This window comes from Hyla sarda, chromosome 1, assembly GCF_029499605.1.
Source record: "Hyla sarda isolate aHylSar1 chromosome 1, aHylSar1.hap1, whole genome shotgun sequence".
Taxonomy (NCBI): Eukaryota; Metazoa; Chordata; class Amphibia; order Anura; family Hylidae; genus Hyla; species Hyla sarda.
The window spans coordinates 615,989,321-616,061,409 of record NC_079189.1 but is presented as its reverse complement, the minus strand read 5'-3'; the positions used below and the strand labels follow the sequence as shown (position 1 = coordinate 616,061,409).

General features: G+C 43.1%; 1 protein-coding gene across 7 annotated transcripts; it reads right to left on the bottom strand.

Annotated features, from left to right (window-relative positions):
• Positions 1-16,988: 16,988 nt before the first annotated feature.
• On the bottom strand, positions 16,989-51,528 carry LOC130299009 (gastrula zinc finger protein XlCGF26.1-like). 7 transcript variants are annotated; one of them, XM_056551390.1, is made up of 7 exons: positions 51,400-51,473; positions 51,289-51,337; positions 46,365-46,523; positions 41,499-41,687; positions 38,913-39,080; positions 36,148-36,268; positions 16,989-18,603 (listed from the first exon to the last, which is right to left on the bottom strand). In XM_056551390.1, exons 3-7 carry the CDS (start codon positions 46,434-46,436, stop codon positions 17,339-17,341), a joined length of 1,815 nt encoding a protein of 604 aa, XP_056407365.1. In that variant the 5' UTR covers positions 46,437-46,523; positions 51,289-51,337; positions 51,400-51,473; the 3' UTR covers positions 16,989-17,338. The 7 variants fall into 7 exon arrangements, with proteins under 7 accessions (XP_056407365.1, XP_056407360.1, XP_056407362.1 ...); XM_056551385.1 differs by having other exon boundaries at positions 51,289-51,525; XM_056551387.1 differs by lacking the exons at positions 51,289-51,337; positions 51,400-51,473 and adding an exon at positions 51,155-51,285.
• Positions 51,529-72,089: the final 20,561 nt, after the last annotated feature.

Sequence of the window (72,089 nt, the reverse complement as noted above, 5' to 3'; positions counted from 1 at the left end):
GTATCTCTTTCACTGAGAAGACGTCAGAAGAACCGGAGACAGGAGTGGGAGAAACTAATTTGGGAGAGAAACGGTTGATGATGAGTGGTTTAAGAAGAGAGACATGAAAGGCATTAGGAATACGGAGAGAAGGAGGAAGAAGAAGTTTGTAAGAGACAGGATTAATTTGGCACAAGACTTTGAAAGGACCAAGATAGCGTGGACCCAGTTTGTAACTGGGGACACGAAAGCGGACATATTTAGCGGAGAGCCATACCTTGTCTCCGGGAGCAAAAATGGGGGGAGCTCTTCTTTTCTTATCGGCAAACTTTTTCATGCGAGATGAAGCCTGTAAAAGAGAATCTTGGGTCTCTTTCCATATGGTGGAAAGATCACGAGTCACTTCATCTACAGCGGGCAAACCAGAGGGCAAGGGAGTAGGGAGGGGGGGAAGAGGGTGACGGCCGTACACCACGAAAAATGGGGATTTGGAGGAAGATTCAGAGACTCTAAAGTTATACGAGAATTCGGCCCATGGTAGAAGATCTGCCCAATCATCCTGGCGGGAGGAAACAAAATGTCGTAAATAATCACCCAGGACCTGGTTAATTCTTTCTACTTGTCCATTGGATTGAGGATGATATGCAGAAGAAAAGTTTAATTTAATCTTGAGTTGTTTACAGAGAGCCCTCCAGAATTTTGACACGAATTGGACGCCTCTATCCGAGACTATCTGTGTGGGCAACCCGTGAAGACGAAAAATGTGTACAAAAAATTGTTTAGCCAACTGAGGCGCTGAAGGAAGACCAGGAAGAGGGATGAAATGTGCCATCTTGGAGAATCAATCAACGACCACCCAAACAACAGTGTTGCCACGGGATGGGGGTAGGTCTGTAATAAAATCCATACCAATCAGAGACCAAGGCTGTTCAGGGACAGGCAGAGGATGAAGAAAACCAGCGGGCTTCTGGCGAGGAGTCTTATCCCGGGCACAGACAGTGCAGGCTCGCACAAAGTCCACGACATCCGTCTCCAGAGTCGGCCACCAATAGAAGCGAGAGATGAGTTGCACAGATTTCTTGATGCCCACATGACCTGCGAGATGGGAGGAGTGACCCCATTTGAGGATTCCGAGGCGTTGGCGTGGAGAGACGAAGGTCTTTCCTGGAGGAGTCTGCCTGATGGAGGCTGGAGAAGTGGAGATCAGACAGTCAGGAGGAATGATGTGTTGCGGAGAGAGTTCAACTTCCGAGGCATCCGAGGAACGAGAGAGAGCATCGGCCCTAATGTTCTTATCGGCAGGCCGAAAGTGAATTTCAAAATTAAATCGGGCAAAGAACAGAGACCACCTGGCCTGGCGAGGATTCAGCCGTTGGGCAGACTGGAGATAGGAGAGGTTCTTGTGATCGGTGTAAATAATAACTGAAAATCTTGATCCCTCCAGCAGATGTCTCCATTCCTCAAGTGCTAATTTAATGGCTAGAAGCTCTCGATCCCCGATGGAGTAGTTCCTCTCCGCCGGAGAGAAGGTCCTAGAAAAAAAACCACAAGTAACAGCATGCCCGGAAGAATTTTTTTGTAGAAGGACCGCTCCAGCTCCTACAGAGGAGGCATCAACCTCCAATAGGAAGGGTTTAGATGGGTCAGGTCTGGAGAGCACGGGAGCCGAAGAAAAGGCAGACTTGAGCCGTTTAAAGGCGTCTTCCGCTTGAGGAGGCCAAGACTTGGGATTGGCATTTTTTTTGGTTAAAGCCACGATAGGGGCCACAACGGTGGAAAAATGTGGAATAAATTGCCTGTAATAATTGGCGAACCCCAAAAAACTGTTACGCCGAGCGCTCCGGGTCCCCGCTCCTCCCCGGAGCGCTCGCTTCACTCCCTCCGCTGCAGCGCTCCGGTCACGTCCTCTGACCCGGGGCGCTGCGATCCTGCTGCCAGCCGGGATGCGATTCGCGATGCGGGTAGCGCCCGCTCGCGATGCGCACCCCGGCTCCCCTACCTGACTCGCTCCCCGTCTGTTCTGTCCCGGCGCGCGCGGCCCCGCTCCCTAGGGCGCGCGCGCGCCGGGTCTCTGCGATTTAAAGGGCCACTGCGCCGCTGATTGGCGCAGTGGTTCCAATTAGGGTTTTCACCTGTGCACTTCCCTATATTACCTCACTTCCCTTGCACTCCCTTGCCGGATCTTGTTGCCTTAGTGCCAGTGAAAGCGTTCCTTGTGTGTTCCTTGCCTGTGTTTCCAGACCTTCTGCCGTTGCCCCTGACTACGATCCTTGCTGCCTGCCCCGACCTTCTGCTACGTCCGACCTTGCTTCTGCCTACTCCCTTGTACCGCGCCTATCTTCAGCAGCCAGAGAGGTGAGCCGTTGCTAGTGGATACGACCTGGTCACTACCGCCGCAGCAAGACCATCCCGCTTTGCGGCGGGCTCTGGTGAAAACCAGTAGTGGCTTAGAACCGGTCCACTAGCACGGTCCACGCCAATCCCTCTCTGGCACAGAGGGTCCACTACCTGCCAGCCGGCATCGTGACAAAAACGTTGGATAGCACGGAGTCCGGAGGGGCGTGGCCAATCTAAGACGGCAGAGAGTTTGTCTGGATCCATTTGTAGTCCCTGGCCAGAGACCAAGTATCCTAGGAAAGGAAGAGATTGGCATTCAAACAGACATTTCTCTATCTTGGCATAAAGTTGATTGTCACGAAGTCTCTGAAGAACCATACGGACATGCTGGCGGTGTTCTTCTAGATTGGCAGAAAAAATCAGGATATCGTCCAGATATACAACAACACAGGAGTATAAGAGATCACGAAAAATGTCATTAACAAAGTCTTGGAAGACGGCAGGGGCGTTGCACAGGCCAAAGGGCATGACCAGATACTCAAAGTGTCCATCTCTAGTGTTAAATGCCGTTTTCCATTCATCCCCCTCTCTGATGCGGATGAGATTATAAGCACCTCTTAAGTCCAGTTTGGTAAAGATGTGGGCACCTTGGAGGCGATCAAAGAGTTCAGAGATGAGGGGTAGGGGGTAGCGGTTCTTTACCGTGATTTTATTAAGACCGCGGTAGTCAATGCAAGGACGTAGAGAGCCATCTTTTTTGGACACAAAGAAAAATCCGGCTCCGGCAGGAGAGGAGGATTTACGGATAAAGCCTTTTTTTTAAATTTTCCTGGATGTACTCCGACATAGCAAGAGTCTCTGGGGCGGACAGAGGATAGATTCTGCCCCGGGGTGGAGTAGTGCCCGGGAGGAGGACAATAGGACAATCATAAGGCCTGTGAGGAGGTAGAGTCTCAGCTTGTTTTTTGCAAAAAACATCCGCAAAGTCCATATAGGCCTTAGGGAGACCGGTTACAGGGGGAACCACAGAGTCACGGCAAGGGGTACTGGGAACCGGTTTTAGGCAGTCCTTGAAACAAGAGGGCCCCCAACTCTTGATCTCCCCAGTGGACCAATCCAGGGTTGGGGAATGGAGTTGAAGCCAGGGTAGTCCAAGGAGGATTTCGGAAGTGCAATTGGGGAGGACCAAAAATTCAATCTTCTCGTGATGAGGTCCGATGCACATTAGAAGGGGCTCCGTGCGGAAACGTATGGTACAGTCCAATCTTTCATTGTTTACACAATTGATGTAGAGGGGTCTGGCGAGACTGGTCACTGGGATGTTGAACCTGTTGACGAGAGAGGCCAAAATAAAATTTCCTGCAGATCCGGAATCCAAGAAGGCCATAGTAGAGAAGGAGAAGGCAGAGGCAGATATCCGCACAGGCACAGTAAGACGTGGAGAAGCAGAGTAGACATCAAGGACTGTCTCACCTTTGTGCGGAGTCAGCGTACGTCTTTCCAGGCGGGGAGGACGGATAGGACAATCCTTCAGGAAGTGTTCGGTACTGGCACAGTACAGGCAGAGATTCTCCATGCGGCGTCGTGTCCTCTCTTGAGGTGTCAGGCGAGACCGGTCGACCTGCATAGCCTCCACGGCGGGAGGCACAGGAACGGATTGCAGGGGACCAGAGGAGAGAGGAGCCGGGGAGAAAAAACGCCTTGTGCGAACAAAGTCCATATCCTGGCGGAGCTCCTGACGCCTTTCGGAAAAACGCATGTCAATGCGAGTGGCAAGATGGATGAGTTCATGTAGGTTAGCAGGGATTTCTCGTGCGGCCAGAACATCTTTAATGTTGCTGGATAGGCCTTTTTTAAAGGTCGCGCAGAGGGCCTCATTATTCCAGGATAATTCTGAAGCAAGAGTACGGAATTGTACGGCGTACTCGCCAACGGAAGAATTACCCTGGACCAGGTTCAACAGGGCAGTCTCAGCAGAAGAGGCTCGGGCAGGTTCCTCAAAGACACTTCGAATTTCCGAGAAGAAGGAGTGTATAGAGGCAGTGACGGGGTCATTGCGGTCCCAGAGCGGTGTGGCCCATGACAGAGCTTTTCCAGACAGAAGGCTGACTACGAAAGCCACCTTAGACCTTTCAGTAGGGAACTGGTCCGACATCATCTCCAAGTGCAGGGAACATTGGGAAAGAAAGCCACGGCAGAATTTAGAGTCCCCATCAAATTTATCCGGCAAGGATAGTCGTAGACCAGAAGCGGCCACTCGCTGCGGAGGAGGTGCAGGAGCTGGCGGAGGAGATGATTGCTGAAGCTGTGGTAGTAGCTGCTGTAGCATCACGGTCAGTTGAGACAGCTGTTGGCCTTGTTGCGCTATCTGTTGTGACTGCTGGGCGACCACCGTGGTGAGGTCAGCGACAACTGGCAGAGGTACTTCAGCGGGATCCATGGCCGGATCTACTGTCACGATGCCGGCTGGCAGGAGGTGGATCCTCTGTGCCAGAGAGGGATTGGCGTGGACCGTGCTAGTGGATCGGTTCTAAGTTACTACTGGTATTCACCAGAGCCCGCCGCAAAGCGGGATGGTCTTGCTGCGGCGGTAGTGACCAGGTCGTATCCACTAGCAACGGCTCAACCTCTCTGACTGCTGAAGATAGGCGCGGTACAAGGGAGTAGACAGAAGCAAGGTCGGACGTAGCAGAAGGTCGGGGCAGGCAGCAAGGATCGTAGTCGGGGGCAACGGCAGGAGGTCTGGAACACAGGCTAGGAACACACAAGGAAACGCTTTCACTGGCACAATGGCAACAAGATCCGGCGAGGGAGTGCAGGGGAAGTGAGGTGATATAGGGAAGTGCACAGGTGAACACACTAATTGGAACCACTGCGCCAATCAGCGGCGCAGTGGCCCTTTAAATCGCAGAGACCCGGCGCGCGCGCGCCCTAGGGAGCGGGGCCGCGCGCGCCGGGACAGGACAGACGGAGAGCGAGTCAGGTACGGGAGCCGGGATGCGCATCGCGAGCGGGCGCTACCCGCATCGCGAATCGCATCCCGGCTGGAGACGGTATCGCAGCGCACCGGGTCAGTGGAGCTGCCCGGAGCGCTGCGGTAGCGAGAGAGAAGCGAGCGCTCCGGGGAGGAGCGGGGACCCGGAGCGCTCGGCGTAACAATCAGTATTATCGGCGATCTTCCACTCTGGTCTGCTGGAAGGCAGATCTGTGCAGAAGACCCAGGGAGAGCAGTAGAGGTAGGTGAGGGGACCCCTGGTCGCCATCTTAGCTGATCTGATGCCGGCGGCCAAGCCTCGGGCGATCAGATCAGCTATTACAATAGCCGCAGTTGCCATGATCTGTATTAATCACGGCATCTGAGGGGTTAATGGTGGTCATCAGCGCGATCACTGATGTCCGCCATTACAGGCGGGTCCCCAGCTGTTGATAGCAGCCGAAACCTGCCGTGCATGACTCAAGAACTCAGGACAGGACGGAAAACAGGACAGGACAGAACCCAGGAAAGGACGGAAAACAGGACGGGACGGAAAACAGGATGGGACAGAACCCAGGAAAGGACGGAAAACAGAACAGGACTGAACCCAGGAAAGGACGGAAAACAGGACAGGACTGAACCCAGGAAAGGACGGAAAACAGGACAGGACTGAACCCAGGAAAGGACGGAAAACAGGACAGGACTGAACCCAGGAAAGGACGGAAAACAGGACAGGACTGAACCCAGGAAAGGACGGAAAACTGGACAGGACTGAACCCAGGAAAGGACGGAAAACAGGACAGAACTGAACCCAGGAAAGGACGGAAAACAGGACAGAACTGAACCCAGGACAGGACGAGACAGAACCCAGGACAGGACAGAACTCAGGACAGGACAGAACTCAGGACAGAAAACAGGACATGACAGAACTCCGGACAGGACCCAGGACAGGATGGAAAACATGACAGGACTGAACCAAGGACGAGACAGAACCCAGGACAGGACGGAAAACAGGACAGGAAAGAACCCAGGACGGGACAGAACCTAGGACGGGACTGAATCCAGGACGGGACTGAACCCAGGACGGGACAGAACCCAGGACGGGATGGAAAACAGGACAGGACTGAACCCAGGACAGGACTGAAAACAGGACAGAACCCAAAACAGGACGGAAAACAGGACAGGACGGAAAACAGGACAGGACTGAACCCAGGACAAGACAGAACCCAGGACAGGACGGAAAACCGGACAGGACAGAACCCAGGAAAGGATGTAAAACAGGACAGAAAACAGGACAGGACAGAACCCAGGACGAGACGGAACCCAGGACAGGACGGAAAACAGGACAGGACTGAACCCAGGACGGGACAAAACCAAGGACGAGACGGAACCCAGGTCAGGACGGAAAACAGGACAGGACTGAACCCAGGACAGGATTGAACCCAGGATGGGACAGAACCCAGGACAGGACAGAAACCAGGACGGGACGGAAAACAGGACAGGACGGAAAACAGGACAGGACGGAAAACAGGACAGGACGGAAAACAGGACAGGACGGAAAACAAGACTGGACAGAACAGGACAGAACCCACGACAGGACAGAACCCAGGACAGGACGGAAAACAGGACAGGACGGAAAACAGGACAGAACCCAGGACAGGACGGAAAACAGGACAGGACGGAAAACAAGACTGGACAGAACAGGACAGAACCCACGACAGGACAGAACCCAGGACAGGACGGAAAACAGGACAGGACGGAAAACAGGACAGAACCCAGGACAGGACGGAAAACAGGACAGGACTGAACCCAGGACAGGACTAGTGCGCTAAGTACCAGTAGACCAGGATGTACATTTACGTCCATTGTTGTTAAAGGGGTACTCCAGTGGTTAAGATTTTTGGCTATATTGCATCTTCTTTTAATGTTCATGTTTTTTGCAATTGACATGTATTATATGTTTGTGTAGCATTTGTCTTTTTTTCTTACCTGTTTGTGGGCCAGGAAGTTCTGTTGTTCTGTGTTGGATCTCTGACTGTTGTCCACATGGCTTTTTTTTTCTCTGTTCTTTCAGAACTGCATGAGAGATAAGCCACACCCCTCATCTCCCCCTCCTGGAGGACGGAGATGTGCATGAGAAAGAAGCCACGCCCCCTCATCTCCCCCTCCTGGAGGACGCAGATGTGCATGAGAGATAAGCCACACCCCTCATCTCCCCCTCCTGGAGGACGCAGATGTGCATGAGAAAGAAGCCACGCCCCCTCATCTCCCCCTCCTGGAGGACGCAGGTGTGCATGAGAGATAAGCCACACCCCTCATCTCCCCCTCCTGGAGGACGCAGGTGTGCATGAGAGAAAGAAGCCACGCCCCCTCATATCCCCCTCCTGAGGGACGCAGGTGTGCATGAGAGAAAGAAGCCACGCACCCTCATCTCCCCCTCCTGGAGAACGCAGGTGTGCATGAGAGAAAGAAGCCATGCCCCCACACATACCCCTCCTGGAGGACGCAGGTGTGCATGAGAGAAAGAAGTCACGCCCCCTCATATACCCCTCCTGGAGGACGCAGGTGTCCATGAGAGAAAGAAGCCACGCCCCTTCATATACCCCTCCTGGAGGACGCAGGTGTGCATGAGAAAGAAGCCACGCCCCCTCATATACCCCTCCTGGAGGACGCAGGTGTGCATGAAAGAAAGAAGCCACGCACCCTAATCTCCCCCTCCTGGAGGACGCAGGTGTTCATGAGAGAAAGAAGCCACGCCCCCTCATCTCACCCTCCTGGAGGACGCAGATGTGCATGAGAGAAAAGCCACGCCCCCTCATATACCCGTCCTGGAGGACGCAGGTGTGCATGAGAGAAAGAAGCCACGCCCCCTAATCTCCCCCTCCTGGAGGATGCAGATGTGCATGAGAGAAAGAAGCCACGCCCCCTCATATACCCCTCCTGGAGGACGCAGGTGTGCATGAGAAAGAAATCACGCCCCCTAATCTCCCCCTCCAGGAGGACGCAGATGTGCATGAGAGAAAGAAGCCACGCCCCCTCATATACCCCTCCTGGAGGACGCAGGTGTGCATGAGAGAAAGAAGCCACACCCCCTCATCTCCCCCTCCTGGAGGACACAGGTGTGCATGAGAGAAAGAAGCCACACCCCCTCCTGGAGGATGCAGGTCTGCATGAGAGAAATAAACCACGCCCCCTCATGGAGGATGCAGGTGTGCATGAGAGAAAGAAGCCACGCCCCCTCATATACCCCTCCTGCAGGACGCAGGTGTGCATGAGAGAAAGAAGCCACGCCCCCTCATATACCCCTCCTGGAGGACACAGGTGTGCATGAGAGAAAGAAGCCACGCCCCCTGATATCCCCCTCCTGGAGGACGCAGGTGTGCATGAGAGAAAGAAGCCACGCCCCCTCATATCCCCCTCCTGGAGGACGCAGGTGTGCATGAGAGAAAGAAACCACACCCCCTCATCTCCCCCTCCTGAAGGATGCAGGAGAGGAGAGAAGGATGCATGAGAGAAAGAAGTCAGAGCAGGGGGAGAGAGAGGACGTACACCGCTCCTCATCTCCCCTCCCCCTGCTCTGTACACAGCTCCTCATCTCCCCTCCCCCTGCTCTGTACACAGCTCCTCATCTCTCCTCCCCGTTTTGTCTTGTGAGGACGCAGGTCTCCACTGAAAGAAGACAGAGAAGATGTATGTGAAGGGGAGGATGACAAGGTGCATGGGCTGGGGATGTATAGACTGCAGGGGAATAAATCTCATACTGGGGATGATCTCTATATATGAAGGGGAGGATGACAAGGTGCATGGGCTGGGGATGTATAGACTGCAGGGGAATAAATCTCATACTGGGGATGATCTCTATATATGAAGGGGAGGATGACAAGGTGCATGGGCTGGGGATGTATAGACTGCAGGGGAATAAATCTCATACTGGGGATGATCTCTATATTTGAAGGGGAGGATGACAAGGTGCATGGGCTGGGGATGTATAGACTGCAGGGGAATAAATCTCATACTGGGGATGATCTCTATATATAAAGGGGAGGATGACACGGTGCATGGGCTGGGGATGTATAGACTGCAGGGGAATAAATCTCATACTGGGGATGATCTCTATATATGAAGGGGAGGATGACAAGGTACATGGGCTGGGGATGTATAGACTGCAGGGGAATAAATCTCATACTGGGGATGATCTCTATATGTGAAGGGGAGGATGACAAGGTGCATGGGCTGGGGATGTATAGACTGCAGGGGAATAAATCTCATACTGGGGATGATCTCTATATATGAAGGGGAGGATAACAAGGTACATGGGCTGGGGATGTATAGACTGCAGGGGAATAAATCTCATACTGGGGATGATCACTATATGTGAAGGGGAGGATGACACGGTGCATGGGCTGGGGATGTATAGACTGCAGGGGAATAAATCTCATACTGGGGATGATCTCTATATGTGAAGGGGAGGATAACAAGGTGCATGGGCTGGGGATGTATAGACTGCAGGGGAATAAATCTCATACTGGGGATGATCTCTATATATGAAGGGGAGGATGACAAGGTGCATGGGCTGGGGATGTATAGACTGCAGGGGAATAAATCTCATACTGGGGATGATCTCTATATGTGAAGGGGAGGATGACACGGTGTATGGGCTGGGGATGTATAGACTACAGGGGAATAAATCTCATACTGGGGATGATCTCTATATATGAAGGGGAGGATAACAAGGTGCATGGGCTGGGGATGTATAGACTGCAGGGGAATAAATCTCATACTGGGGATGATCTCTATATGTGAAGGGGAGGATGACAAGGTGCATGGGCTGGGGATGTATAGACTGCAGGGGAATAAATCTCATACTGGGGATGATCTCTATATGTGAAGGGGAGGATGAAAAGGTGCATGGGCTGGGGATGTATAGACTGCAGGGGAATAAATCTCATACTGGGGATGATCTCTATATAAGAAGTGGAGGATGACAAGGTGCATGGGCTGGGGATGTATAGACTGCAGGGGAATAAATCTCATACTGGGGATGATCTCTATATATGAAGGGGAGGATAACAAGGTACATGGGCTGGGGATGTATAGACTGCAGGGGAATAAATCTCATACTGGGGATGATCTCTATATATGAAGGGGAGGATGACAAGGTGCATGGGCTGGGGATGTATAGACTGCAGGGGAATAAATCTCATACTGGGGATGATCTCTATATGTGAAGGGGAGAATGACAAGGTGCATGGGCTGGGGATGTATAGACTGCAGGGGAATAAATCTCATACTGGGGATGATCTCTATATGTGAAGGGGAGGATGACACGGTGCATGGGCTGGGGATGTATATACTACAGGGGAATAAATCTCATACTGGGAATGATCTCTATATATGAAGGGGAGGATGACAAGGTGCATGGGCTGGGGATGTATAGACTGCAGGGGAATAAATCTCATACTGGGGATGATTTCTATATGTGAAGGGGAGGATGACAAGGTGCATGGGCTGGGGATGTATAGACTGCAGGGGAATAAATCTCATACTGGGGATGATCTCTATATATGAAGGGGAGGATAACAAGGTACATGGGCTGGGGATGTATAGACTGCAGGGGAATAAATCTCATACTGGGGATGATCTCTATATATGAAGGGGAGGATGACAAGGTGCATGGGCTGGGGATGTACAGACTGCAGGGGAATAAATCTCATACTGGGGATGATCTCTATATGTGAAGGGGAGAATGACAAGGTGCATGGGCTGGGGATGTATAGACTGCAGGGGAATAAATCTCATACTGGGGATGATCTCTATATGTGAAGGGGAGGATGACACGGTGCATGGGCTGGGGATGTATAGACTGCAGGGGAATAAATCTCATACTGGGGATGATCTCTATATGTGAAGGGGAGGATAACAAGGTGCATGGGCTGGGGATGTATAGACTGCAGGGGAATAAATCTCATACTGGGGATGATCACTATATGTGAAGGGGAGGATGACACGGTGCATGGGCTGGGGATGTATAGACTGCAGGGGAATAAATCTCATACTGGGGATGATCTCTATATGTGAAGGGGAGGATAACAAGGTGCATGGGCTGGGGATGTATAGACTGCAGGGGAATAAATCTCATACTGGGGATGATCTCTATATGTGAAGGGGAGGATGACACGGTGCATGGGCTGGGGATGTATAGACTGCAGGGGAATAAATCTCATACTGGGGATGATCTCTATATATGAAGGGGAGGATGACAAGGTGCATGGGCTGGGGATGTATATACTGCAGGGGAATAAATCTCATACTGGGGATGATCTCTATATGTGAAGGGGAGGATGACAAGGTGCATGGGCTGGGGATGTATAGACTGCAGGGGAATAAATCTCAGACTGGGGATGATCTCTATATGTGAAGGGGAGGATGACAAGGTGCATGGGCTGGGGATGTATAGACTCTAGGGGAATAAATCTCATACTGGGGATGATTTCTATATGTGAAGGGGAGGATGACAAGGTGCATGGGCTGGGGATGTATAGACTCTAGGGGAATAAATCTCATACTGGGAATGATCTCTATATGTGAAGGGGAGGATGACAAGGTGCATGGGCTGGGGATGTATAGACTGCAGGGGAATAAATCTCATACTGGGGATGATCTCTATATATGAAGGGGAGGATGACAAGGTGCATGGGCTGGGGATGTATATACTGCAGGGGAATAAATCTCATACTGGGGATGATCTCTATATATGAAGAGGAGGATGCCAAGGTGCATGGGCTGGGGATGTATACACTGCAGGGGAATAAATCTCATACTGGGGATGATCTCTATATATGAAGAGGAGGATGACAAGGTGCATGGGCTGGGGATGTATAGACTGCAGGGGAATAAATCTCATACTGGGGATGATCTCTATATGTGAAGGGGAGGATGACAAGGTGCATGGGCTGGGGATGTATAGACTCTAGGGGAATAAATCTCATACTGGGGATGATTTCTATATGTGAAGGGGAGGATGACAAGGTGCATGGGCTGGGGATGTATAGACTCTAGGGGAATAAATCTCATACTGGGAATGATCTCTATATGTGAAGGGGAGGATGACAAGGTGCATGGGCTGGGGATGTATAGACTGCAGGGGAATAAATCTCATACTGGGGATGATCTCTATATATGAAGAGGAGGATGACACGGTACATGGGCTGGGGATGTATAGACTGCAGGGGAATAAATCTCATACTGGGGATGATCTCTATATGTGAAGGGGAGGATGACAAGGTGCATGGGCTGGGGATGTATATACTGCAGGGGAATAAATCTCATACTGGGGATGATCTCTATATATGAAGGGGAGGATGACAAGGTGCATGGGCTGGGGATGTATAGACTGCAGGGGAATAAATCTCATACTGGGGATGATCTCTATATGTGAAGGGGAGGATGACAAGGTGTATGGGCTGGGGATGTATAGACTACAGGGGAATAAATCTCATACTGGGGATGATCTCTATATGTGAAGGGGAGGATGACAAGGTGCATGGGCTGGGGATGTATAGACTGCAGGGGAATAAATCTCATACTGGGAATGATCTCTATATAAGAAGAAGAGGATGACAAGGTGCATGGGCTGGGGATGTATAGACTGCTGGGGAATAAATCTCATACTGGGAATGATCTCTATATGTGAAGGGGAGGATGACACGGTGCATGGGCTGGAGATGTATAGACTGCAGTGGAATAAATCTCATACTGGGGATGATCTCTATATATGAAGGGGAGGATAACAAGGTGCATGGGCTGGGGATGTATAGACTGCAGGGGAATAAATCTCATACTGAGGATCATCTCTATATATGAAGAGGAGGATGACAAGGTGCATGGGCTGGGGATGTATAGACTGCAGGGGAATAAATCTCATACTGGGGATGATCTCTATATGTGAAGGGGAGGATGACAAGGTGCATGGGCTGGGGATGTATAGACTGCAGGGGAATAAATCTCATACTGGGGATGATCTCTATATATGAAGGGGAGGATGACACGGTGCATGGGCTGGGGATGTATCGACTGCAGGGGAATAAATCTCATACTGGGGATGATCTCTATATGTGAAGGGGAGGATGACAAGGTGCATGGGCTGGGGATGTACAGACTGCTGGGGAATAAATCTCATACTGGGAATGATCTTTATAGATGAAGGGGAGGATGACAAGGTGCATGGGCTGGGGATGTATATACTGCAGGGGAATAAATCTCATACTGGGGATGATCTCTATATGTGAAGGGGAGGATAACAAGGTGCATGGGCTGGGGATATATAGACTGCAGGGGAATAAATCTCATACTGGGGATGATCTCTATATGTGAAGAGGAGGATGACAAGGTGCATGGGCTGGGGTTGTATAGACTGCAGGGGAATAAATCTCATACTGGGGATGATCTTTATATGTGAAGGGGAGGATGACACGGTGCATGGGCTGGGGATGTATAGACTGCTGGGGAATAAATCTCATACTGGGAATGATCTTTATATATGAAGGGGAGGATGACAAGGTGCATGGGCTGGGGATATATATACTGCAGGGGAATAAATCTCATACTGGGGATGATCTCTATATGTGAAGTGGAGGATGACAAGGTGCATGGGCTGGGAATGTATATATTGCAGGGGAATAAATCTCATACTGGGGATGATCTCTATATATGAAGGGGAGGATAACAAGGTGCATGGGCTGGGGATGTATAGACTGCAGGGGAATAAATCTCATACTGGGGATGATCTCTATATGTGAAGGGGAGGATGACACGGTGCATGGGCTGGGGATGTATAGACTGCAGGGGAATAAATCTCATACTGGGGATGATCTCTATATGTGAAGGGGAGGATGACAAGGTGCATGGGCTGGGGATGTATAGACTGCAGGGGAATAAATCTCAGACTGGGGATGATCGCTATATGTGAAGGGGAGGATAACAAAGTACATGGGCTGGGGATGTATATACTGCAGGGGAATAAATCTCATACTGGGGATGATCTCTATATATGAAGAGGAGGATGACAAGGTGCATGGGCTGGGGATATATATACTGCAGGGGAATAAATCTCATACTGGGGATGATCTCTATATGTGAAGGGGAGGATAACAAGGTGCATGGGCTGGGGATGTATAGACTGCAGGGGAATAAATCTCATACTGGGGATGATCTCTATATGTGAAGGGGAGGATGACAAGGTGCATGGGCTGGGGATGTATAGACTGCAGGGGAATAAATCTCATACCGGGGATGATCTCTATATGTGAAGGGGAGGAAGACAAGGTGCATGGGCTGGGGATGTATAGACTGCAGGGGAATAAATCTCATACTGGGGATGATCTCTATATGTGAAGGGGAGGATGACACGGTACATGGGCTGGGGATGTATAGACTGCAGGGGAATAAATCTCATACTGGGGATGATCTCTATATGTGAAGGGGAGGATGACACGGTGCATGGGCTGGGGATGTATAGACTGCAGGGGAATAAATCTCATACTGGGGATGATCTCTATATGTGGAGGGGAGGATGACAAGGTGCATGGGCTGGGGATGTATAGACTGCAGGGGAATAAATCTCATACTGGGGATGATTTGTAACAGCTGGAGATTTTGCAACAGCTGGAGGCACACTGATTGGGAAACACTGGCCTAGCCTATTCAGTATATTACAAACAAAGTGCATTGTTTCCCAACCAGGGTGTCTTCAGCTGTATCAAAACTACAACTCCCAGCATGCCCGGACAGCTCTTGGCTGTCCGGGCATGCTGGTAGTAGTAGTTTTGCAAAACATGGAGGCGCCCTGGTTGGGAAACACTGGTGTATGCCCTACAGAGGTGTGGTGAACTACAACCCCCAGGAGACTACAGAGGCAGCATGCTGGTGTTATACCACACACTGAATGACTCCTGAATGACACATGCTGGGACTTGTAGTCCCTTTTGTGTGTGTATGACAGTGTATCCCAACCAGGGCTGATTATATTATTGTGCTGTGTATAAGGGGGCTGACCCGGGAAAATAGTAGGAGGGGTAAAGGGCGGAACAAACAAACAAAAAAAAGGAGCCGCCCCAAACCAGCAAGGCATGTGGCATGCTGGGATTTGTAGTTTTCAGCACAGCAAGAAACAGGAAATGGAAGCAAAGATAGGAAAACAAAGTGGGGGATAAAAAGACAACAAAGAACGGAAATAGAGTCACCTAAACAACAAGAATAGAAATGAAACAAATAGGGTAAGTCAAAAACGTAAAAACACGTTGACCACCGGAGTACCCCTTTAAGGGGTTAAACAAACCGATTTTATTAGAAAAGTAGTTTTTTTTAAAGTAGTACATTAATAGAAAAGCGTGTAAAGATGGGGATCGTGTTAGCAGTATTGATCCACAGAATAAAGAGAACATGGCAGTTTTACCGTAAAGTGCACTGCGTAAAAAACACCCCCCTCCCCCCCCCATTTTGGTAAAATGAAAGGTGTCATTACAAAGTACCATTGGTCACACAAAAAACAAGCCTAATATGGGTCTGAGGATAGAAAAATAAAAGCGTAATGGCTCTTAGAAGGCGAGGAGAAAAAACAAAGATGCTAAAATTTTTATTTCCCATGTCCTTAAGGGGTTAAAGCATAATAAACAGTAATATGGCGCACAATCAAAGAGACCCCCTAGGCCTCAAGAGGCAGCACACACAGATGGGTATGACGACAAACATAGAAACACGAAACACATAGAAACAACTAGGTAAACATACCATCTACTCCTGATGAAGCCAGCGGCAGGTGGTGAAATGTGTCGTGTTTATCCCCCCGCCCCCATTCCACTGTGCAAATACATGTTCCGGCCTTTGTGATATCAATTAAATTAATCTCTTTATTTTTGGGGGGCTTAAGCAAAATTACCCACAGGATTGTTTTTAAATTTTTTTTGTCTGGTGGGTGAGGGGTCAGGGCCTGTGGATTTCAAGGATAACCCTAAAAAAATTCACGGTCCAAAGATTTATAGGGATGTCTGATCTCCGTGCAGCACCTGGCATTCTAAAAACAGTATGGGTTCCCGTGGACGGAGGCGTGACACCACGCCCCCTCCATTTATGTCTATGGGAGGGGGCGTGACGGCTGTCACGCCCCCTCCCATAGACATAAATGGAGGGGGCGTGGCGTCACTAGGGGGCGCGGCCTGACGCAACATCATCGGCCGCCCAAACCCAGCATACTAAAAATACTGTTTAGAACGCCCGATGCTGCACGGAGATCGCGAGGGTCCCAGCAGTGGGACCCCCGCGATCCGACATCTTATTCCTTTCAGACTGGGCCCGTTTCCCCTCTTTCTGACCAGACTTTTTTTTTATTCTAGTACATACGGATTTGAACGCCATAAGAGTTTCTTCTCGTGATACGTCAGGTTTTAGTTTTTATTAAATTTTATTTAAATAAAAAAAAAAAAAATATATATATATATATATATATATATATATATATATAAATAAAACACTTATCTTCATAGTGTTTTTTTTTTACTTTTATTATAATTTTTTTATTTTGTGCAATCAAATAATCGCTAATACAAGTCCACACGGGAACTAAATAAAGGAAAGGAAAAAGTTTCAAAAATATAATAAAAAAATCCCCCACCTTTGTTCCTAGCACCCCCCTCCCCCCTCCCATTTACTTTTTTTTTTATTCTGTATTTAACAAGTTTAAAAAAATAACTATAAAAATAACTAATAAAAAAAAAAACTTCCTACACATAGAGTTAAACATAAGCAAAAAACCCAACAAACATACAATGACAGTTAAGGCACGAGATGAACATGGAGCATATACAGCGGTGCGAACCAAGGCAAAGGCCCGGTGTGAAAAATAGGGGGTGCCCCCGTGCACCAAGCAGGTCATTTGCATTTCCATAATATCATCAAAATTGCTTCTCTTCTATGTGACTTCTCTGATGATCCCTAAGTCTGGCTTTAATAATAAAACATTTACCACATTCTGAACATAAATACCAATTTTTCTCATTTGTGACTTCTCTCATGTACAGTAAGAGAGGATTTTCGTGTAAAACATTTCCCACATTTTAAACATGGAAACGGCTTCTCTCCTGTGTGAATTCTCTCATGATTAACGAGCCACGATTTCACTCTAAAGCTCCTTCCGCATTCTGAACACGCGTACGGCTTGTCTCCTGCGTGCATTTTCTCATGTGTGTCGAGATTTGATTTTCGTACAAAACATTTCCCACATTCTGAACATGAATATGGTTTCTCTCCTGTGTGGATTCTCTCATGTTCTCTCAAAATCGAATTAGTTGTAAAGGACTTTCCACATTCTACGCAAGAAAATGGCTTCACTCCTGTATGGCTCTTTCTATGTTTAGCAAGAAATGACTTATCTGTAAAGCACTTCCCACATTCTGAGCATAAAAATGGCTTCTCTGCCATGTGACTTTTCTGATGTCTCAAAAAACTTGTTTTAAATGCATAGCATTTCCCACACTCCAAACATTGAAACGGCCTCTCTCCTGTGTGACTTCTCTGATGTCCAATAAGAAGTGATTTTCTTGTAAAACATTTCCCACATTCTAAACATGGAAAGGGCTTTTCTCCTGTGTGAATTCTCTGATGTCTTACAAGAACAGGTTTAGTTGAAAAGCACTTCTCACATTCTGAACATGGAAATGACTTGTCTCCTGTGTGAATTCTCTCATGTCCAATAAGATGACATTTTTCTCTAAAACATTTCCCACATTCTGAACATGAGTAGGGCTTTACTCCTGTGTGAATTCTCTGATGTCCAATAAGGAGTGCCTTTATTGTAAAACATTTCCCACATTCTGAACATGAAAAGGGCTTCTCTCCTGTGTGAATTCTCAGATGGTTAACAAGGCCTGGTTTATTTGTAAAGCTTTTCCCACATTCTGAGCATGAATATTTCTTCTTCCTAGTGTGGCACTTCCTCGTATGTGAATTAAGTCTTGATTTATTTTTAAAGCACTTCCCACATACTGAACATGAATACTGCTTCTCTCCTGTGTGAATTCTCTTATGCAAAACAAGCCCTGATTGATCTCCAAAGAATTTCCCACATTCTGAACAGGAGTATGGCTTCTCTCCTGTGTCAGTTCTTCTGCGTGTTGAAAGGCTTGCGCTTTTTAACTGTTCTGAATGTGCATTATGGGTAATGTGATTTCCCCCTGAGGAGCGCTGCATGGTATCTTCATCCTCTACTTCATCATGGAGCAATGTCACAACGTGTTTCTCAGAATTCTCACCGCGATTTTCTGTTAAGAATTATAATGGAATAACATTACTATTTGTCTGGAAATTCAAGTGCAATTGTTTTAATGTAATTTCATGTTCTTGCAATTTCTTGTGCTGGATTCAGGAAGAAGAGCAAGAAATATTTCACTAATATATATATTTTGTCTTTTTATTATATTTTTTAAGTAGAAGTATTGGGCTGGTGTCACATAGTGCAGTTTTGGAGCTAAAGCCAGAAGTGGATTCAAAAGAAATGGGAAATATAAAGGAAGAACAAGATCTTCTCCTTCCAGCTGGATCCACTTCTGGCTTTGGTTCTAGAATTGCAGAGTGAGGATAACCATTATATCATAGTGTGAGGATAACCATTATATCGCAGTGTGAGGATAACCATTATATCGCAGTGTGAGGATAACCATTAGATCGCAGTGTGAGGATAACCATTATATCATAGTGTCAGGATAATCATTATATCGCAGTCAGGATAACCATTATATCGCAGTGTGAGGATAACCATTATATCATAGTGTGAGGATAACCATTATATCACAGTGTCAGGATAACCATTATATCGCAGTGTCAGGATAACCATTATATCGCAGTGTCAGGATAACCATTATATCGCAGTGTCAGGATAACCATTATATCGCAGTGTCAGGATAACCATTATATCGCAGTGTGAGGATAACCATTATATCGCAGTGTCAGGATAACCATTATATCACAGTGTGAGGATAACCATTATATCGCAGAGTGAGGATATCCATTATATCGCAGTGTGAGGATAACCATTATATCGCAGTCAGGATAACCATTATATCGCAGTGTCAGGATAATCATTATATCGCAGTGTCAGGATAACCATTATATCGCAGTGTGAGGATAACCATTATATCGCAGTGTGAGGATAACCATTATATCGCAGTGTGAGGATAACCATTATATCGCAGTGTGAGGATAACCAGTATATCGCAGTCAGGATAACCATTATATCGCAGTCTGAGGATATCAATTATATCGCAGTGTCAGGATAACCATTATATCGCAGTCAGGATAACCATTATATGGCAGTGTCAGGATAACCATTATATCGCAGTGTGAGGATAACCATTATATCGCAGTGTGAGGATAACCAGTATATCGCAGTCAGGATAACCATTATATCGCAGTCTGAGGATATCAATTATATCGCAGTGTCAGGATAACCATTATATCGCAGTCAGGATAACCATTATATGGCAGTGTCAGGAGAACCATTATATCGCAGTGTCAGGATAACCATTATATCGCAGTGTGAGGATAACCATTATATCGCAGTGTCAGGATAACCATTATATCGTAGAGTCAGGATAACCATTATATCGCAGTGTCAGGATAACCATTATATCGCAGTGTCAGGATAACCATTATATCGCAGGGTCAGGATAAGTGCGAAGGTTAATTGACTGAGTCACTTAACCTGTGTTTGTGGGAGGGGCGGTACTTGCGCTTAAAAGCCGCGGCTCCCTGTGTTCAGTGCGCCGCGGCTCTCGCGTTGTTTGGAGTCCGTGACGTCAGACGCCGTGGGGAGTCTCTCCAGTCTCGTGTTCGTTCCTGTGCTCTGCTGTACACGTCATTTCAGGTTAGTTCAGGTCCGGGGAGTGACTGCAGGAGTCTGGGGGCTCGTGTCTCGTATGAGTCCCCCGTGCCCTGCCTTTAGCATGTTGATGTTGTTGTTCAGCAGCCGTAGCGGGCTGCTGAGCTACGTTGTGCGCTTCCGGCGCATGTCGGGGGGTTTCTTTTCAGATGTTTGGTGCTGGCTGGGGGAGGTGACAGCGGGAGTTACCTTTCAGAGCATATGTCCTTCGGAGCTCCGCGGTATTCTCCCGTCCCGTTCCGCTGCCTTACGCATGCCGGCTTTCTTATTCGGTCACCAGTCTCAGCCGGCAGCCAGTTCGTTACACACCTCCTGCGGCTCAGCTCTGCATGTTGGGTGCTTGTTTGCATACTGTAGGTATTATAGTCTTGTAGTTCCAGGTGTTAGTCTTAGTGTCAGTACACGTTGTCTACTGGTCAGGACGCTTCGTTAATGTGTCACAGATGTCCCTGCTGTTTATTTCACTGGTTGACGCGTTTGTTCCGCAGTTGCTTCTCATATACCTAATCTGTTTCATATTCCATGTGTTTTACACTATTGCTTCTCGTATCTACACTTCGGCCGCATACATTGGTCCGTATTAGTCATGTTTTAACTCATGAGTCTGTTGCATACGCTGCTGATACACTACCATTATATGCTCCGCTATTGTCTGGTACTATAATTCTGTTCTCACATGGTCAATATGCCTTCCGCTGTTTCGCCTCTGTCTTCATGGTATTTATTGCTTCATGATATTTATTGCTAGTCGTAGTTATTTACTTTGCTCGTTGTTTGGTACCGTTTTACTCTAACTTGTTGTGGTAGTGAATAAGGCGGTTGTTCCTAAATTAGTTTGCCTGGCTTGTAGCATGGTCTTCAATGTGCGCTGCTGTTCTGTTGTTCCTGTGCTCCTATGGTTACTCTTTTACCTGGTTAAGTGTTTTTTTTTTTTTTTGTCATGTTACTAGCTTAATCCTTCGTCATAGCCTCACTAAGCGCCTTGTAGGTGTTGATCCACACCTGTACCTGTTCAGTTATGTGGTGGGTTTACCTTTGCCCTTGTTCTTGTTTTCACGTTCTACCTCCTTCATTAGACTATCGTCTTACTAGCTCAGTAATGCTGTGTGGCTGTCTAGGCTCAAAGTTCATCTTTACGCTACTTCGCTGTCCTTGGCCCGGTCGTTTTTTAGGTAAAAGAGATAAAAGAGTATATTTGAAATTTTGCATATATGTATATAGGTGTTAATTTTAAAAAATTTTATGTTTATGCAAGTTGTTTTCTCTTCCCCCAACTCCCCCTTTGGGGCTCGGTTCATGTCCTTTCCACCGACTCAACTCGTCTTTGGGTCCTCGTGTGGATCTGCCTTAGCCTGTGTGTTGTTAAGTTATATGCCTGTGTGTTTTATTCAGCAGTTGTCCACGCACGCTCTTGTGGCTTATACGTCTGCTGTCGTGAACTTCGTGTTGGCTTATCACCCTCAGTACAGGTACGTGCAGTCCATTTTCGGGTTAGTTACAGTAAACATTCTCTTCATACGGTTCTCCTTTAACTCGCAGTGTTCATTCTGGTGGTCTCGCCTCGCTTCAGCTCCTACGTTATTCCAGCCTTTCCACCGACTCAACTCGTCTTTGGGTCCTCGTGTGGATCTGCCTTAGCCTATGTGTTGTTAAGTTATATGCCTGTGTGTTTATTCAGCAGTTGTCCACGCACGCTCTTGTGGCTTAAACGTCTGCTGTCGTGAACTTCGTGTTGGCTTACCACCCTCGGTACAGGTATGTGCAGTCCATTTTTGGGTTAGTTATAGTAAACATTCTCTTCATACGGTTCTCCTTTTGGCTCGCAGTGTTCATCCTGGTGGTCTCGCCTCGTTTCAGCTTCTACGTTGTTCCAGCGCCTGTTCGTGTCGAGATTGACCGTCATAACCCAGTTGTCAAGGTGCGGTCTGTTTTAGGCTTCAGGAAGTCCAGGTATTCATGTCTTAGTTCGTTACCCATCACGTCCTTGGGTGTACTCTTTATCCCCTGCTCATCACGTCTTTGGGCCAAGGGGTTCGTTAGTCACGAGTAACTTTACGTGTCACGCTGTTAGCATGTGTCTAGTCACCACTCGGTACTCTTCACTTTCTAGTCCAATTCTGTGGTGGCAGTGGTTTTGATTTCCGGGTTAGTCTTGCTCTGACAGGTGTATTTCGTTTTTTGGTTGTCCCTTGGGTCAGGGTTTGATTGTTGTATATCTAATTTTCAGAAATGTCTCACGCATCAGACATTGAAGATGCAGCTTCTGTTCTGGACAATGTCGCTAGAACATCGGATCTGGGTAGCGTCCCATCTCTTCGTAACTGGACCATTCCTAAACTGACGGCTGAACTCGTCCGCAAAGGCATCCCGTTCCCGCCTTCTGCCCGCAAGGCGGAACTTTATCGTTTATTGGTCTCTGAGCACTCGGGACCCTGCGATCAAGCAGGCCCTAGCAGTGAAGAAGTGTCCATGCAGACACTCAATACGTCCATCTTGCAGTTGCATACGTTAATTAACTCGCTGTGCTCTAGAGTTGATACCTTGGAATGTAAGAGTTCGGAGGCTCCCGCTCCGGCCCCAGTGGTGGGTTTGACTTCGGCCATTCCACACACTTCCGTTCCCCCTCAGGTTTCTGCTACCCCGCAGGCTTCAGTATTACCGGTTGGACTTAATATGCTCGTGCCAAATGTCGCGCCAGCTCATTTTATCCCGACTAATCTGAAGAAGGACATTCTTGATGGTAAGGATGTTAATCTCGCTTCCTTGCTTATTGCGTCTCATGATGTTTCCGAGAACAAGACTATTGCTTGCGGTGAGGTGTCGGTCATTCTGAAAGCAAAAGATGTAAGGTTAAGTCGCAAGCTTACATTAGCTGAATTCAGTATGGCATTCGCCATTTATCGTGACGTTTTATGCTCAGTCAAGCCAGAAAGACGTGAAGAGCTTGACATGTATCTGTACAAAGTCACAGCTCATAAATATGGTGGGTTCACGTTTTATGATTATCACAAGTCATTTTCAGCTAAGGCGGCGGCAGCTCTAGTGCAGTACAACTATACAGTTAATTGGGCGTTGGTTGACACCGAGATTTTCTGCAATCATTTTGCAGGTCTTAAAGCCCCCGTTTGCTCTCGGTGTCAGTCCATCGCCCATACCACTGAATGGTGCAATACTGTTAATTCCCCATCCGAGGTAAATCCCGGCACGTCTTCACCCACATTTCAGCCTAGGAATCAGAAACACTCGGGCTTGATTGACAAGTTAGGTAGGCCCATCAAGTATCTTGGTAAATCTCAAATTTGCAATAATTTCAATTTTGGGTCTTGCAATTATAACCAGTGTAGACTTTTACATGTCTGTGCATTCTGTTTCAGGGCCCATCCTAAGGCCAGTTGTCCACAGAAGTCGAAAGCATGACTAGCAGTGATAGACGTGTTGTGTTTAGAACATTTTCTTGCTGATCATCCAGATAGGTGTTTTGTTCAGTTTTTGATTAATGGATTCCGGTCAGGTTTCCACACAGGTTTCATTACTTTACCCTCTGCTACGTATGAGTGTGACAATTTACGTTCTGCTCTAAGGGACCCTAGGGCTGTAGATACCCTGATACAAGCTGAAATAGACAAGGGTTTTGTTATTGGTCCGTTTGATGAGCCCCCCTTTGACGTTTGGAGAGTTAGTCCATTGGGGTTGGTGGCTGGGAAATTCAGTAATAAACTTCGTTTAATTTATGATTTGTCCGCCCCTTACTCTGCACACACACCTAGTTTAAACTCTCTTATTCCCGCTGAAGAGTTCTCCCTGAAATATGCTTCCATAGATGAGGCAATAGCGGTCATACTGAGCATGGGCGGTAACACGTGGCTGTCCAAGATCGATATTTCCGATGCCTTTAAGCTCCTGCCTATTATGCCTCAGCTATGGAAGTGGCACGGTATTAAATGGCGCGACAAGTATTATTTTGCTGTTAAGTTAACTTTTGGTTCCAGGAGTAGTCCTTGGTTATTTGATAAATTTGCGCAATCCCTACACTGGCTCCTGGAAAACAGGTTTGACTGTTCCCATGTCATCCACTACTTGGACGATTTTTTGTTTATTGAGCCAGGTAACGTGTGCCCCAGGGACTTGACAACCTCGTTAGCAGTATTCCAGCAACTGGCGGTTCCGGTGTCAGACAAAAAAGTTGAGGGCCCTTGCAAGTCACTGACTTTCTTAGGTATTGTTCTAGACACACAGGTCATGGAAGCCCGATTACCGCTCGACAAGCTCTCACGTATTAGACAGGCCATGCATGATCTTGTCAATTCACCCCGGGTGACCAAGGTACAGCTGCAATCCATTCTCGGCATGCTGAACTTTGCCATGCGTGTAATTCCACAGGGTAGGAGTTTTGTTTCCAGGTTGTTAGACGCTATGAATTCTGTGCCTGGCCAAAGCGACGTAGTCATATTTGATAAACAAGCGATTGCCGATTTTGCTATGTGGCATACGTTTTTGACTAACTGGAATGGGGTATCCTTTTTCGCCCCTGGTATCGATAATGCTTCTCCTTTAGTTTTTTCCGATGCTTCCTCCTCAGTGGGTTTTGCAGCCATTTGGGAGAATCATTGGTTGGCCAGTGCTTGGCCAATTGAGGTATTTCAGTCTCCGGGTTTTAGCAGGTCCTCAGCATTGTTTGAGTTGTACCCTATAGTTGCAGCTGCCAGTGTGTGGGGTCACCTATGGTTCAGGAAGTCAGTACTGTTTGTTTCTGATAATAAAGCTACGGTGTATATTCTGCTTAAAGGTAGATCCTCGTCCCCACAGGTCATGTCTTTGATGCGTAAACTGGTATGGTTATCTTTGTTACATAATTTTCACTTCTCTAGTGCTCATATAGATGGTGTTAGGAACACGGCTGCTGATGCACTGTCTAGGCTCAATTTTGCACTTTTCTTCCAGGTAATGCCAGAGGCCGATCCATCAGGATGCATGGTTCCAGCGTTCCACGATTTGATTTTGAATTAAATGCCTATTTGTCTGTAGGTCAGGACTTGATTAATAGTTCACTTTCCCGTAACTTGCCACTCCTCCTTACGGCTAGCATATAACACCATAAAGATTTATTTAGCAGGCATACAACACTTTGTTACTTTGAAGTTTCCGGATCGGGCATCATTGTTTACCATGCATGCAGTTAAGGCTGCCCTTAAGGGGGTTGCCAAAAGTAGAGTACCAAAGCCGCCAGGCCGGCAGCCCATCTCGGGGTCGCTGTTTAGGGAGCTGGCAGATGCCCTGGATCACTCCCCGTTTGGTCTAGGTAATAGTTTAACGCTAAAAGCAGCCCTCTTCTTAGGTTTCTATGGCTTTCTGAGGCCGGGCGAGTTCACGAGTAGAACTAGTACCGCTCCATTTCTCAAGTTGGGGCAATTGCAGCGAGCCATGGATCATTTCACTCTCGTCCTGAACGACACTAAGACATTGCTTCCCGGTCAGAAGGTGCACGTCAAATATTTTAAAACCTCTCACAAATGGTGTCCGGTCTTGGTCTTTAACTCGTTACTTGCTCTTCGTGTTCATGACAGTCCAGAATGACCTTTGTTGTTGTTTAATAACATTGCTCTTACTTCCTCAGTTTTTGTTCGTTATTTACGTGTTTTAGTTAAATCCTTAGGCCATGATGCTTCGGTCATATCCGGTCATTCTCTACGCATAGGGGCAGCCGCGTCTGCCTCTCGTCATGGTGTTCCTGCTCATGTTATCAGGAAGTTAGGTCGCTGGAAGTCCAGTGCGTACATACGTTATGTTCCAAACCCGAAATTGGAGATGCAATGTGCTTTTGAATCGCTTGTGTTGTAATTACTAATAAAGCTTGTTTTGATTTCTGAGTTGCCTGTTTGGTTTGAGTTTTGCCCTCTTATTTTACAAGGTGTACCCTTCCGCGGCAGTATATGGCACAGTTCAGACTGCCTAGCCATAGTTGAGTTAGTATTAAGTAGGTAGGCTCGCTATTTGTGGCCCCGAGCACAACCATTATATAGCAGTGTGAGGATAACCATTATATCGTAGAGTCAGGATAACCATTATATCGCAGTGTCAGGATAACCATTATATCGCAGTGTGAGGATAACCATTATATCATAGTGTCAGGATAACCATTATATCGTAGAGTCAGGATAACCATTATATCGAAGTGTCAGGATAACCATTATATCACAGTGTCAGGATAACCATTATATCACAGTGTCAGGATAACCATTATATCACAGTGTCAGGATAACCATTATATCGCAGTGTGAGGATAGCCATTATATCGCAGTGTCAGGATAACCATTATATCACAGTGTGAGGATAACCATTATATCGCAGAGTGAGGATATCCATTATATCGCAGTGTGAGGATAACCATTATATCGCAGTCAGGATAACCATTATATCGCAGTGTGAGGATAACCATTATATCGCAGTGTGAGGATAACCATTATATCACAGTGTCAGGATAACCATTATATCGCAGTGTCAGGATAACCATTATATCGCAGTGTCAGGATAACCATTATATCGCAGTGTCAGGATAACCATTATATCGCAGTGTCAGGATAACCATTATATCGCAGTGTCAGGATAACCATTATATCACAGTGTCAGGATAACCATTATATCGCAGTGTGAGGATAACCATTATATCGCAGTGTCAGGATAACCATTATATCACAGTGTGAGGATAACCATTATATCGCAGAGTGAGGATATCCATTATATCGCAGTGTGAGGATAACCATTATATCGCAGTCAGGATAACCATTATATCGCAGTGTGAGGATAACCATTATATCGCAGTGTGAGGATAACCATTATATCGCAGTGTCAGGATAACCATTATATCGCAGTGTCAGGATAACCATTATATCGCAGTGTCAGGATAACCATTATATCGCAGTGTGAGGATAACCATTATATCGCAGTGTCAGGATAACCATTATATCACAGTGTGAGGATAACCATTATCTCGCAGAGTGAGGATATCCATTATATCGCAGTGTGAGGATAACCATTATATCGCAGTCAGGATAACCATTATATCGCAGTGTCAGGATAATCATTATATCGCAGTGTCAGGATAACCATTATATCGCAGTGTGAGGATAACCATTATATCGCAGTGTGAGGATAACCATTATATCGCAGTGTGAGGATAACCATTATATCGCAGTGTGAGGATAACCAGTATATCGCAGTCAGGATAACCATTGTATCGCAGTCTGAGGATATCAATTATATCGCAGTGTCAGGATAACCATTATATCGCAGTCAGGATAACCATTATATGGCAGTGTCAGGAGAACCATTATATCGCAGTGTCAGGATAACCATTATATCGCAGTGTCAGGATAACCATTATATCACAGTGACAGGATAACCATTATATCGCAGTGTCAGGATAACCATTATATCGTAGAGTCAGGATAACCATTATATCGCAGTGTCAGGATAACCATTATATCGCAGTGTCAGGATAACCATTATATCGCAGGGTCAGGATAACCATTATATAGCAGTGTGAGGATAACCATTATATCGTAGAGTCAGGATAACCATTATATCGCAGTGTCAGGATAACCATTATATCGCAGTGTCAGGATAACCATTATATCATAGTGTCAGGATAACCATTATATCGTAGAGTCAGGATAACCATTATATCGAAGTGTCAGGATAACCATTATATCGCAGTGTCAGGATAACCATTATATCACAGTGTCAGGATAACCATTATATCGCAGTGTCAGGATAACCATTATATCGCAGGGTTAAGATAACCATTATATCGCAGTCAGGATAACCATTATATCGTAAAGTCAGGATAACCATTATATCGCAGTGTGAAGATAACCATTATATCGCAGTCAGGATAACCATTATATCGCAGTCTGAGGATATCAATTATATCGCAGTGTCAGGATAACCATTATATCGCAGTCAGGATAACCATTATATCGCAGTGTCAGGATAACCATTATATCGCAGTGTGAGGATAACCATTATATCGCAGCGTCAGGATAACCATTATATCGCAGTGTCAGGATAACCATTATATCATAGTGTCAGGATAACCATTATATGGCAGTGTCAGGATAACCATTATATTGCAGTGTCAGGATAACCATTATATCGCAGTGTAAGGATAACCATTATATCGCAGTGTCAGGATAACCATTATATCGCAGTGTGAGGATAACCATTATATCGCAGGGTCAGGATAACCATTATATCGCAGTGTCAGGATAACCATTATATCGTAAAGTCAGGATAACCATTATATCGCAGTGTGAAGATAACCATTATATCGCAGTCAGGATAACCATTATATCGCAGTGTGAGGATAACCATTATATCGCAGTGTGAGGATAACCATTATATCGCAGTCAGGATAACCATTATATCGCAGTGTGAGGATAACCATTATATCGCAGTGTGAAGATAACCATTATATCGCAGTGTCAGGATAACCATTATATCGCAGTGTGAGGATAACCATTATATCGCAGTCAGGATAACCATTATATCGCAGTGTGAGGATAACCATTATATTGCAGTGTGAGGATAACCATTATATCGCAGTGTGAGGATAACCATTATATCGCAGTGTCAGGATAACCATTATATCGCAGTGTCAGGATAACCATTATATCGCAGTCAGGATAACCATTATATCGCAGTGTGAGGATAACCATTATATCGCAGTGTGAGGATAACCATTATATCGCAGTGTCAGGATAACCATTATATCGCAGTGTGAGGATAACCATTATATCGCAGTGTCAGGATAACCATTATATGGCAGTGTCAGGATAACCATTATATGGCAGTGTAAGGATAACCATTATATCGCAGTGTCAGGATAACCATTATATCGCAGTGTCAGGATAACCATTATATCGCAGTGTCAGGATAACCATTATATCGCAGTGTCAGGATAACCATTATATCGCAGTGTCAGGATAACCATTATATCGCAGTGTCAGGATAACCATTATATCATAGTGTCAGGATAACCATTATATGGCAGTGTCAGGATAACCATTATATTGCAGTGTCAGGATAACCATTATATCGTAGAGTCAGGATAACCATTATATCGCAGTGTCAGGATTATATCGCAGTGTCAGGATAACCATTATATCGCAGTGTCAGGATAACCATTATATCGCAGGGTTAAGATAACCATTATATCGCAGTCAGGATAACCATTATATCGCAGGATCAGGATAACCATTATATCGCAGTGTCAGGATAACCATTATATCGCAGTGTCAGGATAACCATTATATCGCAGTGTAAGGATAACCATTATATCGCAGTGTCAGGATAACCATTATATCGCAGTGTCAGGATAACCATTATATCGCAGGGTCAGGATAACCATTATATCGCAGTGTCAGGATAACCATTATATCGTAAAGTCAGGATAACCATTATATCGCAGTGTGAAGATAACCATTATATCGCAGTCAGGATAACCATTATATCGCAGTGTGAGGATAACCATTATATCGCAGTGTGAGGATAACCATTATATCGCAGTCAGGATAACCATTATATCGCAGTGTGAGGATAACCATTATATCGCAGTGTGAAGATAACCATTATATCGCAGTGTCAGGATAACCATTATATCGCAGTGTGAGGATAACCATTATATCGCAGTGTGAGGATAACCATTATATCGCAGTGTGAGGATAACCATTATATCGCAGTGTCAGGATAACCATTATATCGCAGTGTGAGGATAACCATTATATCGCAGTGTGAGGATAACCATTATATCGCAGTGTCAGGATAACCATTATATCGCAGTGTCAGGATAACCATTATATCGCAGTGTGAGGATAACCATTATATGGCAGTGTCAGGATAACCATTATATGGCAGTGTCAGGATAACCATTATATGGCAGTGTCAGGATAACCATTATATGGCAGTGTCAGGATAACCATTATATCGCAGTGTCAGGATAACCATTATATCGCAGTGTCAGGATAACCATTATATCGCAGTGTCAGGATAACCATTATATCGCAGTGTCAGGATAACCATTATATCGCAGTGTCAGGATAACCATTATATCGCAGTGTCAGGATAACCATTATATCGCAGTGTCAGGATAACCATTATATCTCAGGGTCAGGATAACCATTATATCGCAGTGTCAGGATAACCATTATATCGCAGTGTCAGGATAACCATTATATCGCAGTGTCAGGATAACCATTATATCGCAGTGTAAGGATAACCATTATATCGCAGTGTCAGGATAACCATTATATCGCAGTGTGAGGATAACCATTATATCGCAGGGTCAGGATAACCATTATATCGCAGTGTCAGGATAACCATTATATCGTAAAGTCAGGATAACCATTATATCGCAGTGTGAAGATAACCATTATATCGCAGTCAGGATAACCATTATATCGCAGTGTCAGGATAACCATTATATCGCAGTGTGAGGATAACCATTATATCGCAGTGTGAGGATAACCATTATATCGCAGTCAGGATAACCATTATATCGCAGTGTGAGGATAACCATTATATCGCAGTGTGAAGATAACCATTATATCGCAGTGTCAGGATAACCATTATATCGCAGTGTGAGGATAACCATTATATCGCAGTCAGGATAACCATTATATCGCAGTGTGAGGATAACCATTATATCGCAGTGTGAGGATAACCATTATATCGCAGTGTGAGGATAACCATTATATCGCAGTGTCAGGATAACCATTATATCGCAGTGTCAGGATAACCATTATATCGCAGTGTGAGGATAACCATTATATCGCAGTGTCAGGATAACCATTATATCGCAGTGTCAGGATAACCATTATATCGCAGTGTGAGGATAACCATTATATTGCAGTGTCAGGATAACCATTATATGGCAGTGTCAGGATAACCATTATATCGTAGAGTCAGGATAACAATTATATCGCAGTGTCAGGATAACCATTATATCGCAGTGTCAGGATAACCATTATATCGCAGGGTCAGGATAACCATTATATAGCAGTGTGAGGATAACCATTATATCAGAGAGTCAGGATAACCATTATATCGCAGTGTCAGGATAACCATTATATCATAGTGTCAGGATAACCATTATATCGCAGTCAGGATAACCATTATATGGCAGTGTCAGGATAACCATTATATTGCAGTGTCAGGATAACCATTATATCGTACAGTCAGGATAACCATTATATCGCAGTGTCAGGATTATATCGCAGTGTCAGGATAACCATTATATCGTAGTGTCAGGATAACCATTATATCGCAGGGTTAAGATAACCATTATATCGCAGTCAGGATAACCATTATATCGCAGTGTGAGGATAACCATTATATCGCAGTGTGAGGATAACCATTATATCGCAGTGTGAGGATAACCATTATATCGCAGTGTCAGGATAACCATTATATCGCAGGATCAGGATAACCATTATATCGCAGTGTCAGGATAACCATTATATCGCAGGGTCAGGATAACCATTATATCGCAGGGTCAGGATAACCATTATATCGCAGTGTCAGGATAACCATTATATCGCAGTGTCAGGATAACCATTATATCGCAGTGTGAGGATAACCATTATATCGCAGGGTCAGGATAACCATTATATCGCAGTGTCAGGATAACCATTATATCGTAAAGTCAGGATAACCATTATATCGCAGTGTGAAGATAACCATTATATCGCAGTCAGGATAACCATTATATCGCAGTGTGAGGATAACCATTATATCGCAGTGTGAGGATAACCATTATATCGCAGTCAGGATAACCATTATATCGCAGTGTGAGGATAACCATTATATCGCAGTGTGAAGATAACCATTATATCGCAGTGTCAGGATAACCATTATATCGCAGTGTGAGGATAACCATTATATCGCAGTGTGAGGATAACCATTATATCGCAGTGTGAGGATAACCATTATATCGCAGTGTCAGGATAACCATTATATCGCAGTGTGAGGATAACCATTATATCGCAGTGTGAGGATAACCATTATATCGCAGTGTCAGGATAACCATTATATCGCAGTGTCAGGATAACCATTATATCGCAGTGTGAGGATAACCATTATATGGCAGTGTCAGGATAACCATTATATGGCAGTGTCAGGATAACCATTATATGGCAGTGTCAGGATAACCATTATATGGCAGTGTCAGGATAACCATTATATCGCAGTGTCAGGATAACCATTATATCGCAGTGTCAGGATAACCATTATATCGCAGTGTCAGGATAACCATTATATCGCAGTGTCAGGATAACCATTATATCGCAGTGTCAGGATAACCATTATATCGCAGTGTCAGGATAACCATTATATCGCAGTGTCAGGATAACCATTATATCGCAGTGTCAGGATAACCATTATATCTCAGGGTCAGGATAACCATTATATCGCAGTGTCAGGATAACCATTATATCGCAGTGTCAGGATAACCATTATATCGCAGTGTCAGGATAACCATTATATCGCAGTGTAAGGATAACCATTATATCGCAGTGTCAGGATAACCATTATATCGCAGTGTGAGGATAACCATTATATCGCAGGGTCAGGATAACCATTATATCGCAGTGTCAGGATAACCATTATATCGTAAAGTCAGGATAACCATTATATCGCAGTGTGAAGATAACCATTATATCGCAGTCAGGATAACCATTATATCGCAGTGTCAGGATAACCATTATATCGCAGTGTGAGGATAACCATTATATCGCAGTGTGAGGATAACCATTATATCGCAGTCAGGATAACCATTATATCGCAGTGTGAGGATAACCATTATATCGCAGTGTGAAGATAACCATTATATCGCAGTGTCAGGATAACCATTATATCGCAGTGTGAGGATAACCATTATATCGCAGTCAGGATAACCATTATATCGCAGTGTGAGGATAACCATTATATCGCAGTGTGAGGATAACCATTATATCGCAGTGTGAGGATAACCATTATATCGCAGTGTCAGGATAACCATTATATCGCAGTGTCAGGATAACCATTATATCGCAGTGTGAGGATAACCATTATATCGCAGTGTCAGGATAACCATTATATCGCAGTGTCAGGATAACCATTATATCGCAGTGTGAGGATAACCATTATATCGCAGTGTCAGGATAACCATTATATGGCAGTGTCAGGATAACCATTATATCGTAGAGTCAGGATAACAATTATATCGCAGTGTCAGGATAACCATTATATCGCAGTGTCAGGATAACCATTATATCGCAGGGTCAGGATAACCATTATATAGCAGTGTGAGGATAACCATTATATCAGAGAGTCAGGATAACCATTATATCGCAGTGTCAGGATAACCATTATATCATAGTGTCAGGATAACCATTATATCGCAGTCAGGATAACCATTATATGGCAGTGTCAGGATAACCATTATATTGCAGTGTCAGGATAACCATTATATCGTAGAGTCAGGATAACCATTATATCGCAGTGTCAGGATTATATCGCAGTGTCAGGATAACCATTATATCGTAGTGTCAGGATAACCATTATATCGCAGGGTTAAGATAACCATTATATCGCAGTCAGGATAACCATTATATCGCAGTGTGAGGATAACCATTATATCGCAGTGTGAGGATAACCATTATATCGCAGTGTGAGGATAACCATTATATCGCAGTGTCAGGATAACCATTATATCGCAGGATCAGGATAACCATTATATCGCAGTGTCAGGATAACCATTATATCGCAGGGTCAGGATAACCATTATATCGCAGGGTCAGGATAACCATTATATCGCAGTGTCAGGATAACCATTATATCGCAGTGTCAGGATAACCATTATATCGCAGTGTGAGGATAACCATTATATCGCAGGGTCAGGATAACCATTATATCGCAGTGTCAGGATAACCATTATATCGTAAAGTCAGGATAACCATTATATCGCAGTGTGAAGATAACCATTATATCGCAGTCAGGATAACCATTATATCGCAGTGTGAGGATAACCATTATATCGCAGTGTGAGGATAACCATTATATCGCAGTCAGGATAACCATTATATCGCAGTGTGAGGATAACCATTATATCGCAGTGTGAAGATAACCATTATATCGCAGTGTCAGGATAACCATTATATCGCAGTGTGAGGATAACCATTATATCGCAGTCAGGATAACCATTATATCGCAGTGTGAGGATAACCATTATATCGCAGTGTGAGGATAACCATTATATCGCAGTGTCAGGATAACCATTATATCGCAGTGTGAGGATAACCATTATATCGCAGTGTGAGGATAACCATTATATCGCAGTGTGAGGATAACCATTATATCGCAGTGTCAGGATAACCATTATATTGCAGTGTGAGGATAACCATTATATCGCAGTGTCAGGATAACCATTATATGGCAGTGTCAGGATAACCATTATATCGCAGTGTCAGGATAACCATTATATCGCAGTGTCAGGATAACCATTATATCGCAGTGTCAGGATAACCATTATATCGCAGTGTCAGGATAACCATTATATCGCAGTGTCAGGATAACCATTATATCGCAGGGTCAGGATAACCATTATATCGCAGGGTCAGGATAACCATTATATCGCAGGGTCAGGATAACCATTATATCGCAGTGTCAGGATAACCATTATATCGCAGTGTCAGGATAACCATTATATCGCAGTGTCAGGATAACCATTATATCGCAGTGTCAGGATAACCATTATATCGCAGTGTGAGGATAACCATTATATCGCAGTGTGAGGATAACCATTATATCGCAGTGTCAGGATAACCATTATATCGCAGTGTCAGGATAACCATTATATCGCAGTCAGGATAACCATTATATCGCAGTGTGAGGATAACCATTATATCGCAGTGTCAGGATAACCATTATATCGCAGTGTGAGGATAACCATTATATCGCAGTGTCAGGATAACCATTATATGGCAGTGTCAGGATAACCATAATATAGCAGTGTCAGGATAACCATTATATCGCAGTGTCAGGATAACCATTATATCGCAGTGTCAGGATAACCATTATATCGCAGTGTCAGGATAACCATTATATCGCAGTGTCAGGATAACCATTATATCGCAGTGTCAGGATAACCATTATATCGCAGTGTCAGGATAACCATTATATCGCAGTGTCAGGATAACCATTATATCGCAGTGTGAGGATAACCATTATATCGCAGGGTCAGGATAACCATTATATCGCAGTGTCAGGATAACCATTATATCGCAGTCAGGATAACCATTATATCGCAGTGTGAGGATAACCATTATATCGCAGTGTCAGGATAACCATTATATCGCAGTGTGAGGATAACCATTATATCGCAGTGTCAGGATAACCATTATATGGCAGTGTCAGGATAACCATAATATAGCAGTGTCAGGATAACCATTATATCGCAGTGTCAGGATAACCATTATATCGCAGTGTCAGGATAACCATTATATCGCAGTGTCAGGATAACCATTATATCGCAGTGTCAGGATAACCATTATATCGCAGTGTCAGGATAACCATTATATCGCAGTGTCAGGATAACCATTATATCGCAGTGTCAGGATAACCATTATATCGCAGTGTCAGGATAACCATTATATCGCAGTGTGAGGATAACCATTATATCGCAGTGTGAGGATAACCATTATATCGCAGTGTGAGGATAACCATTATATCGCAGTGTCAGGATAACCATTATATTTGCCTCTTCATATAAATATAAGGTTCTGCTGGAATCTTCTGTCTGTAAACATCAGGAGAATTACCCAACATATATCTCCACCATGGGGAGCCCCTATATTACATCTACATGGACCCTGTGCCTATATGTGTCTCCCCTTACCTGGTGATGTGAGGGGCCGGGGGTCCTCCATAATGTCCTGGTACAGATCCTTGTGTCCTTCTACATACTCCCACTCCTCCATGGAGAAATAGACCGCCACATCCTGACACCTTATAGGAACCTGACACACAATGATACCGTCATCACCAGACCCCTCCATTACTGTATAATGTCCCAGCAGTGTCACCTCTCCAGTCATCACCAGACCCCTCCATTACTGTATAATGTCCCAGCAGTGTCACCTCTCTAATCATCACCAGACCCCTCCATTACTGTATAATGTCCCAGCAGTGTCACCTCTCTAATCATCACCAGACCCCTCCATTACTGTATAATGTCCCAGCAGTGTCACCTCTCCAGTCATCACCAGACCCCTCCATGACTGTATAATGTCCCAGCAGGGTCACCTCTCCAGTCATCACCAGACCCCTCCATTACTGTATAATGTCCCAGCAGTGTCACCTCTCTAATCATCACCAGACCCCTCCATTACTGTATAATGTCCCAGCAGTGTCACCTCTCTAATCATCACCAGACCCCTCCATTACTGTATAATGTCCCAGCAGTGTCACCTCTCCAGTCATCACCAGACCCCTCCGTTACTGTATAATGTCCCAGCAGTGTCACCTCTCTAATCATCACCAGACCCCATTACTGTATAATGTCCCAGCAGTGTCACCTCTCCAGTCATCACCAGACCCCTCCATTACTGTATAATGTCCCAGCAGTGTCACCTCTCCAGTCACCACCAGACCCCTCCATTACTGTATAATGTCCCAGCAGTGTCACCTCTCTAATCATCACCAGACCCCTCCATTACTGTATAATGTCCCAGCAGTGTCACCTCTCCAGTCATCACCAGACCCCTCCATTACTGTATAATGTCCCAGCAGTGTCACCTCTCTATACAGTAATGGAGGGGTCTGGTGATGATTAATGTCCCAGCAGTGTCACCTCTCCAGTCATCACCAGACTCCTCCATCACTGTATAATGTCCAGCAGTGTCACCTCTCATCACCAGACCCCTCCATTACTGTATAATGTCCCAGCAGTGTCACCTTTCTAATCATCACCAGACCCCTCCATTACTGTACAATGTCTCAGCAGTGTCACCTCTCCAGTCATCACCAGACCCCTCCATTACTGTATAATGTCCCAGCAGTGTCACCTCTCTAATCATCACCAGACCCCTCCATTACTGTATAATGTCCCAGCAGTGTCACCTCTCCAGTCATCACCAGACCCCTCCATTACTGTATAATGTCCAGCAGTGTCACCTCTCTAATCATCACCAGACTCCTCCATTACCGTATAATGTCCCTGCAGTGTCACCTCTCCAGTCATCACCAGACCCCTCCATTACTGTATAATGTCCCAGCAGTGTCACCTCTCCAGTCATCACCAGACCCCTCCATTACTGTATAATGTCTCAGCAGTGTCCCCTCTCTATACAGTAATGGAGGGGTCTGGTGATGAATAGAGAGGTGACACTGCTGGGAAATTATACAGTAATGGAGGGGTCTGGTGATGAATAATTTCCCAGCAGTGTCACCTCTCCAGTCATCACCAGACCCCTTCATTACTGTATAATGTCCCAGCAGTGTCACCTCTCTAATCATCACCAGACCCCTCCATTACTGTATAATGTCCCAGCAGTGTCACCTCTCTAATCATCACCAGACTCCTCCATTACCGTATAATGTCCCAGCAGTGTCACCTCTCCAGTCATCACCAGACCCCTCCATTACTGTATAATGTCCCAGCAGTGTCACCTCGCCAGTCATCACCAGACTCCTCCATTACTGTATAATGTCCCAGCAGGGTCACCTCTCCGGTCATCACCAGACCCCTCCATTACTGTATAATGTCCAGCAGTGTCACCTCTATAATTATCACCAGACTCCTCCACTACCGTATAATGTCCCTGCAGTGTCACCTCTCCAGTCATCACCAGACCCCTCCATTACTGTATAATGTCCCAGCAGTGTCACCTCTCTAATCATCACGAGACCCCTCCATTACTGTATAATGTCCCAGCAGTGTCACCTCTCTAATCATCACCAGACCCCTCCATTACTGTATAATGTCCCAGCAGTGTCACCTCTCCAGTCATCACCAGACCCCTCCATTACTGTATAATGTCCCAGCAGTGTCACCTCTCTAATCATCACCTGACCCCTCCATTACTGTATAATGTCCCAGCAGTGTCACCTCTCCAGTCATCACCAGATCTCTCCATTACTGTATAATGTCCCTGCAGTGTCACCTCCAGTCATTACCAGACCCCTCCATTACTGTATCATGTCCCAGCAGTGTCACCTCTCTAATCATCACCTGACCCCTCCATTACTGTATAATGTACCAGCAGTGTCACCTCTCCAGTCATCACCAGACCCCTCCATTACTGTATAATGTCAAGCAGGGTCACCTCTCTAATCATCACCAGATCCCTCCTTTACTGTATAATGTCCAGCAGGGTCACCTCTCCAGTCATCACCAGACCCCTCCATTACTGTATAATGTCCCAGCATTCCCAGCAGTGTCACCTCTCCAGTCATCACCAGACCCCTCCATTATTGTATAATGTCCAGCAGTGTCACCTCTCTAATCATCACCAGACCCCTCCATTACTGTATAATGTCCCAGCAGTGTCACCTCTCTAATCATCACCAGACCCCTCCATTACTGTATAATGTCCCAGCAGTGTCACCTCTCCAATCATCACCAGACCCCTCCATTACTGTATAATGTCCCAGCAGGGTCACCTCTCCAGTCAGCAGCTCAGTGATCCTGTGGGTGAGTTCTAGGATCTTCTTCTCATGTATCAGTGAGTGGGGTGAAGTCTTCGTGATGGGGCCCTGGGCCTTGCTCCGTCCTCCTGACCCATAGGGGGTCACACTCTCTCCAGTTGACTTCTTCATTACTGTGTAAGCCTGTATATGTGAGGACACTTATCACTACATATATTTTAAGGATTCTTACATAGTAACATACTTTGTAAGGTCAAAAAAAGACATTGAGTTCAACCTAAAACCCTATTGTATTCATCCAGAGGAAGGCAAAATCCCCCATGAGGCTGATGCCAATTGCCCCATGACAGAGGAAAAATCCCTTCCCGACCCCAATATGGCATCAGAATAAATCCCTGGAATTATGTTCTATCCCCATAAATTTAATATCCACAACCTGTAATGTTATTACTCAGACATCAAAACATCATGAGGCAGAGAGTCCCATAGTCTCACTGCTCTTACAGTAAAGAATCCTCCATCATTACATCATGTGGAGAGAATTCCACAGTCTCACTGCTCTTACAGTAAAGAATTCTCCATCACTACATCATGTTGAGAGAGTCCCATAGTCTCACTGCTCTTACAGTAAAGAATCCTCCATCACTACATCTTGTGGAGATGGTCCCACAGTCACACTGCTCTTACAGTAAAGAATCTCTGTCTGTGATGATGATGAAACCTTATTCCGTCTAGACGTAGAGGATGCCCCCTTGTCATAATTACCGGCCTAGGTATAAAAAGATCCCTATACTGACCCTTCATATATCTGTACATTGTGATCAGATCCCCAAAGGCGTCTTCTCTCTAAACTAAATAACCCCAAGTGACAACCTGTCCTGGTCCTATAATCCCCCCAAAACCATTATTATCCTGGTCCTGTAATCCCCCATTGTGTTATTAAATGGTCACTCTCATTAAACCTAAATGTTGCTATTGCACTCCTTATTGTAAATAAAAAATCTTTCTAATGTACTTTGTTTAAAAAAAACATGAAGTTTTCTATGTTTTATTTGTTTTCAAAAAAGCAGCCACTAGGTGTCTCCCTACTTGTCCAGAGCACATTTCCCCCCCATCTCTTGCACAGACTTTTGGACTCCTGCTGGCCTGGCCGAAGTCCAAAATCAGGAAATGCTGAGGAGGGTGTGTGTGCAGCCTTAGCCAATCATAGCTCATCTCACACAGAACTGCTCTGGGCTGTGTGTAGCAGAGTGAGGGAGGAAGTTCTCCCCTGTATGGCTTCAGATGATGTCATACCTGCTGGGGAACGCCCCCTTCCCTGTCTGTGAATCTCACTGAGACTGAGCAGAAAATACAGAACAATATCAAGGTAGAAAAACTAAAAAATAATAATAATAAATGCCGGGGGTGGTTTATCATGATGGGGGCAGTGACCGGGGGGATTATAACATTTAACAAGATCATGACAGGTACTCTTTAACCCCTTAAGGACTCAGACCATTTTATTTTTACGTTTTTTCCTCCTCCATAACTCTTTTATATTTTCCTCCACAGAGTCGTATGAGGGCTTGTTTTTTGCGCGACCAGTCGTCCGTTGTAATGACATCACTCACTTTACCATAAAATGTACGGCGCAACCCAAAAAAATACTATTTGTGTGGGGAAATTAAAAAGAAAACAGCAATTTAGCAAATTTTGGAAGGTTTCGTTTTCATGCTGAACACTTTACGGTAAAACTGACGCGTTCTTTATTCTTTGGGTCAATACGATTAAAATGACCCCCATGATAATGTACTTTTCTATTACTGTTGCACCTAAAAAATATCGCAAACTTTAACAAAATTAGTATGTTTTAAATCCCCCTAATTTGAAGACCTATAACTTTTTCATTTCACCGTATAAACAGCGGCATGAGGGCTCATTTTTTGCGCCACGATCTGTACTTTTTATTGATACCATATTTGCTTATATAAAACTTTTAATATATTGTTTATAAATTTTATTTGAAATAAAATATTATAAAAAAAAAGCTGCAAATTTGTCCTTTTTTTTTTTTTTTATTTTACGTTCACGCCGTTCACATACGGTATCATTAACATTATATTTTAATAGTTCCGATATTTACACATGGGGCGATACCAAAGATGTATATAAAATCCACCCCCCCCCCTTTTTGGGGTGAAATGGGGAAAATGGGACATTTTTAATTTTCATTGGGGGGAGGGGATTTTTCAAATTTTTTTTTTTTACTTTTTTTAAACACTTTTTATGTCTTTTTATATCATTTGATTGCTAATACTGTTCAGTGCTGTGCATAGGGCATAGCACTGATCAGTGTTATCTGTCATGTGGGCGATCCGATCATCCATTTTAGTGACTGCACTGCCGCAGGTGCCGTGATCTGTATTGATCAAGGCATCTGAGGGGTTAATGGCGGACATCCACGCGATCGCGGATGTCGGCCGTTACCGGCGGGTCCCTGGCTGCCGCGCATGACCCGAGCATTGCTCCGATGTTCGCGGTCATGTACAGGAAGTAAATGTACGTCCTGGTGCGTTAAGGGGTTAATAGAGATATGAGTAATGTTATGTGACCTCTCACCTCTCCAGATATCAAGTAGATTATTTCTAGGGTGAGGACAAGTATCTCTGCAGCCGTCTGTTCTCTGTCCTCATCCATCTCTGGGGGGTCATTCTCCATCATGTCCTGGTACTGATCCTTGTGTCCTTCTACATACTCCGCCTCCTCCATGGAGAAATAGACCGCCACATCCTGACACCTTATAGGAACCTGACACACAATGATACCGTCATCACCAGATCCCTCCATTACTGTATAATGTCCCAGCAGTGTCACCTCTCTAATCATCACCAGACCCCTCCATTACTGTATAATGTCCCAGCAGTGTCACCTCTCTAGTCATCACCTGACCCCTCCATTACTGTATAATGTCCCAGCATTCCCAGCAGTGTCACCTCTCCAGTCATCACCAGACCCCTCCATTACTGTATAATGTCCCAGCAGTGTCACCTCTCCAGTCATCACCAGACCCCTCCATTACTGTATAATGTCCCAGCAGTGTCACCTCTATAGTCATCACCAGACCCCTCCATTACTGTATAATGTCCCAGCAGTGTCACCTCTCCAGTCATCACCAGACCCCTCCATTACTGTATAATGTCCCAGCAGTGTCACCTCTCCAGTCATCACCAGACCCCTCCATTACTGTATAATGTCCCAGCAGTGTCACCTCTCTAATCATCACCAGACCCCTCCATTACTGTATAATGTCCCTGCAGTGTCACCTCTCTAATCATCACCAGACCCTCCATTACTGTATAATGTCCAGCAGTGTCACCTCTCCAGTCATCACCAGACCCCTCCATTACTGTATAATGTCCCAGCAGTGTCACCTCTACAGTCATCACCAGACCCCTCCATTACTGTATAATGTCCCAGCAGTGTCACCTCTCTAATCATCCCCAGACCCCTCCATTACTGTATAATGTCCCAGCAGTGTCACCTCTCCAGTCATCACCAGACTCCTCCATTACTGTATAATGTCCCAGCAGTGTCACCTCTCTAGTAATCACCAGACCCCTCCATTACTGTATAATGTCCCAGCAGTGTCACCTCTCTAATCATCACCAGACCCCTCCATTACTGTATAATATCCCAGCAGTGTCACCTCTCTAATCATCACCAGACCCCTCCATTACTGTATAATGTCCCAGCAGTGTCACCTATCCAGTCATCACCAGACTCCTCCATTACTGTATAATGTCCCAGCAGTGTCACCTCTCTAATCATCACCAGACCCCTCCATTACTGTATAATGTCCCAGCAGTGTCATCTCTCCAGTCATCACCAGACTCCTCCATTACTGTATAATGTCCCAGCAGTGTCACCTCTCCAGTCATCACCAGACTCCTCCATTACTGTATAATGTCCCAGCAGTGTCACCTCTCTAGTCATCACCAGACCCCTCCATTACTGAATAATGTCCCAGCAGTGTCACCTCTCTAATCATCCCCAGACCCCTCCATTACTGTATAATGTCCCAGCAGTGTCACCTATCCAGTCATCACCAGACTCCTCCATTACTGTATAATGTCCCAGCAGTGTCACCTCTCTAATCATCACCAGACCCCTCCATTACTGTATAATGTCCCAGCAGGGTCACCTCTCTAATCATCACCAGACCCCTCCATAACTGTATAATGTCCCAGCAGTGTCACCTCTCCAGTCATCACCAGACCCCTCCATTACTGTATAATGTCCAGCAGTGTCACCTCTCCAGTCATCACCAGACCCCTCCATTACTGTATAATGTCCCAGCAGTGTCACCTCTCTAATCATCACCAGACCCCTCCATTACTGTATAATGTCCCAGCAGGGTCACCTCTCTAATCATCACCAGACCCCTCCATTACTGTATAATGTCCCAGCAGTGTCACCTCTCCAGTCATCACCAGACCCATCCATTACTGTATAATGTCCAGCAGTGTCACCTCTCCAGTCATCACCAGACCCCTCCATTACTGTATAATGTCCCAGCAGTGTCACCTCTCCAGTCATCACAAGACCCCTCCATTACTGTACAATGTCCCAGCAGTGTCACCTCTCCAGTCATCAGACCCCTCCATTACTGTATAATGTTCCAGCAGTGTCACCTCTCTAATCATCACCAGACCCCTCCATTACTGTATAATGTCCCAGAAGTCACCTCTCCAGTCAACACCAGACCCCTCCATTACTGTATAATGTCCCAGCAGTGTCACCTCTCCAGTCATCACCAGACCCCTCCATTACTGTATAATGTCCCAGCAGTGTCACCTCTCTAATCATCACCAGACCCCTCTATTACTGTATAATGTCCCAGCAGTGTCACCTCTAATCATCACCAGACCCCTCCATTACTGTATAATATCCCAGCAGTGTCACCTCTCCAGTTATCACCAGACCCCTCCATTACTGTATAATGTCCCAGCAGTGTCACCTCTCCAGTCATCACCAGACCCCTCCATTACTGTATAATGTCCCAGCAGTGTCACCTCTCCAGTCACCACCAGACCCCTCCATTACTGTATAATGTCCCAGTAGTGTCACCTCTCCAGTCATCACCAGACCCCTCCATTACTGTACAATGTCCCAGCAGTGTCACCTCTCCAGTCATCACCAGACCCCTCCATTACTGTATAATGTCCCAGCAGTGTCACCTCTCCAGTCATCAGCAGACCCCTCCATTACTGTATAATGTCCCAGCAGTGTCACCTCTCTAATCATCACCAGACCCCTCCATTACTGTATAATGTCCCAGCAGTGTCACCTCTCTAATCATCACCAGACCCCTCCATTACTGTATAATGTTCCAGCAGGGTCACCTCTCCAGTCACCACCAGACCCCTCCATTACTGTATAATGTCACAGCAGTGTCACCTCTCTAGTCATCACCAGACCCCTCCAGTACTGTATAATGTCCCAGCAGTGTCACCTCTCCAGTCATCACCAGACCCCTCCATTACTATATAATGTCCCAGCATTGTCACCTCTCTAATCATCACCAGACCCCTCCATTACTGTATAATGTCCCAGCAGTGTCACCTCTCCAGTTATCATCAGACCTATCCATTACTGTATAATATCCCAGCAGTGTCACCTCTCCAGTCATCACCAGACTCCTCCATTACTGTATAATGTCCCAGCAGTGTCACCTCTCCAGTTATCATCAGACCCCTCCATTACTGTATAATGTCCCAGCAGTGTCACCTCTCCAGTCATCACCAGACCCCTCCATTACTGTATAATGTCCCAGCAGTGTCACCTCTCTAATCATCACCAGACCCCTCCATTACTGTATAATGTCCAGCAGGGTCACCTCTCCAGTCATCACCAGACCCCTCCATTACTGTATAATGTCACAGCAGTGTCACCTCTCCAGTCATCACCAGACCCCTCCATTACTGTATAATGTCCCAGCAGTTTCACCTCTCCAGTTATCACCAGACCCCTCCATTACTGTATAATGTCCCAGCAGTGTCACCTCTCCAGTCATCACCAGACCCTCCATTACTGTATAATGTCCCAGCAGTGTCACCTCTCTAATCATCACCAGACCCCTCCATTACTATATAATGTCCCAGCAGTGTCACCTCTCCAGTCATCACCAGACCCCTCCATTACTGTATAATGTCCCAGCAGTGTCACCTCTCCAGTCATCACCAGACCCCTCCATTATTGTATAATGTCCCTGCAGTGTCACCTCTCTAATCATCAGCAGACCCCTCCATTACTGTATAATGTCCCAGCAGTGTCACCTCTCTAATCATCACCAGACCCCTCCATTACTGTATAATGTCCCAGCAGTGTCACCTCTCCAGTCATCACCAGACCCCTCCATTACTGTATAATGTCCCAGCAGTGTCACCTCTCTAATCATCACCAGACCCCTCCATTACTGTATAATGTCCCAGCAGTGTCACCTCTCCAGTCATCACCAGACCCCTCCAGTACTGTATAATGTCCCAGCAGTGTCACCTCTCCAGTCATCACCAGACCACTCCATTACTGTATAATGTCCCAGCAGTGTCACCTCTCTAATCATCACCAGACCCCTCCATTACTGTATAATATCCCAGCAGTGTCACCTCTCCAGTTATCACCAGACCCCTCCATTACTATATAATGTCCAGCAGTGTCACCTCTCTAATCATCACCAGACCCCTCCATTACTGTATAATGTCCCAGCAGTGTCACCTCTCTAGTCATCACCAGACCCCTCCATTACTGTATAATGTCCCAGCAGTGTCACCTCTCCACTCATCACCAGACCCCTCCATTACTATATAATGTCCAGCAGTGTCACCTCTCTAATCATCACCAGACCCCTCCATTACTGTATAATGTCCAGTGGGGTCACCTCTCCAGTCATCACCAGACCTCTCCATTACTGTATAATGTCCCAGCAGTGTCACCTCTCTAATCATCACCAGACCCCTCCATTACTGTATAATGTCCCAGCAGTGTCACCTCTCCAGTCATCACCAGACCCCTCCATTATTGTATAATGTCCCAGCAGTGTCACCTCTCCAGTCATCACCAGACCCCTCCATTACTATATAATGTCCAGCAGTGTCACCTCTCTAGTCATCACCAGACCCCTCCATTATTGTATAATGTCCCAGCAGTGTCACCTCTCCAGTTATCACCAGACCCCTCCATTACTGTATAATGTCCCAGCAGTGTCACCTCTCTAATCATTACCAGATCTCTCCATTACTGTATAATGTCCCAGCAGTGTCACATCTCTAATCATCACCAGACCCCTCCATTACTGTATAATGTCCCAGCAGTGTCACCTCTCTAATCATCACCAGACCCCTCCATTACTGTATAATGTCCCAGCAGGGTCACCTCTCTAATCATCACCAGACCCCTCCACTACTGTATAATGTCCAGCAGGGTCACCTCTCTAATCAGCAGCTCCATCATCTTGTTGATGAGTTCTAGGATCTTCTTGTTGTTCCTCTCATGTATCATGGAGTGAGGTGGAGGGTCTGTGATGGGGTTCGGGCCCCTGCTCCATCCTCCGGACTCCCCCGATGTCTTCCTCACTATGGTATAATCCTGTGTATGGAGAGAGACACAAATCTGGTGATCAGTATAAATCCCGGGATCAACGACCATCTCCAGAATCTATGACTATAACCTGTGATATTATTACACTGAAGAAAGTCATCGGGCCCCTCCTGATCTCTTGTATTTCCCCATGACACCTTCTTCTGGAGGAGAACCCCATAGTCTCACTGCTCTTACAGTAAAGAATCCCCCTCTATGTTGTTTTGAGACTTCCGTTCCTCTACATATAGATTTCCCCTTATTATAGTTGTAGGCCCCTTTTTTTTCATATCAACTGGGTCCAGAAAGTTAAACAGATTTGTTAATTACTTCTATTAAAAAAACGTAATCCTTCCAGTACTTATTAGCTTCTGTACGCTCCACAGGAAGTTGTGTAGTTCTTTCCAGTCTGACCACAGTGCTCTCTGCATGTTAGGAACTGTCCAGAGCAGGTGAGGTTTGCTTCTACTCTGGACAGTTCCTGACATGGACAGAGGTGGCAGCAGAGAGCACTTTGTCAGACTGAAAAGAACTGAACTTCGTCTGTAGTATACAGCAGCTTATAAGTACTGGAAGGGTTAAGATTTTTTAGTAGAAGAAATTAACAAAATCTGTTTAACTTTCTGGACTGACAGTAGGGTATAAGATGTCTGATCACGGGGGTCCCGTCATTAGCTCACAGTGTTTGAAATCCTCTAAGGGGAAGGTGATGTGTCCTTCTCTTGTGGTGGTGGGAGGGGACGTGTCCCTACGTGTGGTGGTGGGAGGGGGCGTGTCCCTCTTTGTGGTGGTGGGAGGGGGCGTGTCCCTCTTTTTGGTGGTGGGAGGGGGCGTGTCCCTACTTGTGGTGGTGGGATGGGGTCGTGTCCCTCCTTGTGGCGGTGGGAGGGGATTGGTGTGTGGTGGGAGGGGATTGGTGTGTGGTGGGAGGGGGCATGTCCCTCCTTGTGGTGGCGGGAGAGGATTGGTGTGCGGTGAGAGGGGGCATGTCCCTCCTTGTGGTGGTGGGAGGGGGCGTGTCCCTCCTTGTGGTGGTGGGAGAGGATTGGTGTGCGGTGGGAGGGGGCGTGTCCCTCCTTGTGGTGGTGGGAGAGGATTGGTGTGCGGTGGGAGGGGGCGTGTCCCTCCTTGTGGTGGATGGAGGGGGCGTGTCCCTCCTTGTGGTGGTGGGAGAGGATTGGTGTGCGGTGGGAGGGGGCGTGTCCCTCCTTGTGGTGGCGGGAGAGGATTGGTGTGCGGTGAGAGGGGGCATGTCCCTCCTTGTGGTGGTGGGAAGGGGCGTGTTCCTCTGTGGTGGTAGGATGGGGTCGTGTCCCTCCTTGCGGCGGTGGGAGGGGATTGGTGTGTGGTGGGAGGGGATTAGTGTGTGGTGGGAGGGGGCATGTCCCTCCTTGTGGTGGTGGGAGAGGATTGGTGTGCGGTGGGAGGGGGCGTGTCCCTCCTTGTGGTGGATGGAGGGGGCGTGTCCCTCCTTGTGGTGGTGGGAGAGGATTGGTGTGCGGCGGGAGGGGACGTGTCCCTCCTTGTGGTGGCGGGAGAGGATTGGTGTGCGGTGAGAGGGGGCATGTCCCTCCTTGTGGTGGTGGGAGGGGGCGTGTCCCTCCTTGTGGTGGTGGGAGAGGATTGGTGTGCGGTGGGAGGGGGCGTGTCCCTCCTTGTGGTGGTGGGAGAGGATTGGTGTGCGGTGGGAGGGGGCGTGTCCCTCCTTGTGGTGGATGGAGGGGGCGTGTCCCTCCTTGTGGTGGTGGGAGAGGATTGGTGTGCGGTGGGAGGGGGCGTGTCCCTCCTTGTGGTGGCGGGAGAGGATTGGTGTGCGGTGAGAGGGGGCATGTCCCTCCTTGTGGTGGTGGGAAGGGGCGTGTTCCTCTGTGGTGGTAGGATGGGGTCGTGTCCCTCCTTGCGGCGGTGGGAGGGGATTGGTGTGTGGTGGGAGGGGATTAGTGTGTGGTGGGAGGGGGCATGTCCCTCCTTGTGGTGGTGGGAGAGGATTGGTGTGCGGTGGGAGGGGGCGTGTCCCTCCTTGTGGTGGATGGAGGGGGCGTGTCCCTCCTTGTGGTGGTGGGAGAGGATTGGTGTGCGGCGGGAGGGGACGTGTCCCTCCTTGTGGTGGTGGGAGGGGGCGTGTCCCTCCTTGTGGTGGTGGGAGGGGGCGTGTCCCTCCTTGTGGTGGTGGGATGGGGTCGTGTCCCTCCTTGTGGCGGTGGGAGGGGATTGGTGTGTGGTGGAAGGGGATTGGTGTGTGGTGGGAGGGGGCGTGTCCCTCCTTGTGGTGGTGGGAGGGGGCGTGTCCCTTCTTGTGGTGGTGGGAGAGGATTGGTGTGTGGCGGGAGGGGGCGTGTCCCTCCTTGTGGTGGTGGGAGGGGGCGTGTCCCTCCTTGTGGTGGTGGGAGGGGGCGTGTCTCCCCTTGTGGTGGCGGGAGGTGATTGGTATGTGTGGTGGGAGGGGGTGTGTCCCTCCTTGTGGTGGTGGGAGGGGATTGGTGGGTGGTGGGACGTGATTGGTATGTGTGGTGGGAGGGGGTGTGTCCCTCCTTGTGGTGGTGGGAGGGGATTGGTATGTGTGGTGGGAGGGGGTGTGTCCCTCCTCGTGGTGGTGGGAGGGGATTGGTGGGTGGTGGGAGGTGATTGGTATGTGCAGTGGGAGGGGGCGTGTCCCTCCTTGTGGTGGTGGGAGGGGTTTGGTATTTCTGCTCATGCAGCCTTGTCTGTTTCTCATCTCTTGTCTATTACTCATGGACAAGCCTGATGCGGCTGTAGGACTGGTAAGTGTCCCAGTAGGTATGGAGACCCCTATTGGTGGAATTTTCAGGGGACTTTTTTTTTAATAAATATTCAAAAAAATGGAAACAACCATATTCTAAAGGTCTTTAACCTTCATCAGTAACAACATAGAAAAGGTTTTTGGATCTCACGGTGCCCATTTCATTTCTACAGCATCTCCTGTACGAAGTTCGGGACTAAGTCTCAGCCTCATCAACCCCCTTTTGGCCGTCACGCCCCCTCCCATAGACTTGCATAGTGGGGGCGGGGTGACATCACACAGGGGCGGAGTCGTGACGTCCCGATACTCCGGCCCCGTGGTCGGCACACGGCAGATTCTGAGCTGGCAGCGCGGCGTGCAGCTCCCCGAAATGGGTGCTGAATGCAAGATTGCGGGGGTCCTTTGGATGGGATAAGATGTCTTAGGGCCGGAGTACCCCTTTAATACTTATGTATATGGTGTTTGTACACATGTGATTGCTATACTACTCACTGGTGACATAGGATGTAGAGGTCAATGTCTTGTGATGCTCCCCATCCGTTTTTGTTGTTTTCTTTGGGGGCTGTGTATTTTATAGGGTGGGTCATTTTAATGGGAGGGCTATTTTTGTCTTTTGTCATTTTCAATAAAGATTCTATATTGATAATATTACAGTGACAATCTCTTGTAGGTTGGGTGTTGTATTTGATTGACATATTGTGTAGCTGGATTGTAGGTTGATATTATTATTATTTATATAGGTAAATAATATTTTTGGGTTCTCTCTGCTACAATTTTATTTACAGAATGTATTTATCTCCTTATAATGTTTTGATGTCCCCCCTCCCCCACCACCTTCTTGTTTTAGTATTCCACGCGTTTTCCTCTAATCATTTATCGCATCCCTAATTGTTTTGGATACCCAAATTGGTTTTCTCCTATTTCTAGCACATTAATTCCTGTAGGGTTTATATCATTCACAAGATCTATTCAGGATGCCCTCAAATTGTCCCATATAGACATTGGTTCCCATGGTAACTGCCCATATTGGGGCTGATCCTTCCTATTGATCCATTGGTTCCCATGGTAACTGCAAATATTGGGGCTGATCCTTCCTATAACATTCCTATTGGCCCATTGGTTCCCATGGTAACTGCCCATATTGGGGCTGATCCTTCCTATTGGTCCATTGGTTCCCATGGTAACTGCCCATATTGGGGCTGATCCTTCCTATAACATTCCTATTGGCCCATTGGTTCCCATGGTAACTGCCCATATTGGGGCTGATCCTTCCTATTGGTCCATTGGTTCCCATGGTAACTGCCCATATTGGGGCTGATCCTTCCTATAACATTCCTATTGGCCCATTAGTTGCCATGGTAACTGCCCATATTGGGGCTGATCCTTCCTATAACATTCCTATTGGCCCATTGGTTCCCATGGTAACTGCCCATATTGGGGCTGATCCTACCTATAACATTCCTATTGGCCCATTGGTTCCCATGGTAACTGCCCATATTGGGGCTGATCCTTCCTATAATATTCCTATTGGCCCATTGGTTCCCATGGTAACTGCCCATATTGGGGCTGATCCTTCCTATAACATTCCTATTGGCCCATTGGTTCCCATGGTAACTGCCCATATTGGGGCTGATCCTTCCTATAACATTCCTATTGGCCCATTGGTTCCCATGGTAACTGCCCATATTGGGGCTGATCCTTCCTATAACATTCCTATTGGTTCCCATGGTAACTGCCCATATTGGGGCGGATCCTTCCTATAACATTCCTATTGGCCCATTGGTTGCCATGGTAACTGCCCATATTGGGGCTGATCCTTCCTATCATGTCTTCTCTTCCCTATAATCCAATAAAGATGATAGAAATCTAGAGGAGTCACCTCTCCGGTCAGCAGGCGGATGATCTCCAGGGTGATGTGTAATAGTCCTGTAGTCACATCAGTCCTGTCCGGGGACATCCTGGGGGCAGGGGGAGAGAGGACGGGGGTGGATGAAGGACCTGTGGTGATGTCACGTGAGGGGGCGGAGCTAGGCACTGACGAGGATAGTGGTGGATGAAGGACCTGTGAGGATGTAGTGTAGGGGCGGAGCTCAGGTGTGGATGGGATAGTTGTGGATGAAGGACCTGTGAGGATGTCATATGGGGCGGGGCTCAGCGGTGAAAATGATAGTGGTGGATGAAGGATTTGTGAGGATGATCATGTGACATGAGGGGCGGGGCTCAGCAGTGACAAGGACGGTGGTGGATGTAGGACCTGTGAAAATGATCATGTGACATGAAGAGGCGGGGCTCAGCAAGGACAAGGACGGTGGTGGATGAAGGACCTGTGAGGATGATCATGTGACATGAGGGGCGGGGCTCAGCAGTGACTAGAATAGTGGAGGATGAAGGACCTGTGAGGATGATCATGTGACACGAGGGGCGGGACTCAGCAGTGACAAGAATAGTGGTGGATGAAGGACCTGTCAGGATGATCATGTGACATGAGGGGCGGGGCTCAGCAGTGACAAGGACGGTGGTGGATGAAGGACCTGTGAGGATGATCATGTGACATGAGGGGCGGGGCTCAGCAGTGACTAGAATAGTGGAGGATGAAGGACCTGTGAGGATGATCATGTGACACGAGGGGCGGGACTCAGCAGTGACAAGAATAGTGGTGGATGAAGGACCTGTCAGGATGATCATGTGACATGAGGGGCGGGGCTCAGCAGTGACAAGAATAGTGGTGGATGAAGGACCTGTGAGGATGATCATGTGACATGAGGGGCGGAAATAGCTGAAGGAGAATTTTCCCTTCACATTCTGTAATTATTGGGCAGTTTTCATATGTAAAAGTTTGGCACAAAATGAGAATAAACAAATATTATAGAGATATTATAGTGATGTAGAGATATTATAGTGATATTATAGTGATGTAGAGATATTATAGTGATATTATAGTGATGTAGAGATATTATAGTGATATTATAGTGATGTAGAGATATTATAGAGATATTATAGTGATGTAGTGATATTATAGTGATGTAGAGATATTATAGTGATATTATAGTGATGTAGAGATATTATAGTGATATTATAGTGATGTAGAGATATTATAGTGATGTAGAGATATTATAGTGATATTATAGTGATGTAGAGATATTATAGAGATATTATAGTGATGTAGAGATATTATAGTGATATTATAGTGATATTAGTGATGTAGAGATATTATAGTGATGTAGAGATATTATATTGATATTATAGAGATATTATAGTGATATTATAGAGATATTATAGTGATGTAGAGATATTATAGTGATGTAGAGATATTATAGTGATATTATAGAGATATTATAGTGATATTATAGTGATATTATAGAGATATTATAGTGATGTAGAGATATTATAGTGATATTATAGTGATGTAGAGATATTATAGTGATATTATAGTGATATTATAGTGATATTATAGTGATATTATAGAGATATTATAGTGATATTATAGTGATGTAGAGATATTATAGTGATATTATAGTGATGTAGAGATATTATAGTGATATTATAGTGATGTAGAGATATTATAGTGATATTATAGTGATGTAGAGATATTATAGTGATATTATAGTGATGTAGAGATATTATAGAGATATTATAGTGATATTATAGTGATATTATAGTGATATTATAGAGATATTATAGAGATATTATAGTGATGTAGAGATATTATAGTGATATTATAGTGATGTAGTGATATTATAGTGATATTATAGAGATATTATAGAGATATTATAGTGATATTATAGTGATATTATAGAGATATTATAGTGATATTATAGAGATATTATAGAGATATTATAGAGATGTAGAGATATTATAGTGATGTAGAGATATTATAGAGATATTATAGTGATGTAGAGATATTATAGAGATATTATAGTGATGTAGAGATATTATAGTGATATTATAGTGATATTATAGTGATGTAGAGATATTATAGTGATATTATAGTGATGTAGAGATATTATAGAGATATTATAGTGATATTATAGTGATATTATAGAGATATTATAGTGATATTATAGTGATATTATAGAGATATTATAGTGATATTATAGTGATATTATAGAGATGTAGAGATATTATAGTGATGTAGAGATATTATAGAGATATTATAGTGATGTAGAGATATTATAGAGATATTATAGTGATATTATAGAGATATTATAGTGATATTATAGAGATATTATAGAGATATTATAGTGATATTATAGTGATGTAGAGATATTATAGAGATATTATAGTGATATTATAGTGATATTATAGAGATATTATAGTGATATTATAGAGATATTATAGAGATATTATAGAGATATTATAGTGATGTAGAGATATTATAGAGATATTATAGTGATATTATAGTGATATTATAGTGATGTAGAGATATTATAGTGATATTATAGTGATATTATAGTGATATTATAGTGATGTAGAGATATTATAGTGATATTATAGTGATATTATAGTGATGTAGAGATATTATAGTGATATTATAGTGATGTAGAGATATTATAGTGATATTATAGTGATGTAGAGATATTATAGTGATATTATAGTGATGTAGAGATATTATAGTGATATTATAGTGATGTAGTGATATTATAGTGATATTATAGTGATATTATAGTGATGTAGAGATATTATAGTGATATTATAGTGATATTATAGTGATATTATAGTGATGTAGAGATATTATAGAGATATTATAGTGATGTAGAGATATTATAGTGATGTAGAGATATTATAGTGATATTATAGTGATGTAGAGATATTATAGTGATATTATAGAGATATTATAGTGATATTATAGTGATGTAGAGATATTATAGTGATATTATAGTGATATTATAGTGATATTATAGTGATGTAGAGATATTATAGTGATATTATAGTGATGTAGTGATATTATAGTGATATTATAGTGATATTATAGTGATATTATAGTGATGTAGTGATATTATAGTGATATTATAGTGATATTATAGTGATATTATAGTGATGTAGAGATATTATAGTGATATTATAGTGATGTAGAGATATTATAGTGATATTATAGTGATATTATAGTGATATTATAGTGATATTATAGTGATATTATAGTGATGTAGAGATATTATAGTGATATTATAGTGATGTAGAGATATTATAGTGATATTATAGAGATATTATAGTGATATTATAGTGATATTATAGAGATATTATAGTGATATTATAGTGATGTAGAGATATTATAGTGATGTAGAGATATTATAGTGATATTATAGAGATATTATAGAGATATTATAGTGATGTAGAGATATTATAGTGATATTATAGTGATGTAGAGATATTATAGTGATATTATAGTGATATTATAGAGATATTATAGTGATGTAGAGATATTATAGTGATGTAGAGATATTATAGTGATATTATAGTGATATTATAGTGATGTAGAGATATTATAGTGATATTATAGTGATATTATAGTGATGTAGAGATATTATAGTGATATTATAGTGATGTAGAGATATTATAGAGATATTATAGTGATATTATAGAGATATTATAGTGATATTATAGTGATATTATAGTGATGTAGTGATATTATAGTGATGTAGAGATATTATAGTGATATTATAGTGATGTTATAGTGATATTATAGAGATATTATAGTGATATAGAGATATTATAGTGATATTATAGTGATATTATAGTGATATTATAGTGATGTAGAGATATTATAGTGATATTATAGTGATGTTATAGTGATATAGAGATATTATAGTGATATTATAGTGATATTATAGTGATATTATAGTGATGTAGAGATATTATAGAGATATTATAGTGATGTAGAGATATTATAGTGATATTATAGTGATATTATAGTGATATAGAGATATTATAGTGATGTAGAGATATTATAGAGATATTATAGTGATATTATAGTGATATTATAGTGATATTATAGTGATGTAGAGATATTATAGTGATATTATAGTGATGTAGAGATATTATAGTGATATTATAGTGATATTATAGTGATGTAGAGATATTATAGAGATATTATAGTGATATTATAGTGATATTATAGTGATGTAGAGATATTATAGTGATATTATAGTGATGTAGAGATATTATAGAGATATTATAGTGATATTATAGTGATATTATAGTGATGTAGAGATATTATAGTGATATTATAGTGATGTAGAGATATTATAGAGATATTATAGTGATGTAGAGATATTATAGAGATATTATAGTGATATTATAGTGATGTATAGATATTATAGAGATATTATAGTGATGTAGAGATATTATAGTGATATTATAGTGATATTATAGTGATGTAGAGATATTATAGAGATATTATAGTGATGTAGAGATATTATAGAGATATTATAGTGATATTATAGTGATGTAGAGATATTATAGAGATATTATAGTGATGTAGAGATATTATAGAGATATTATAGAGATATTATAGTGATGTAGAGATATTATAGAGATATTATAGTGATATTATAGTGATGTATAGATATTATAGAGATATTATAGTGATGTAGAGATATTATAGTGATATTATAGTGATGTATAGATATTATAGAGATATTATAGTGATATTATAGAGATATTATAGTGATGTAGAGATATTATAGTGATATTATAGTGATGTAGAGATATTATAGTGATATTATAGTGATGTAGAGATATTATAGTGATATTATAGTGATGTAGAGATATTATAGTGATATTATAGTGATGTAGAGATATTATAGTGATGTAGAGATATTATAGTGATATTATAGTGATATTATAGAGATATTATAGTGATATTATAGTGATATTATAGTGATATTATACTGATATTATAGTGATGTAGAGATATTATAGAGATATTATAGAGATATTATAGTGATATTATAGTGATGTAGAGATATTATAGAGATATTATAGTGATATTATAGTGATATTATAGTGATATTATAGTGATATTATAGAGATATTATAGTGATATTATAGTGATGTATAGATATTATAGAGATATTATAGTGATGTAGAGATATTATAGTGATATTATAGTGATGTAGAGATATTATAGTGATATTATAGTGATATTATAGTGATATTATAGAGATATTATAGTGATATTATAGTGATATTATAGAGATATTATAGTGATATTATAGTGATATTATAGAGATATTATAGTGATATTATAGTGATGTAGAGATATTATAGTGATATTATAGTGATATTATAGTGATGTAGAGATATTATAGTGATATTATAGTGATATTATAGTGATATTATAGAGATATTATAGTGATGTAGAGATATTATAGTGATATTATAGTGATATTATAGTGATATTATAGTGATATTATAGTGATATTATAGAGATATTATAGTGATGTAGAGATATTATAGTGATATTATAGTGATGTAGAGATATTATAGTGATATTATAGAGATATTATAGTGATGTAGAGATATTATAGAGATATTATAGTGATATTATAGTGATATTATAGTGATGTAGAGATATTATAGTGATATTATAGTGATATTATAGTGATATTATAGTGATATTATAGAGATATTATAGTGATGTAGAGATATTATAGTGATATTATAGTGATATTATAGTGATGTAGAGATATTATAGTGATGTAGAGATATTATAGTGATGTAGAGATATTATAGTAATATTATAGTGATATTATAGTGATGTAGAGATATTATAGTGATATTATAGTGATGTAGAGATATTATAGTGATATAGAGATATTATAGAGATATTATAGTGATATTATAGTGATGTAGTGATATTATAGTGATATTATAGAGATATTATAGTGATGTAGAGATATTATAGTGATATTATAGAGATGTAGAGATATTATAGTGATATTATAGTGATGTAGAGATATTATAGAGATATTATAGTGATGTAGAGATATTATAGTGATATTATAGAGATATTATAGAGATATTATAGTGATATTATAGTGATGTAGAGATATTATAGTGATATTATAGTGATATTATAGAGATATTATAGAGATATTATAGAGATATTAAAGTGATGTAGAGATATTATAGTTGTTACGCCGAGCGCTCCGGGTCCCCGCTCCTCCCCGGAGCGCTCGCTTCTCTCTCGCTACCGCAGCGCTCCGGGCAGCTCCACTGACCCGGTGCGCTGCGATACCGTCTCCAGCCGGGATGCGATTCGCGATGCGAGTAGCGCCCGCTCGCGATGCGCATCCCGGCTCCCGTACCTGACTCGCTCTCCGTCTGTCCTGTCCCGGCGCGCGCGGCCCCCGCTCCCTAGGGCGCGCGCGCGCCGGGTCTCTGCGATTTAAAGGGCCACTGCGCCGCTGATTGGCGCAGTGGTTCCAATTAGTGTGTTCACCTGTGCACTCCCTATTTATACCTCACTTCCCCTTCACTCCCTCGCCGGATCTTGTTGCCATTGTGCCAGTGAAAGCGTTTCCTTGTGTGTTCCTAGCCTGTGTTCCAGACCTCCTGCCGTTGCCCCTGACTACGATCCTTGCTGCCTGCCCCGACCTTCTGCTACGTCCGACCTTGCTCTTGTCTACTCCCTTGTACCGCGCCTATCTTCAGCAGTCAGAGAGGTTGAGCCGTTGCTAGTGGATACGACCTGGTCACTACCGCCGCAGCAAGACCATCCCGCTTTGCGGCGGGCTCTGGTGAAAACCAGTAGTGACTTAGAACCGATCCACTAGCACGGTCCACGCCAATCCCTCTCTGGCACAGAGGATCCACTACCTGCCAGCCGGCATCGTGACAGTAGATCCGGCCATGGATCCCGCTGAAGTTCCTCTGCCAGTTGTCGCCGACCTCACCACGGTGGTCGCCCAGCAGTCACAACAGATAGCGCAACAAGGCCACCAGCTGTCTCAACTGACCGTGATGCTACAGCAGCTACTACCACAGCTTCAGCAATCATCTCCTCCGCCAGCTCCTGCACCTCCTCCGCAGCGAGTGGCCGCTTCTGGTCTACGACTATCCTTGCCGGATAAATTTGATGGGGACTCTAAATTCTGCCGTGGCTTTCTTTCCCAATGTTCCCTGCACTTGGAGATGATGTCGGACCAGTTTCCTACTGAAAGGTCTAAGGTGGCTTTCGTAGTCAGCCTTCTGTCTGGAAAAGCCCTGTCATGGGCCACACCGCTCTGGGACCGCAATGACCCCGTCACTGCCTCTGTACACTCCTTCTTCTCGGAAATTCGAAGTGTCTTTGAGGAACCTGCCCGAGCCTCTTCTGCTGAGACTGCCCTGTTGAACCTGGTCCAGGGTAATTCTTCCGTTGGCGAGTACGCCGTGCAATTCCGTACTCTTGCTTCAGAATTATCCTGGAATAATGAGGCCCTCTGCGCGACCTTTAAAAAAGGCCTATCCAGCAACATTAAAGATGTTCTGGCCGCACGAGAAATTCCTGCTAACCTACATGAACTCATCCATCTTGCCACTCGCATTGACATGCGTTTTTCCGAAAGGCGTCAGGAGCTCCGCCAGGATATGGACTTTGTTCGCACAAGACGTTTTTTCTCCCCGGCTCCTCTCTCCTCTGGTCCCCTGCAATCCGTTCCTGTGCCTCCCGCCGTGGAGGCTATGCAGGTCGACCGGTCTCGCCTGACACCTCAAGAGAGGACACGACGCCGCATGGAGAATCTCTGTCTGTACTGTGCCGGTACCGAACACTTCCTGAAGGATTGTCCTATCCGTCCTCCCCGCCTGGAAAGACGTACGCTGACTCCGCACAAAGGTGAGACAGTCCTTGATGTCTACTCTGCTTCTCCACGTCTTACTGTGCCTGTGCGGATATCTGCCTCTACCTTCTCCTTCTCTACTATGGCCTTCTTGGATTCCGGATCTGCAGGAAATTTTATTTTGGCCTCTCTCGTCAACAGGTTCAACATCCCAGTGACCAGTCTCGCCAGACCCCTCTACATCAATTGTGTAAACAATGAAAGATTGGATTGTACCATACGTTTCCGCACGGAGCCCCTTCTAATGTGCATCGGACCTCATCACGAGAAGATTGAATTTTTGGTCCTCCCCAATTGCACTTCCGAAATCCTCCTTGGACTACCCTGGCTTCAACTCCATTCCCCAACCCTGGATTGGTCCACTGGGGAGATCAAGAGTTGGGGGCCCTCTTGTTCCAAGAACTGTCTAAAACCGCTTCCCAGTAACCCTTGCCGTGACTCTGTGGTTCCCCCTGTAACCGGTCTCCCTAAGGCCTATATGGACTTTGCGGATGTTTTTTGCAAAAAACAAGCTGAGACTCTACCTCCTCACAGGCCTTATGATTGTCCTATTGACCTCCTCCCGGGCACTACTCCACCTAGGGGCAGAATTTATCCTCTGTCCGCCCCAGAGACTCTTGCTATGTCTGAATACATCCAGGAAAATTTAAAAAAAGGCTTTATCCGTAAATCCTCCTCTCCTGCCGGAGCCGGATTTTTCTTTGTGTCCAAAAAAGATGGCTCCCTACGTCCTTGCATTGACTACCGCGGTCTTAATAAAATCACGGTAAAGAACCGCTACCCCCTACCCCTCATCTCTGAACTCTTTGATCGCCTCCAAGGTGCCCACATCTTTACCAAACTGGACTTAAGAGGTGCTTATAATCTCATCCGCATCAGAGAGGGGGATGAATGGAAAACGGCATTTAACACTAGAGATGGACACTTTGAGTATCTGGTCATGCCCTTTGGCCTGTGCAACGCCCCTGCCGTCTTCCAAGACTTTGTTAATGAAATTTTTCGTGATCTCTTATACTCCTGTGTTGTTGTATATCTGGACGATATCCTGATTTTTTCTGCCAATCTAGAAGAACACCGCCAGCATGTCCGTATGGTTCTTCAGAGACTTCGTGACAATCAACTTTATGCCAAGATAGAGAAATGTCTGTTTGAATGCCAATCTCTTCCTTTCCTAGGATACTTGGTCTCTGGCCAGGGACTACAAATGGATCCAGACAAACTCTCTGCCGTCTTAGATTGGCCACGCCCCTCCGGACTCCGTGCTATCCAACGTTTTTTGGGGTTCGCCAATTATTACAGGCAATTTATTCCACATTTTTCTACCGTTGTGGCCCCTATCGTGGCTTTAACCAAAAAAAATGCCAATCCCAAGTCTTGGCCTCCTCAAGCGGAAGACGCCTTTAAACGGCTCAAGTCTGCCTTTTCTTCGGCTCCCGTGCTCTCCAGACCTGACCCATCTAAACCCTTCCTATTGGAGGTTGATGCCTCCTCTGTAGGAGCTGGAGCGGTCCTTCTACAAAAAAATTCTTCTGGGCATGCTGTTACTTGTGGTTTTTTTTCTAGGACCTTCTCTCCGGCGGAGAGGAACTACTCCATCGGGGATCGAGAGCTACTGGCCATTAAATTAGCACTTGAGGAATGGAGGCATCTGCTGGAGGGATCAAGATTTCCAGTTATTATTTACACCGATCACAAGAACCTCTCCTATCTCCAGTCTGCCCAACGGCTGAATCCTCGCCAGGCCAGGTGGTCTCTGTTCTTTGCCCGATTTAATTTTGAAATTCACTTTCGGCCTGCCGATAAGAACATTAGGGCCGATGCTCTCTCTCGTTCCTCGGATGCCTCGGAAGTTGAACTCTCTCCGCAACACATCATTCCTCCTGACTGCCTGATTTCCACTTCTCCAGCCTCCATCAGGCAAACTCCTCCAGGAAAGACCTTCGTCTCTCCACGCCAACGCCTCGGAATCCTCAAATGGGGTCACTCCTCCCATCTCGCAGGTCATGTGGGCATCAAGAAATCTGTGCAACTCATCTCCCGCTTCTATTGGTGGCCGACTCTGGAGACGGATGTTGTGGACTTTGTGCGAGCCTGCACTGTCTGTGCCCGGGATAAGACTCCTCGCCAGAAGCCCGCTGGTCTTCTTCATCCTCTGCCTGTCCCCGAACAGCCTTGGTCTCTGATTGGTATGGATTTTATTACAGACCTACCCCCATCCCGTGGCAACACTGTTGTTTGGGTGGTCGTTGATCGATTCTCCAAGATGGCACATTTCATCCCTCTTCCTGGTCTTCCTTCAGCGCCTCAGTTGGCTAAACAATTTTTTGTACACATTTTTCGTCTTCACGGGTTGCCCACGCAGATCGTCTCGGATAGAGGCGTCCAATTCGTGTCAAAATTCTGGAGGGCTCTCTGTAAACAACTCAAGATTAAATTAAACTTTTCTTCTGCATATCATCCTCAATCCAATGGACAAGTAGAAAGAATTAACCAGGTCTTGGGTGATTATTTACGACATTTTGTTTCCTCCCGCCAGGATGATTGGGCAGATCTTCTACCATGGGCCGAATTCTCGTATAACTTTAGAGTCTCTGAATCTTCCTCCAAATCCCCATTTTTCGTGGTGTACGGCCGTCACCCTCTTCCCCCCCTCCCTACTCCCTTGCCCTCTGGTTTGCCCGCTGTAGATGAAGTGACTCGTGATCTTTCCACCATATGGAAAGAGACCCAAGATTCTCTTTTACAGGCTTCATCTCGCATGAAAAAGTTTGCCGATAAGAAAAGAAGAGCTCCCCCCATTTTTGCTCCCGGAGACAAGGTATGGCTCTCCGCTAAATATGTCCGCTTTCGTGTCCCCAGTTACAAACTGGGTCCACGCTATCTTGGTCCTTTCAAAGTCTTGTGCCAAATTAATCCTGTCTCTTACAAACTTCTTCTTCCTCCTTCTCTTCGTATTCCTAATGCCTTTCATGTCTCTCTTCTTAAACCACTCATCATCAACCGTTTCTCTCCCAAATTAGTTTCTCCCACTCCTGTCTCCGGTTCTTCTGACGTCTTCTCAGTGAAAGAGATACTGGCCTCCAAGACGGTCAGAGGAAAAAGGTTCTTTTTGGTGGATTGGGAGGGTTGTGGTCCTGAAGAGAGATCCTGGGAACCTGAGGACAACATCCTAGACAAAAGTCTGCTCCTCAGGTTCTCAGGCTCTAAGAAGAGGGGGAGACCCAAGGGGGGGGGTACTGTTACGCCGAGCGCTCCGGGTCCCCGCTCCTCCCCGGAGCGCTCGCTTCTCTCTCGCTACCGCAGCGCTCCGGGCAGCTCCACTGACCCGGTGCGCTGCGATACCGTCTCCAGCCGGGATGCGATTCGCGATGCGGGTAGCGCCCGCTCGCGATGCGCATCCCGGCTCCCGTACCTGACTCGCTCTCCGTCTGTCCTGTCCCGGCACGCGCGGCCCCGCTCCCTAGGGCGCGCGCGCGCCGGGTCTCTGCGATTTAAAGGGCCACTGCGCCGCTGATTGGCGCAGTGGTTCCAATTAGTGTGTTCACCTGTGCACTCCCTATGTATACCTCACTTCCCCTTCACTCCCTCGCCGGATCTTGTTGCCATTGTGCCAGTGAAAGCGTTTCCTTGTGTGTTCCTAGCCTGTGTTCCAGACCTCCTGCCGTTGCCCCCGACTACGATCCTTGCTGCCTGCCCCGACCTTCTGCTACGTCCGACCTTGCTTCTGTCTACTCCCTTGTACCGCGCCTATCTTCAGCAGTCAGAGAGGTTGAGCCGTTGCTAGTGGATACGACCTGGTCACTACCGCCGCAGCAAGACCATCCCGCTTTGCGGCGGGCTCTGGTGAAAACCAGTAGTGACTTAGAACCGATCCACTAGCACGGTCCACGCCAATCCCTCTCTGGCACAGAGGATCCACCTCCAGCCAGCCGAATCGTGACAGATATTATAGTGATATTATAGTGATGTAGAGATATTATAGAGATATTATAGTGATGTAGAGATATTATAGTGATATTATAGTGATATTATAGTGATGTAGAGATATTATAGAGATATTATAGTGATGTAGAGATATTATAGTGATATTATAGTGATGTAGAGATATTATAGTGATATTATAGAGATATTATAGTGATGTAGAGATATTATAGTGATATTATAGAGATATAGTGATATTATAGAGATATTATAGTGATGTAGTGATATTATAGTGATATTATAGTGATGTAGAGATATTATAGTGATGTAGAGATATTATAGTGATGTAGAGATATTATAGTGATATTATAGAGATATTATAGAGATATTATAGTGATATTATAGTGATGTAGAGATATTATAGTGATATTATAGAGATGTAGAGATATTATAGTGATGTAGTGATATTATAGAGATATTATAGTGATGTAGAGATATTATAGTGATATTATAGTGATATTATAGAGATATTATAGTGATGTAGAGATATTATAGTGATGTAGAGATATTATAGTGATATTATAGTGATATTATAGTGATATTATAGTGATGTAGAGATATTATAGTGATGTAGAGATATTATAGAGATATTATAGTGATGTAGAGATATTATAGAGATATTATAGTGATGTAGAGATATTATAGTGATATTATAGTGATATTATAGTGATGTAGAGATATTATAGAGATATTATAGTGATGTAGAGATATTATAGTGATATTATAGTGATATTATAGTGATGTAGAGATATTATAGAGATAGTATAGTGATGTAGTGATATTATAGTGATATTATAGTGATGTAGAGATATTATAGTGATATTATAGTGATGTAGAGATATTATAGTGATGTAGAGATATTATAGTGATGTAGAGATATTATAGTGATATTATAGAGATATTATAGAGATATTATAGTGATATTATAGTGATGTAGTGATATTATAGAGATATTATAGTGATGTAGAGATATTATAGTGATATTATAGTGATGTAGAGATATTATAGTGATGTAGAGATATTATAGTGATATTATAGTGATATTATAGTGATATTATAGTGATGTAGAGATATTATAGTGATGTAGAGATATTATAGAGATATTATAGTGATGTAGAGATATTATAGAGATATTATAGTGATGTAGAGATATTATAGTGATATTATAGTGATGTAGAGATATTATAGTGATGTAGAGATATTATAGTGATATTATAGTGATATTATAGTGATATTATAGTGATATTATAGTGATGTAGAGATATTATAGAGATAGTATAGTGATGTAGTGATATTATAGTGATATTATAGTGATATTATAGTGATGTAGAGATATTATAGTGATATTATAGTGATATTATAGTGATATTATAGTGATATTATAGTGATGTAGAGATATTATAGAGATATTATAGTGATGTAGTGATATTATAGTGATATTATAGTGATGTAGAGATATTATAGTGATATTATAGTGATGTAGAGATATTATAGAGATATTATAGTGATGTAGTGATATTATAGTGATATTATAGTGATATTATAGTGATGTAGAGATATTATAGTGATATTATAGTGATATTATAGTGATATTATAGTGATATTATAGTGATATTATAGTGATATTATAGTGATGTAGAGATATTATAGTGATATTATAGTGATGTAGTGATATTATAGTGATGTAGAGATATTATAGTGATATTATAGTGATATTATAGTGATGTAGAGATATTATAGTGATATTATAGTGATGTAGAGATATTATAGTGATATTATAGAGATATTATAGAGATATTATAGTGATATTATAGTGATATTATAGTGATGTAGAGATATTATAGAGATATTATAGTGATGTAGAGATATTATAGTGATATTATAGTGATGTAGAGATATTATAGTGATATTATAGTGATGTAGAGATATTATAGTGATATTATAGTGATATTATAGTGATATTATAGAGATATTATAGTGATATTATAGTGATGTAGAGATATTATAGTGATATTATAGTGATATTATAGAGATATTATAGAGATATTATAGTGATATTATAGAGATATTATAGAGATATTATAGAGATATTATAGTGATGTAGAGATATTATAGTGATATTCTAGTGATATTATAGTGATGTAGAGATATTATAGAGATGTAGAGATATTATAGTGATATTATAGTGATGTAGAGATATTATAGTGATGTAGAGATATTATAGTGATATTATAGTGATGTAGAGATATTATAGAGATATTATAGTGATGTAGAGATATTATAGAGATATTATAGTGATATTATAGTGATATTATAGTGATGTAGAGATATTATAGTGATATTATAGTGATATTATAGTGATATTATAGAGATATTATAGTGATGTAGAGATATTATAGTGATATTATAGAGATATTATAGTGATGTAGAGATATTATAGTGATATTATAGAGATATTATAGTGATATTATAGTGATATTATAGTGATGTAGAGATATTATAGTGATATTATAGAGATATTATAGTGATGTAGAGATATTATAGTGATATTATAGTGATATTATAGTGATATTATAGTGATGTAGAGATATTATAGTGATATTATAGTGATATTATAGTGATATTATAGTGATATTATAGTGATGTAGAGATATTATAGTGATATTATAGTGATGTAGAGATATTATATTGATATTATAGAGATATTATAGTGATATTATAGAGATATTATAGTGATGTAGAGATATTATAGAGATATTATAGTGATATTATAGTGATATTATAGTGATGTAGAGATATTATAGTGATATTATAGTGATATTATAGTGATATTATAGAGATATTATAGTGATGTAGAGATATTATAGTGATATTATAGAGATATTATAGTGATGTAGAGATATTATAGTGATATTATAGTGATATTATAGAGATATTATAGTGATGTAGAGATATTATAGAGATATTATAGTGATATTATAGTGATATTATAGTGATGTAGAGATATTATAGTGATATTATAGTGATATTATAGTGATATTATAGTGATATTATAGTGATGTAGAGATATTATAGTGATATTATAGTGATGTAGAGATATTATATTGATATTATAGAGATATTATAGTGATATTATAGAGATATTATAGTGATGTAGAGATATTATAGAGATATTATAGAGATATTATAGAGATATTATAGTGATGTATAGATATTATAGTGATATTATAGTGATGTAGTGATATTATAGAGATATTATAGTGATATTATAGTGATGTAGAGATATTATAGTGATATTATAGTGATATTATAGTGATGTATAGATATTATAGTGATATTATAGTGATGTAGTGATATTATAGAGATATTATAGAGATATTATAGTGATGTAGAGATATTATAGAGATATTATAGAGATATTATAGAGATATTATAGTGATGTATAGATATTATAGTGATATTATAGTGATGTAGTGATATTATAGAGATATTATAGTGATATTATAGTGATATAGAGATATTATAGTGATATTATAGTGATGTAGAGATATTATAGTGATATTATAGTGATGTAGAGATATTATAGTGATATTATAGTGATATTATAGTGATATTATAGTGATATTATAGTGATATTATAGAGATATTATAGTGATGTAGAGATATTATAGTGATATTATAGTGATGTAGAGATATTATAGAGATATTATAGTGATATTATAGTGATATTATAGTGATGTAGAGATATTATAGTGATATTATAGTGATATTATAGTGATGTAGAGATATTATAGAGATATTATAGTGATATTATAGTGATATTATAGTGATGTAGAGATATTATAGAGATATTATAGTGATATTATAGTGATGTAGAGATATTATAGTGATATTATAGTGATATTATAGTGATGTAGAGATATTATAGTGATATTATAGTGATATTATAGTGATATTATAGAGATATTATAGTGATGTAGAGATATTATAGTGATATTATAGTGATGTAGAGATATTATAGAGATATTATAGTGATATTATAGTGATATTATAGTGATGTAGAGATATTATAGTGATGTAGAGATATTATAGAGATATTATAGTGATATTATAGTGATGTAGAGATATTATAGTGATATTATAGTGATATTATAGTGATATTATAGTGATGTAGAGATATTATAGTGATGTAGAGATATTATAGTGATATTATAGTGATATTATAGTGATGTAGAGATATTATAGTGATATTATAGTGATATTATAGTGATATTATAGTGATATTATAGTGATGTAGAGATATTATAGTGATATTATAGTGATATTATAGTGATATTATAGTGATATTATAGTGATGTAGAGATATTATAGAGATATTATAGTGATATTATAGTGATGTAGAGATATTATAGTGATGTAGAGATATTATAGTGATATTATAGTGATATTATAGTGATATTATAGTGATATTATAGTGATATTATAGTGATGTAGAGATATTATAGTGATATTATAGAGATATTATAGTGATATTATAGTGATATTATAGTGATATTATAGTGATATTATAGTGATATTATAGAGATATTATAGTGATATTATAGAGATATTATAGTGATGTAGAGATATTATAGTGATATTATAGTGATATAGAGATATTATAGTGATATTATAGTGATATTATAGTGATATTATAGAGATATTATAGTGATGTAGAGATATTATAGTGATATTATAGTGATGTAGAGATATTATAGTGATATAGAGATATTATAGTGATATTATAGTGATATTATAGTGATATTATAGTGATGTAGAGATATTATAGAGATATTATAGTGATATAGAGATATTATAGTGATATTATAGTGATATTATAGTGATATTATAGAGATATTATAGTGATGTAGAGATATTATAGTGATATTATAGTGATGTAGAGATATTATAGTGATATTATAGTGATGTAGAGATATTATAGAGATATTATAGTGATGTAGAGATATTATAGTGATATTATAGTGATGTAGAGATATTATAGTGATATTATAGTGATGTAGAGATATTATAGTGATATTATAGTGATATTATAGTGATGTAGAGATATTATAGTGATATTAGTGATGTAGAGATATTATAGAGATATTATAGTGATGTAGAGATATTATAGAGATATTATAGTGATATTATAGGGATATTATAGTGATGTAGAGATATTATAGAGATATTATAGTGATATTATAGGTCCCCCGTGTGGTTCTGGGATTTTTGCTGACCGTTATTGAGATAATTTTGACACCACGGGGTGAGATCTTGCGTGGAGCCCCAGATGGAGGGAGATTATCAGTGTCTTGTATGTCTTCCATTTTCTAATAATTGCTCCCACAGTTGATTTCTTCACACTAAGCTGCTTGTCTATTGCAGATTCAGTCTTCCCAGTCTGGTGCAGTTCTACAATTTTGTTTCTGGTGTCCTTCGCCAGCTCTTTGGTCTTGGTCATAGTGGAGTTTGGAGTGTGACTGTTTGAGGTTGTGGACAGGTGTCTTTTATACTGATAACAAGATCAAACAGGAGCCATTAATACAGGTAACAAGTGAAGGACCGAGGAGACTCTTATAGAAGAAGTTACAGGTCTGTGAGAGACAGAAATCTTATTTTCCACCATAATTTACAAATAAATTCGTTAATAATCAGACAATGTGATTTTATGGATTTTTTCTCATTCTGTCTCATAGTTGAGGTTATAACCTATGATGGAAATTACAGCCTCATCTTTATAAGGGGGAGAACTTGTACAATTGGGGGGGCTGACTAAATACTTTTTTGCCCCACTGTATAACGGTATTTTTCAATGTCCAGAGTAAAAATACAATAATATATAACATAGGGGGGGAAAAAAATATACAAAAAAAACCAAAACATATTTTTTTAAAGTTAAGTAAACACGAGTATGGTATAGTGTAAAATGTTGCCTTTTTTTTGCCTGAACTGCGTTTTGGAAATTTAGTACGATTGTTTTGTGTCATATCTTTGGCGCAAAACTCGAAAAAAAAAAGTGCAACAAAAAAGTTTTTAATATGTCACCTACTATCAAACTCTGACCAAAGGAGGAATTTTGGGGTTAACTTTTTGGATTATGTATCATTTCCCCCTTATATTTATTATTAGTTTATTTTTGTTACAATTTGTGATAAGAAACAAAAAAAAATTATTTAACAACTTCTAGTAGTAGTTTTGCAACAGCTGAAGGTCCACAGTTTGGAGACCATTGAACTAAATTACTATTTATACTGATCCCATAGAGATAGCAGCAGTATACAGATAGAGCTGGAGGGGAGGGGTATAACTACTATATATCCTGATCCCATAGAGATAGCAGCAGTATACAGATAGAGCTGGAGGGGAGGGGTATAACTACTATATATCCTGATCTCATACAGATAGCAGCAGTATACAGATAGAGCTGGAGGGGAGGTGTATAACTAACATATATCCTGATCTCATACAGATAGCAGCAGTATACAGATAGAGCTGGAGGGGAGGTGTATACCTACTATATATCCTGATCCCATAGAGATAGCAGCAGTATACAGATAGAGCTGGAGGGGAGGTGTATACCTACTATATATCCTGATCTCATAGAGATAGCAGCAGTATACAGATAGAGCTGGAGGGGAGGGGTATAACTACTATATATCCTGATCTCATACAGATAGCAGCAGTATACAGATAGAGCTGGAGGGGAGGTGTATAACTAACATATATCCTGATCTCATACAGATAGCAGCAGTATACAGATAGAGTACTGCTGCTATATCTATGGGATCAGGATATATATATTTACGGTATTTGTAGAACATGTTTCAATAGATCGCCCTTCTTCATCTTGTCCACACACAGCATTGGTCTAAATCAGCATTATCGAAACAGTGTGCCTCCAGCTTTTGCAAAACTACATCTCCCAGCATGCCCAGAAAGCCAACACCAGTCAAATTTCATGATTCACAGACAAGGGATCAAATTTAACCCCTTAAGGACACAGCCCATTTTCACCTCTAGGACGCAGCCCTTTTTTGCACATCTGACCACTGTCACTTTAAACATTAATAACTCTGATGCTTTTACTTATCAATCTGATTCCGAGATTGTTTTTTCGTGACATATTCTACTTTAACATAGTGGTAAATTTTTGTGGTAACTTGCATCCTTTCTTGGTGAAAAATCCCAAAATTTGATGAAAAAATTGAAAATTTTGCATTTTTCTAACTTTGAAGCTCTCTGTTTGTAAGGAAAATGGATATTCCAAATATTTTTGAAGCCCAATTTCTCCCGATTCAGAAAACACCCAATATGGGGATGAGAAGTGCTCTGCTGGCGCACTACAGGTCTCAGAAGAGAAGGAGTCACATTTGGCTTTTTGGAAGCAAATTTTGCTCTGGGGGCATGCCGCATTTAGGAAGCACCTATGGTGCCAGGACAGAAAAAAAAAACCACATGGCATACCATTTTGGAAACTAGACCCCTTGGGGAATGTAACAAGGGGTAAAGTGAACCTTAATACCCCACAGGTGTTTCACGACTTTTGCATATGTAAAAAAAAAAAAAATTTTTTTACACTAAAATGCTTGTTTTCCCCCAAATTTTACATTTTTACAAGGGATAATAGCAGAAAATACCCCCCAAAATTTATAACCCCATCTCTTCTGAGTATGGAAATACCCAATAAGTGGACGTGAAGTGCACTGGGGGCGAAATACAATGCTCAGAAGAGAAGGAGCATCATTGAGCTTTTGGAGAGAGAATTTGGCCATGTGCATTTCCAAAGCCCCCCCGTGGTGCCAGAACAGTGGACCCCCCCACATGTGACCCCATTTTTAAAACTACACCCCTCACGGAAGGTAATAAGGGGTGCAGGGAGAATTTAAACCCCACTGGCATTTGACGGATCTTTGGAACAGTGGGCTGTGCAAATTAAAAATTTTATTTTTCTTCACAGACCTGTTTCAAAGATCTGTCAGACACCTGTGGGGCGTAAATGCTCACTGTACCCCTTATTACATTCCGTGAGGGGTGTAGTTTCCAAAATGGGGTCACATGTGGGTATTTATTGTTTTGCACTTATGTCAGAACCGCTGTAAAATCAGCCACCCCTGTGCAAATCACCAATTTAGACCTCAAATTTACATGGTGCACTCTCCCTCCTGAGCCTTGTTGTGCGTCCCCAGAACACTTTGCGCCCACATATGGGGTATCTCCGTCCTCAGGAGAAATTGCGTTACAAATTTTGGAGGCTTTTTTTTCTTTTACCGCTTGTGAAATTTTAAAGTATGGGGCAACACCAGTATGTTAGTGTACAAAAATGTTTTTTTTTTACACTAACATGCTGGTGTAGACCCCAACTTTACCTTTTCATAAGGGGTAAAAGGAGAAAATACCCCCCAAAATTTGTTAGGCAATTTCTCCCGAGTACGGCGATACCCCATATGTGGCCCTAAACTGTTGCCTTGAAATACGCCAGGGCTCCGAAGTGAGAGAGTGCCATGCGCATTTGAGGCCTAAATTAGGGATTTGCATAGGGGTGGACATAGGGGTATTCTACACCAGTGATTCTCAAAAAGGGTGCCTCCAGCTGTTGCTAAACTCCCAGCATGCTTGGACAGTCAATGGCTGTCCGGAAATGCTGGGAGTTTTTGTTTTGCAACAGCTGGAGGCTCCGTTTTGGAAACACTGCTGTAGGATACATTTTTCATTTTTATTGGGGGGGAAGGGGTGGTGGTGGGGGGGGCAGTGTACGTGTGTATATGTAGTGTTTTACTCTTTATTTTGTGTTAGCGTAGTGTAGTGTTTTTAGGTTACATTCACACTGACGGCGGATTACACTGAGTCTCCCGCTAAGAGTTTGAGCTGCGGCTGCAGCTCAAACTTGAAGCCGGGAACTCACTGTAATTCGTCGCCAGTGTGAATGTAACCTGTACATTCACATGGGGGGGGGGGGGACTACAACTCCCAGCA

Bases quoted from the DNA above. Each gene is read 5' to 3' on its own strand.
- LOC130299009 (XM_056551385.1), bottom strand. From the start codon at position 51,414: ATGACATCCTCACAGGTCCTTCATCCACAACTATCCCATCCACACCTG. The intron at 46,524-51,288 runs GTGACATCACCA...CTCCATACACAG, and splicing joins GCCTAGCTCCGCCCCCTCAC to GATTATACCATAGTGAGGAA. The intron at 41,688-46,364 runs GTGACCCTGCTG...ATTGTGTGTCAG, and splicing joins TGGAGCTGCTGATTAGAGAG to GTTCCTATAAGGTGTCAGGA.